Source organism: Schistocerca nitens, chromosome 8 (assembly GCF_023898315.1).
Source record: "Schistocerca nitens isolate TAMUIC-IGC-003100 chromosome 8, iqSchNite1.1, whole genome shotgun sequence".
Lineage (NCBI taxonomy): Eukaryota > Metazoa > Arthropoda > Insecta > Orthoptera > Acrididae > Schistocerca > Schistocerca nitens.
Window position 1 is genome coordinate 592,623,931 of NC_064621.1, and position 72,089 is coordinate 592,696,019.

Here is a 72,089-nt window from a genome sequence, read left to right on the forward strand (position 1 = left end):
GTCTCCATTCGTCCCTCCATTCACGCCTATCGCGACACCACTGGAGGCGGGCTGCACGATGTTGGGGCGTGAGCGGAAGACGGCCTAACGGTGTGCGGGACCGTAGCCCAGCTTCATGGAGACGGTTGCGAATGGTCCTCGCCGATACCCCAGGAGCAACAGTGTCCCTAATTTGCTGGGAAGTGGCGGTGCGGTCCCCTACGGCACTGCGTAGGATCCTACGGTCTTGGCGTGCATCCGTGCGTCGCTGCGGTCCGGTCCCAGGTCGACGGGCACGTGCACCTTCCGCCGACCACTGGCGACAACATCGATGTACTGTGGAGACCTCACGCCCCACGTGTTGAGCAATTCGGCGGTACGTCCACCCGGCCTCCCGCATGCCCACTATACGCCCTCGCTCAAAGTCCGTCAACTGCACATACGGTTCACGTCCACGCTGTCGCGGCATGCTACCAGTGTTAAAGACTGCGATGGAGCTCCGTATGCCAAGGCAAACTGGCTGACACTGACGGCGGCGGTGCACAAATGCTGCGCAGCTAGCGCCATTCGACGGCCAACACCGCGGTTCCTGGTGTGTCCGCTGTGCCGTGCGTGTGATCATTGCTTGTACAGCCCTCTCGCAGTATCCGGAGCAAGTATGGTGGGTCTGACACACCGGTGTCAATGTGTTCTTTTTTCCATTTCCAGGAGTGTATTATGTAATTAATAAACATAATCAAAAATAATTAGTTTGATTATGTGAGGCCTTAACAGAATCGGTATTCTGACTACCTTTGCAAATTCTGTTTTCAGTGTATACGAGTAGTGGCTAAAATGTCAGATATAAGCTATAGACAGTGTGGCCAGAAACAATCTGAAAAGCTTGAAAGGATATTCAAATGGCTCTGAGCACTATGCGACTTAACTTCGGAGGTCATCAGTCGCCTATAACTTAGAACTAATTAAACCCAACTAACCTAAGGACATCACACACATCCATGCTCGAGGCAGGATTCGAACCTGCGACCGTAGCGGTCACGCGTTTCCAGACTGAAGCGCCTAGAACCGCTCGGCCACACCGACCGGCTCGGATTAAAAGTTACACCGGCCGGCTTGAAAGGATGTTGCAGGGTAGGTTGAGCTCAGAAATAATTCTTAAGAAAAAAACGAGATACAATGAGCCGTTTCCGATTTAGTTAGCATTGAAGTTGGGCACTTAGATCTCTGTGTGCGAAAATTCAAGCAGCCTACCAGAGAGAGTGTCGCCAAACGTGTCCTTCGTTTGGTTTCTTCGCTATCACTTCCGAGAAAGGTACATTTTAACTGATAATGAGCATTTGAACAAGTGGTAGCTCAAAGACCCACAGATGTCTGTGGATCACCACATTTTAGGGCGTGGAAGTGTTTGGTTAAAGCGCGCGGCGACCTGATTGGCTAACTTCAAAGCTAAATAACATAAAAACGGCGCAACTTAATTTTTCTTAATAATTATATTTCAGTATATCCTCCCCTGCAACAACCTTTTAAGCTTTACAGTCTGTTTCTGACAGTCCTGTATAATTGTGTGCGGCTTGGTGCACGGCCCACAGGTAAATCTGAAAGGCACAGGTAGTATTAAGACGTTGAAGAACTATCTTTCTTTGATCCTTCCAAATTAAACCGGATTAGTTAGCGCAGTTTTCAACAATTTTAATGGGTTTGAATCGTTTTAGATGAAAGTCAGAAAGGTTTCTACTGTAACTGACTAAGATGACCAAACCCAAAACCTTTCTGGCTATAACGCACCAATCGTAAGAGCTCTGTTCAAATGGTTCAAATGGCTCTAAGCACTATGGGACTTACATCTGAGGTCATCAGCCCCCTAGACTTAGAACTACTTAAACCTAATTAACCTAAGGACATCACATACATCCATGCCTGAGGCAGGATTCGAACCTGCGACCGTAGCAGCAGCGCGGTTCCGAACTGAAGCGCCTAGAAACGCTCGGCTAGGCCGGCAAGAGCTCTGTGTACCTCCTATATATTTAGTACATCAATGCTCAATGATGCTCTAATACAATGATTCCCAAGCTTTCTGAGACCATTACCGCTGAGTGGAATCATTTATTACGTAGTCACCCTCCCCCCCCCCTAACCCACACACACGCACACACACACACACACACACACACACACACACACACACACACCACCACCACCACCACCACCACCAACACCATCACCATTAGCACTCAACTAAACTTCCCTTGAACACTAATTTTTAAAATGGCGGAAGATAAATGGTACAGTGTTTATTTTTTTGCAGTCGGTGACATAGATAGTTCTCCGTATCTCTAAAAATGATGAAGCAATATTCAGTGCATTTCGAGTGATACCAGTAACTCTTCCTCAGAAAAAAAGCTAACATTCCTTAGTGAGGGTAGGCGGTTGCTACAAAATATGATTCCTATGCACCACTCCTATCTGTACTATCACTTACATTGCCCGCACCACAAATCAAACTAAATGTGTGCTCTGGTTAAGCCTAGTGTCTGTAAAACACTTGATTGCTGGACTCCTTACTTCTGAACAGGTAGAAATTCGAAGATTTCAAGAAGCGAATAGTTTGTGCCTGACTTCTGCCACTAATAAAATTTATGATAATAATATTAATACTAATACTGTTAATAATAGTAATAATAAAATAATAACAATAATAGTACAGTGTAGGACCTAAGTCTGTGTTGTAGCTATAGTGAGGCAATTTCTGGTTGGTTGCGGCAACTAACTACAGCTCTGAAAAGAGGCATTTTCATTACCTATTCAAGCATATGTGATGTACATGTCACAATGTTACTGTCACAGCACAAAGGATGGGTGCATTCAAAGGACAGTGTGAGGAAGATGTTGTTCATTCATTCGTTTCATAAGCTGTAACCTCTATAACACTGTGTGACGTACTAATGCTAGAATATGAAAAAATGTAATTGTTGGAAACTTATGTAAACAGTATCACAGTCTCACAAAATAACATGTAGTAATTATGCCTTAAACAGAAACACAGCTTAACCCCTTTATTTTTACCCCTCAGAAAATTACATTTTACCACGGAAGGGGTAGTTACCCCCAGGTTGGGAATCACTGCTCTAATCGAACGGTCCTAACTAAAATTATCTTAAACTGCCATTACATCTAGTGAGATTCTGCTTAACACAGGATATTTCATTACTAAGTGAATATACCTACGTGTGACGAATGTTTTTGCAAGTCTGCCCACACCATTTTTTGCACCGTGTATTGAGACAACACGTATTAGAGGAAAACACACACAGAGAGATAAGAACATCACACCTCTGCCCACGCCAACAGCCCCACTCTGGTGATTCCATCTGCCACTGTAACCTCCCACGATGCTACAGTCAACCTGGCAGCAAGCCCAAATGCGTGCAGCGCCTTGTGAAAAGTTAGTAAATCCTTGCAGGTCTGTCTTCATAACTGCCCAACCGCTGTGTGAACCTCTGCCAGTGGCGTCATTTCGATGCGGAATGCAGGAAGCGCACACTCTCAGCACACATCACATGGCTTTCGCGACCGGTGTCTGCTTTGCAGAGTTGGGAGCCGCTACTTCACATTCCAGCAGCTCCTCAGTTGGCATCGCGAGGTTGAGCGCAACCCGTTCCAGTCCTCCAATCAAGGAAAAATTCCTGGCAACACTGGGAATTCAACCATAGTTCCAAGTTGCAGACATCTACAGCAGTGCACTGTAGTTCTTTGAAAACTTCTATGCAAGTAACTTGAAGGGTCAATAGAATAGTCAATGGACATGCATAGAAGATAGGAAATATGAAAGTAAGCATTCGGCCTAAAAAAATTACCCATTACTAGTTACACTAAAATTTATGCCATGGAACAGTACGATGCTAACTCAAACAATTCAAATTTTCCATTGATAGTAAAATGAATAATCTTTACAGCCGTTCTGGCCATCTAGATACCACGTGACAATCTGAGTTGCGTCTCATTCGACCTAGTCGTTTCCTCCAAAATTCTTCCATCTTGGTTATCACTGTTAGCATTCAACCGCGATTCTTATACACATATTTTAACAACGCGTTTCAAGAGACAATGCTCTCATCACCAGGTTGTAAAGTCTATGTCATGAAATTAAACGGACTAAAAAGACAAAATAGCATCACAAACCGTTGGGAAGTCCATATAGTAAAACAGAATTAATAGTATATTGGACTATGGGTCCTCGTCTTACATTGAAGTTGTTGACACAAGTCGATGGCCGTCCCATAGCTACGGCACAATAACGACGCACATAACAAAATAGAATTTACCGTGGAGTATGAAACTGACAATTGTTTACAGTTCCTGGACCTGAATATAAAAAAGCAGGGCAACAAACATGCGTTCTCCGTTTATAGAAAACAAACTACGACTGATGCCGTGATCCCGAATGATTCATGCCATCCGCAGGCTTATAAAGAAGCTGCTTTCCGTAGTCTCGTGCATAGGGCAGTCAATATACCTATGGGCGAAAAAGATAGGGAGACTGAAATTAATACCGTTAAGAGAATAGCGATGAATAACGGTTACAGAATAGATATGATTAAAAAACTGTTACGGAAAAGTAATAAGCGCAAAAAGAAAAAACCTGATGGAGAGAAAGAGAAAATTATCAGGATGCCATACTACGGAACAGTCTCACGAAATATAGCAAATATTTTGAAGCCATACGATGTTAAAATAGCTTTTCAGACTAATAACCTAGTGAGGTATAGCCTTAAGCACGATATTGGCGAGAAGAGAAATAAGTTTGAAAGATCGGGAGTTTACAAGATTCAGTGCAGAACTTGTGATGCAAAATATACAGGGCAGACAGGAGGATCATTCGCGATCCGGTATAAAGAACATAAAAATGCGTTCAGGTTAGGAAATTATGACAAATCAGCTGTTGCGAACCATATATGTGAAACAGACCATCCCCTCAATAGCATAGAAGATAACGTGGAAATATTGCATGTAGAAAAGAAAGGGAGGAAACTTGATTTACTAGAGGAATTCCAGATAGCTATCCATGAAAAGAAACAAAGCAATATTCTAAATGCACAAGATAATATTAAAGAAATGAGATTTTTTAGCGGGTTTTTAGAATTATTTTAGGGTAGGTATGCCACTTTAAACTGGTAGCATGTCACTGACGGAGTTGCTAGAGGCTAACGATGGCAGACCAATGCAATAAGGAAATAAGGCGCCCAATAGCATAGCGTTACTGTCAAGCACACGGCTGTAACCACGCCACAACACCTAGGCACGTCAGTCCACAACAGCTCCCGAGCCGGCACAGTGCGACAGCATACTTGGTGGCTATGGGACGGCCATCGACTTGTGTCAACAACTTCAATGTAAGACGAGGACCCTTAGTCCAATATACTTTTCATTCTGTTTTACTATATGGACTTCCCAACTGTTTGTGATGGTATTTTGTCTTTTTAGTCCGTTTAATTTCATGACATAGGCTTTACAACCTGATGATGAGAGCATTGTCTCTTGAAACGCATTGTTAAAATATATGTATAAGAATCGCGGTTGAATGCTAACAGTGATAACCAGTATAACGACAACTGTTACCTCGACTCCATAATGGATTATATTAAATTCTTCCACCTTTTCGCCACGCCTCCCATTTCTTCCTTCTGTCCACTTGACAGCTGCTTTCAGACTGCGTCCCCGTGGAATCTTTCCAAATTATCGCTTTTCATCTGAAAATATCTCCTTTGTCTGCTTCCTCTATGTTGTGTACTTCTAAATATCTTTAACTTTCCTGATCCAGCTGCTCTTTAATTTCTTTTCCCTAGAGATGAAGACCTGTGTTATCCACCAATCGTCTTACATCACGTATATATACCCAAAGAGCATTCTTATTTTACTTATTTTTTCTCATACATGTAAACTTTTTTTCCTTTGTGTAAAAACTCTTCTCGTCTGAGAAGTCATGATTGATGCCTAATACTATTCACATACATTACTGGCCATTAAAATAGCTACACAACGAAGATGACGTGCTACAGACGCGAAATTTAACCGACAGGAAGAAGATGGTGTGATACGCAAATGATTAGCTTTTCAGAGTATTCACACAAGGTTGGCGCCGTTGGCGACACCTACAACTTGCTGACATGAGGAAAGTTTCCAACCGATTTCTCAAACACAAACAGCAGTTGACCGGCATTGTCTGATGAAACGTTGTTGTGATGGCTCGTGTAAAGAGGAGAAATGCGTACTATCACGTTTCCGACTTACAAGGGGAGGCCGCCAATTGTGAAATTCAGATTCGATACATACTGCGCATAATTAAAGCTCATGGCCAGAGTTGTAATGTGGCAAAGCACCAAGATGCACTTCTCAGCCGTTGTCGAGAAAATCGACAGTTAAAATAAACGGTTGCGGTGAAATACTCTCTACGATTAATAATTTTCTACAGCGTCGTGGCGCAGCGGTAAGCGCTCGGGTTCGTAATCCGAAGGTCGCCGGATCGAATCTCGCGCCATGCAATATTATTTTTAATTATTAGTTTTTTGTATTTCATATATACGAGGGCGGTTCAGAAAGTAACCTCCGATTGGTCACAGTGCGGGTTGTGGGGGAAGTAGGGACGCCATCTGTGCGTTCACGCACTCAACAGGTCAGTCGGCATCAAGCCGTGGTCGAGTGAACGTCGTACCTGCGCTAGTTTAGTTTTTGTGGCAGTTTGAAATGTGTGCTGCAATAGAAAACCCCGCCAAATATGAAGTGCGTGCTGTCATAAGGTTTTTTACAGCCAAAGGATATTCTGCAGCAGCTATTCATCGTGAGCTTTGTGCCGTGTACGGACCAAGAGTTATGAGTGAAGGAGTTGTCCGTGAATGGGTACGTTTATTTAAAAGTGGACGAGAAAACGTTCATGATGAAGAGAGGAGTGGTAGACCATCATTGGTGACTGACGAACTCGTTCAGACAGTTGATGCAAAAGTTCGTGAAAATCGACGTTTCTCAATGTCGGAGTTGTCTACTGGTTTTCCACAGATTTCTAAGACTCTCTTGTACGAGATAGTGACAGCAAGATTGGGTTACCGTAAGTTCTGTGCACGATGGGTGCCCAAAATTCTTACCGACCACCACAAAACTCAAAGAATGACCTCTGCATTAGACTTTGTGTCACGTTATGAGGACGAAGGAGAACCATTGTTAAACAGAATCGTGACCGGTGACGAAACCTGGATTAAGTACGTGAACCCTGAGACAAAAGAACAATCAAAGATGTGGGCACATTCAAATTCGCCTACCAAACCAAGAAAAGCCTCGCAAGATTTTTCTGCCAGAAAACTGTTGGCAACGGTGTTTTGGGATGCCAAAGGGGTGTTGTTGGTTGAATTCATGGAACGTGGTACGACCATTAATCAAGACGTGTACTGTGAAACAATAAAAAAGTTACGACGGGCTATACAGAACAAACGCCGTGGTATGCTGACTTCCGGTATCGTTTTTTTGCACGATAACGCCCGTCCTCACTCTGCTCGCAGAACAACGGCCCTCCTTGAGTCCTTCAAGTGGGACGTTATCAACCATCCACCTTACAGCCCAGACCTGGCGCCAAGTGATTATCACCTCTTCATGCATTTGAAGAAATGGCTCGGGTCACAGCGGTTTGATGACGACGAAGAGCGCAAAGATGCGGTCACAGGCTGGCTCCAGGCACAAGCGGGTGATTTTTATGCAGAAGGAATTTCAAAGCTTGTGAAGAGATACGATAAGTGCCTCAATCGCTATGGAGACTATGTAGAAAAATAGTGCAAAGATGTAGTTGTAAGATGTATATATTAAAATATTTTTATTTAACTTGGTGTATTTTTTTAAATCAACCGGAGGTTACTTTCTGAACGGCCCTCGTATATATATTAATTATTGCTTATGCATGTTGGTGAAGGCGGATCGCTCTCCAATTGTACCGCCTCCATTTTTCCGTTTGTTTAACAGGGTGTACCAAAGCTCTCACGTCCGCATTGATTTTCGACGATGTTATAACTTGCGCTAAGGACCGCATCTACCTTCTTTCGAAGTTAGCGGGCAACTTGGCTGTTATGCGGCGGCTCGTTTCGGTCCATTCAACATCTGTCCTTCAAGTGTAACGAGCGAGTAACGGAGTTTATATTTCATACCTGCCACAGCAAATTTATGTTCGTGGGGTTTCTATTCTAATTCGAACGTTTGGCTTACGCTATACGTATTCGTTTCGGAATATCGTTTCTACGTCTTCCGTTAACTATACGTGGTTAACATTATGAAGACAATTAATAACATTTGTGAAATACAACTTTGTTTGCGGACAACATAATGATGTTCGAAGTCGCCAGTTTTTCCACGACAAACGACTTTCAACAACTTATTATATGAATAATTGTTGCAACTGATTGCCGGGAATTGTGTGTGTGTGTGTGTGTGTGTGTGTGTGTGTATATGTATACACACATTTGAATTACAAAAAACAAATACCAGAAAAAAAAGGTTGCATGGCGGGAGATTCGATCCGGTGACCTTCGGATTACGAACCCGAGCGCTTACCGCTGCGCCACGACGCTGTAGAGAACTATCAATCGAAGAGAGTATTTCAGCGTAATGGTTTATTTTAACTGTCGATTTTCTCGACAACGGCTGAGAAGTGCATCTTGGTGCTTTGCCACATTACACTTCTGGCCATGAGCATTTATTATGCGCAGTATGAATCGAATCTGAATTTCACAATTGGTGACCTCCCCTTGTTAGATAAAGGTCGGATTGTAGCCTATCGCGATTGCGGTTTATCGTATCGCGGTATTGCTGCTCGCTATGGTCGAGATTCAATGACTGTTAGCAGAACATGGAATCAGTGGATTCAGGGGGGTAATACGGAACGCCGAGCTGGATCCCAACAGCCTCGTATCACTAGCAGTCAAGATTACAGGCATCTTATCTGCATGGCTGTGACGGATCGTGCAGCCACGTCTCGATCCCTGAGTCAACAGATGCGGACGTTTGCAAGACAACAACCATGTGCACGAACAGTTCGACGACGTTTGCATCAGCATGGACTATCAGCTCGGAGCCCATGGCTGCGGTTACCCTTGACGCTGCGTCACAGACAGGAGCGCCAGCGATGGTGTACTCAACGACGAACCTGGGTGCACGAATGGCGAAACGTCATTTTTTCGGATCAGTGCAGGTTCTGTTTACAGCATCATGATGGTCGCATCCGTGTTTGGCGACATCGTGGTGAATCCACATTGGAAGCGTGTATTCGTCATCGCCATACTGGCGTATCACCCGTGGTGATGGTATGGGTGCCATTGGTTATACGTTTCGGTCACCTCTTGTTCGCATTGACGGCACTTTGAAAAGTGGACGTTAGATTTCAGATGTGTTACGACCCGTGGCTCTACCCTTCATTCGATCCCTGCGAAACTCTACATTTCAGCACTATAATGCACGACCGCATGTTGCAGGTTTTTTATGGACCTTTCTGGATACAGAAAATGTTCGACTGCTGCCCTGGCCAGCACATTCTCCAGATGTCTCACCAATTGAAACCGTCTTGTCATGGTGGCCGAGCAACTGGCTCGTCACAATACGCCAGTCACCACTCTTGATGAACTGTGGTATCGTGTTGAAGCTACATGGGCAGCTGTACCTGTACGCGCCCTCCAAGCTCTGTTTGACTCAATGCCCAGGCGTATCAAGGCCGTTATTACTGCCACAGGTGGTTGTTCTGGGTAATGATTTCTCAGGATCTATGCACCCAAACTTCGTGAAAATGTAATCACATGTCGGTTTTAGTATAATATATTAGTCCAATGAATACCTGTTTATCATCTGCATTTCTTCTTGGTGTAACAATTTTAATGGCCAGTAGTGTATGTTTCCTTCTTATCTCCACGTCCTCAGGGAAAAAACACAGGAAACCACGTAGAAAGATCAAAGCGCTTTTCTTTTCAGATCGCTGATGTAACCTAAAATAATAAGATGACACGGTTTTTAGCGCATTTCATGGAGTTTGACAGTTTATCATTTTCGGCTCTTGCATGTTGCCATGAAATGAAAGATTTTAGAATAAAAGTAACGCGCTAAATAGTCATCACGTGCCCATCTTTTGGAATCAACTGAAGCTGGGCGATAGACGACTACTCGTCGTGTTTCTTTCGTAACAGGAAGGTATTTCTGATGATAACTATGAGGAGTGGAAACCGGCGAAAGCAAATGGTATCGAGACAGATATGAATAAATCAAAGTTTTCGTCGAAACCGATTGCTTGCTCCCATCTGAGAAAGTCACATTTGAGTAACAAAATCAAATTACTCTGCAGAAACGAGTTCTTGTTCTACTCAAGATGACGAGCATTAACTTTTTGGTCACAGCCGCAGCGCGCTGCAGTGCTGCGGGGCTAGCTACCTGCCAGGCGCCACACTGTATCAGTGTTTGTGCGGCGGCGCTGGAAACTGTTAGCGCGCCGCGGGGCGAGACCTGCTGGCGTATTCAGGGCGAGTCGCCGCTCCGAGGAAGCCCGGACACTGCGAGGAAAGGATAAAGAGTGCAAAAAGAGGGCGGGAGGGCGGGCGAAAAAAGCAGGGAGTCGGCGCGCCCGAGTTGGCTCTGACGGAGGAGCCAAACAAGTCCGCGCGAGCGCAAGAAAAATACCGCGTAGCCACGGCGTGCTGTCTCCCTGGGAGCGGAGGAAAGGGGAGGAAAGGGGCTTTATCTGGTCGGCTCCGGCCAGTTAGAGGACGTGTTGGAAATGTCCATTAGCTGCTTATCTATTATTAACGGCACCACCTTTGTCTTTCCCGCTGTTTCAGCTCCCGTCGCTCACGTCGTACACCAGCTGTGTGAGTTGCGAAGCGAAACGATTGCCTTCGGTTGGGACTTAACGCTGCTCTTCGAGTCTACACTCTGCTGTCACCGCTCTGAACGCACAGCTAACTGTAACTTAAGCACACACACGGAAAATACTCACTGTTCCGCAAGTGGCTACTGTGTAAATTTTAGTTCCCCAAACTAATACTGCCTCATCTCACAGATAAGCATCAAACAAGATGGTCGTATTGCGGTGAGATTCATCTTAATGGATGGAAATTTACGGACATTTAGCTTTCATTCACCCGCGTTGTGACCGGTATTTCATTCACATGATCATTTTCGAAATTATTCTGTTGCATCTTCTGACTGCCATATGCACGTCTGAAGATTTAATTTAGGATTTTGGTAAGAGCACATGAATTAAATACCATCAACGGAACAGCTGAATGTATTGTTTCATAATAATATATTAACAGGAGGGTATTATACCGACATATTCCCAGCCCCTTCTTTGTTCGCATAACAGACTCTCGCCAGTCTAATTTTTATCAGAACTCTACAGTAAATTTGTATTTAGCCAATAATTCTAATTTCTTTTATCTCTTTCATGTCTTAGTGTATGTGAAAACGCCAGGAAAAATGTTGTATGAAATTTTGATATTATTCCAGCAATGCAATCATATGCAACTTCCGTGTATTCTAAAGCCCTACAGTGGCAGGGAACGCTTAATTTAAAAGAAATTTAAGTGTGGAAGTGACAAGTAAAATAGTCAGTGTTTGTCGGAAATTTGAAACACGTGGGCGGATAGGCGTAAGCGTGGGATAATTAGTGAAAAATTAATTACTTTTTTAGAAGCAGAGCAGTTTTCATGCTGGTTAAAATGAAGTAGTTTAAGTGGATTAGACACTGTACGGAGACGGAGAATGCTAACCGAAACCTGTAGTCTAAGGACCAATGTTTTGTGATCATTGACGGGAATAAAAGGATTTTATTCTACACTTCCTGGATCACTGCTTTAGTCTGCGACCATGTTGCAGCTTGTGAACAGAGTAGTGACCTGAGGAGGCGGGAAGAACGCAGAAAATTCCAGAAAACGATTGCTTCGTTATTGTTGCAAATTATTACTGGAACTTCGAGACGAGGAGTAATTCTGAATTCGACACAGAAAAGGCTATAGCAACTGGTGAGGACTTCGAAGAAAATAAGAAAAACAAAAACAAATAATTGCAGGAGAGGAGTAGTTTCAAGATACAATACAGAAGAAATCGAGATGCAGAGTAGAAGAGTACATCAAGCTGCATAAAACCAGAAGCAATCTCACCAAGAGATCGCGATTTCTCTTAGCAGTGTACCGAGTTGTTCCTCGTATTGTTTAGAGCAGTTGTCTGGAATCTGTTACCAGTGGAGGATGGTAACTATCGTTTGTGTATTAAACTACGAGTGTATAACATTTCGAAAGTTAGTTTAACCAGTGTAAGAATCAAAGCTTGAAATAATTAAAGACTGAATACCAATAAAAGAGATGGCACTTTAAAACATATAGTTACGTCGTCGTCCATTCTTAAATTATAAAATTGTGTCTATACACAACATCATGGCATAATCCAGTCCTGTATCCTATTCGGAAATAGCTCGAAAAGTTTACAGTGTGCATTCAACCATGAGAGAATGCGTTAGAGAAGCAGCTGTAATTTTGTTTTTCTATTAATTAAGTTTCCTTTTGTCAAGATAGCGACTGCCATCTTCCCATAGTCCAGCGATCGTCAAGAACAGAACCATGGTACCGACGTCAAAAAGCATCCAGTTGATGAGTACGATGCCACATGAGACAGTTTAATATTCCAGCAATTTCTACACCGTCACCATCTTCGTTTTGCAACCTGTGGAAACAGTTCTTTAACTAACTATTACTTAGACTTTGATAACGACGTAAGAACTGAATTTTACATTCCTTAAGGAGAGAAATAAACAGTATTTCATCGCATATCGTTTCAAAATCAGTCAAAAAATCTTCCATACCACATAACAGGAGTCGTGTTAGTATTAGAGATTGTGTATAAGAACAGAATGTTACCTATCCAGAAAAATACTAAAGGTAAAACATCACGTGATTTATATTACGAAAATATCCGAGTATAATATTCACTTTATGGGTACCTTGAGTCTCAGATTTTATCCAGAAGTCCTTTTACCAATCATAGCTAGAGGTTTCCTCTTGATACTATGATAACTCAATTTATGTTAAAGTTTATGTTATCTTACACAAACGATATTTCAACAGTCAGTGTTTATTACATACTTCAGGTAGGATATCTTATGATGTACCGGTCGACCATTGTACATTGATGGAGCCTGATAATTTCCTCGCTCTTAATTCAAAACATGTGCGTCGTAGCCATTGTTTTTATACTCACAGAAGTCTTGTATAGTAAGCAATTGACCTTTTAAGTAGCTATACTTACTCCAGACATTCAGATATACATATGTTTCCATATATTTGCATCTGTTACTTTCTAAGATTGTGTGAGAGTGTGTTACTTTGTCCAACACAAACTGAAGTGGGATAAAAACCTGCCACAAGCTGGTTCTACAGGTATTTTCAGTCAACATTTAAATATCTTACATTAAGTAGAATTTGACTAAGGAGCTAGTGGTGCTTTGAGATAATTTTGGGTAGGACAGTTCAAAAATGGAGGGTTCCAATCTTAAAATACAAAGTTGACCTCGCCTATGCGGGAGGGATGGTTAACTGATGGCCAGTTGTAGAACCGACGGAACTAATATCAACTTTTCACCTAGAACATTTTTTTCCCTGCTATGCGTCGTTTTCGAGGTATTTAGTTGTCTCCGGTTAAACAAAACACTCTGCATGGATATGGGTCCGAGAACACTTTATTTCCATGTTAGAGCTCATTTTCTGCTTCTCACAGAAGGCTTGTGTAGTAAACAGTTGACATTTTAAGTAGCTATACTTACTCCAGACAATAATCATGTTCTCGGATAATCATGTTCTGTGATCACACAGAAACGGAACGTACCAGAATAACATTAAACATTTTCTTCCATGGAATGTTCAAAACACCCTCTTGGTTACCTTTGGTTTGTACAGTAATCTGTAATTATTAGGTTCACCATCAGTGTTTTTTGTTCCAATAGAACGAAGGTACTGTTGACACATGGTTCACTTCATTACTTCACATTCAGTTAACTTCATTCCTCTGGTAGTATCAAGAGCGTAGTATAAGTTGTTTAATGTTCTCGACTGGCTTCGTTTCCATTGCAGTGCAATGGAAGTGCACTCAAACTTAGAGTTGGCAAATGCTCATTTGATTTATTGATGAGCAGATGGTAATGGCCGCGACGTTCAACGTTTGTATCGGAAGAGATACCCAGAACGATGGTGCCCTAGCAGGAGGATGTCTGAAGCAATCGTTCGTCACATTAGGGAGCCGGAGGTGAACCAGTTTTTCGGCCTCCATCCTCTCTGGATGCACGCTGTCCGGACCCGCTGCCATTTATTTTTTTGGGCCGGTAAAAGATGTGTGCGGTATCCCAGTAGAAGACGTGCATAGTGTTCTTGCCTGTAACATGGAAGGCTGTGAGGTAATACACAGTTCTCCAGGGTTAAGACATCTCATCAGTGATTCAATGCGACAGCATGAATGTATTCTTGCTAACAGAGAGCATTCGAACATTTCATTAAAGAAAGTGTTTGATACGGTGTTGAGACGTGGGTCCCATGATTAAAGTGTTGCAGAGAAATAGAAACTAAGCTCTAGCATGGAGCTAAAGCGTTTTGAAAGTTAACGCTGTGGGGACTATATAAAATGATTGAGGATGTATGTGTATGCTAAATTTAGTTTACTAACAACATTTATTTTCCCAAAACAAAGACAGACATAAATTATGCTAATAAAGTTACTGATTGAATACCATAAACAACTAACAGTTGGTTTAAGAATGCAATGGACAAGGATCCTGGGTGGCCGGCCGGAGTGGCCGCGCGCTTCTAGACACTACAGCCTGGAACCGCGTGACCGCTACAGTCACAGGTTCGAATCCTGCCTCGGGCATGGATGTGTGTGATGTCCTTAGGTTAGTTAGGTTTAAGTAGTTCTAAACTCTAGGGGACTGATGACCACAGCAGTTAAGTCCCGTAGTGCTCAGAGCCATTTGAGCCCTTTTTTGATCCTGCGTGGCAGAAGTGAGTCAAGTACTCTGGCCCTAAATTTTGGATAACGAAATCTGAATTGATCTGGCGCTGAGCAGACTTTGATAGATTAAATCTACTGTGGTTTCACTACATAGGTGCAGCTAAGAGCAAGTGGCGATTGAGATCTGTACGCCCTGACAATGCCGGAACAGCAGTATGTTACCCTCTTTGCTTCGTGTGGCGATGTAACTTCCAGTTGGCGCGATAGGTGCGGCGGAGTTGAGACGTGAGGTGGCACCTGTGAATCGACTGGGACCATGAAAGAAATGCCAAAATCTCACGGTCTAGTGATCAGCCAGACGGATCGCAAATTACTCTCTACCAGAGCCCTGAAATCATGGTAGATTTCAGTGTGTGACACATCCATTCACTGGTCGTGCCAAGAACCAATTTGGCTCACTTATACGACAGAGCGCACAGTGATACCAAATGTCAAGACTGGTAAACCAAAAACGAATAAGTATGCCCTCGGCAAAGTCACACTGTCGGTAAGTAAGAACTTCACCACAGGCTTCCCATTGTAAACTACTCGCAAGCGAAGTCTGCCTCAGGACAGGTTCCAAGCACCAATCACTCGTACCAGAGCATCGAGCAGAAGTCATCTACCAGACCAAAGTCTAGCACCCAAGTGCTTCGCACCTCCCAAAAAAAAAAAAAAAAAAAAAAAAAAAAAAAAAAAAAAAAAAAAAAAAAAAAAAAAAATATTCCCACAAAGTTCATTAACGGAACAGCCTCTACACCATCACCATCTTGAGCCAATCACAGAACTCCAGAGGCGCTAAATCTCCTCTCCCACATGATAGCACAAACTCCTGTTGAACCAGGGCAAGGGTTAAGTAAACAGCGCCATTGGAAAAAAAACTCCAACTACTGGGTTTTTAAGCTTTCTGTAGGGGGAAGATGCTTTTCTCCAAAGTCGCATTGCTTACCTCAGCAACAAGCAATCAATCTTAAAAATCTTTATCTAAATCGCCTGTGCTTTGGAGCATCTTAGTCCTAGCTATGAGGTATAATAAAGATTCTATCTCTAAACGTTTCTCAGATGCTGGAATTTCTTATGCAACCGTGGTGGCTGATGGAAGTGGTTCACAGGCCTATTTGCAGTATTGCTAAACACAAAAAATTGAGAATTTTTTATTACATGTGGCTCTGCACAAAATGCCCAACTTCTGTGTGTAGATGCATCCCCTCAGTATGTTACCCCCAGCCCAGCCTCTGACTGGCGCCAATGCAGGTATCGCTGCATTGTTCTGCTGGAGACCTGTCTCGACAAGGGGCTGCTCTGTCTGCCCTATGTGGCTGTGGGCCTCTCTGGCAAAATGAAATGAGGGATGGGTTCACCACCAATTGCTCTCAACTCCAAACATGCTGTTTCTATGACCTAAGAACTATAAAAATACCTATGCTTTTAGCGCACTACCAGGCTACATCAATGTCTGTTCAGGCCACAAACTTTCTAGAGTCTCGATCAAGGTGCGTCAGGTCGTAATAAAATCTTTAATAACTTTCCCATATACGAAAAATAGGTGAGAGAGTAACTTGTCCTCTCTCTGTTTCTGCATACACACACACTATATATATATATATATATATATATATATATATATATATATATATATATATATATATACTTCCAAGTATGAAGAATGTTTCCTAGACTTTTAGCCATATCTTTTTTTAAACCCTGTATAGAAACGTAATTCCTCTTCAAGGCTCTTTTATTCCCTTTGCACCTGTTATTAAAATTTGTGGTTGCCAGTCTGATATACAGTTGCAGAAGAAAAATTAGTACACCTGGAAATATGACGTCGATTTTGATTCAATGATGGCATATGCCACCTTCGTCGTAGTACATGTACCGACAATAGTTTCAACGTCGTTCACCAAAAGATACCATAGTGGAATAGCTAGCAGAGCACCATCTCTGCATACCCTTTAATAGGGATTACCTACACCAGGAGGCTCTGTGTAGTACAAACGTGTGATGGAAGCAGGAAACACTCATGCTTCCTACAGCCAACTGAACGAGTTTGAAAGGGGTCAAATTGTGGTCTTCCAAATTGTGGGATGGTTCTTTTGGAGAATTGTCACACAAGATGGACTTGCTGCGTCAGTTGAGCAACGATGCTTGTATCAGTGGTCACTGAACCTGCTCAGACCCATACACGAGGGTATGTATGGACGTCCAAGCAGCACAGATTGTAAGGCCAGGAGTTGCAGATCGTACAGTACCACAGGACAGATAACAGGGCTTTTGAGCCCAGACGTGTCATCAGGAACTGTTGTGAACCAGTTATTAGCAATGGGACTACGAGCACGCACATCTCTAGCCCAACCTGCACTCACTTGACAGCGTCGCCGTGCAACGGCTTGACTGGTGCCGTCGGAGGATCACTTGGAATGGCACGCCGTGGTCTTCAGTGATTCTCCCTGCAGCCAAGTGATTGTGGTGGACCTAGTGGGCGCTGCATATTGTGGAACCATGAAAACTTGTGTGAATTGGAAACCTCTAAAAGAGTGCACTAATCTGTTTTGCTTTAATGTACTATAGTTGTAGCTGTAACATTTTCAACCATACATTCCTTAACAATTGTATTCGTAATTAACTTTTTCTTATGTTATTGCTTCTAGTTTTTTTCTAATTGTGTTATTTCAGTCCTTTGATACAGAACGATACTTTGTGCGTGCAGTGGTGGTTGTGTTTTATGATGTGTTACGTCGTAAGTATGTTGAGAGATGCGTTTTTTGATGTGATGGTGCGTTCTGTGTACGTATAGCTGTATACGCGTATCTGTACAGGCTTTATTTTTACTGTAGGCTGAACTTTTTCACCCATTGTCAAAACTGTCAATAGCTCGAAGAGGAGAGCAATATGAAGCTATAAAAGTTTTTTTTTTTTTTTTTTTTTTTTTGCCGGCCGCGGTGGTCTAGCGGTTCTGGCGCTGCAGTCCGGAACCGCGGGACTGCTACGGTCGCGGGTTCGAATCCTGCCTTGGGCATGGGTGTGTGTGATGTCCTTAGGTTAATTAGGTTTAAGTAGTTCTAAGTTCTAGGGGACTTATGACCTAAGATGTTGAGTCCCATAGTGCTCAGAGCCATTCTTTTATAAAAGTTTTTGATATTTGCCCAATAACATAACATATCTGACAGGTATCGAAGTAACCCTTCAATTTATTTCAAAATCATTTCGCCTGGGCAACTCCCTCTATACCATTGACGTAACTCTACTTAAAAATCTGGTTACAGAAAAACAAGTAGGTGTGGTTGTATGAGTAGGACTATAAATAATTTGTGAACAATAACGATGCATTCATATCCTTTAAATTGAATCATATCACATCCTTTCGATAAAAGATGAAATCAATGATTGATGGAAAATGTAACTAACAAGGACATACCGTATATCACGTGTCCAAATCTGCAAGTAGACGCCAAATTATATACAAGAAGCTAACTCTCGTGATTGCGACATACCACAGAAACTGAATCGTATGGTATGTTCACATGGAAACAGCAACTTGCAGAGTGATGGAGCAACAATACACTACTGGCCATTAACATTGCTACACCAAGAAGAAATGTAGATGATAAACGTGTATTCATTGGACAAATATATTATAGTAGAACTGAAATGTGATTACATTTTCGCGCAATTTGGGTGCATAGATACTGAGAGATCAGTACCCAGAACAACCACCTCTGGCCGTAATAAGGGCATTTATACGCCTGGGCATTGAGTCGAACAGAGCTTGGATGGTGTGTACAGATACAGCTGCCCATGCAGCTTCAACACGATACCACAGTTCATCAGCAGTATTGACTGGCGTATTGTGACGAGCCAGTTGCTCGGCCACCATTGACCAGACGTTTTCAATTGGTGAGAGATCTGGAGAATGTGCTGGTAAGGGCAGCAGTCGAACATTTTCCGTATCCAGAAAGGCCCCTACAGGACCTGCAATATGCGGTCGTGCATTATCCTGCTGAAATGTAGGGTTTCGCAGGGATCGAATGAAGGGTAGAGCCACGGGTCGTAACACATCTGAAATATAACGTCCACTGTTCAAAGTGCCGTCAATGCGAACAAGAGGTGACCGAGACGTGTAACCAATGGTACCCCATACCATCACACCGGGTGATACGCCAGTATCGCGATGACGAATACACGTTCCAATGTGCGTTCACCGCGATGTCACCAAACAAGGATACGACCATCATGATGCTGTAAACAAAACCTGGATTCCTCCGAAAAAATGACTTTTGCCATTCGTGCGCAAAGGCTCGTCGTTGAGTACACCATCGCAGGCGATCCTGTCTGTGGTGCAGCGTCAAGGGAAACCGCAGCCATGGTTTCTGAGCTGATACTCCATGCTGATGCAAACGTCTTCGAACTGTTCGTGCAGATGGTTGTTGTCTTGCAAACGTCCCTATCTGTTGACTCGTGGATCGAGACGTGTCTGCACGATCCGTTACAGCCATGCGGATAAGATGCCTGTCATCTCGACTGCTAGTGATACGAGGCCGTTGGGACCCAGTACGGCGTTCCGTATTACCCTCCTGATCCTATCGATTCCATATTCTGCTAACAATCATTGGATCTCGACCAACACGAGAATCAATGTCGCGATACGATAGACCGCAATCGTAATAGGCTATAAGCCGACCTTTATCAAAGTCGGAAACGTGATGGTATGCTTTTCTCCTCCTTACACGAGGCATCACAACAAAATTTCACCAGGCAACGTCGGTCAACTGTCGTTTGTGTATGAGAAATCGGTCGTAAGCTTTTCTCATGTCAGCACGTTGTAGGTGTCGCCACCGGCGCCAACCTTGTCTGAATGCTCTGAAAAGCTAATGATTTGCATATCACAGCATTTTCTTCCTGTCGGTTAAATTTCGCGTTTGTAGCACGTCATCTTCGTGGTGTAGCGATTTTAATGGACAATAGTGTAGGTAAATCAGGAGAGATTTCCGAAAGGCAGATCTGGTCAGATGGAAGGCAGCAGCGAGAGTACGTTCCCTCGCTCAGTTGCAAAAGCCAACAATTTCCCCCCCCCCCCCCCCGCCAATCTTCAAAACAGTACCACCAACTGACTGCGAGAGCCCAATACGAACCAGTGAAAATTTCGACTCGAATGCTAGCTTGCAGAGGCTGGCCTCGCCTCATCAGAGTTAGGACGACTGATTATGTCACTCACCGCATCTAAAAAGCGACAACTTGTCGAAATATCGCTGTCTGGCATAAGTAAGCACAATGCTGAATTAAAAAGGCAAATAAATCTCAATCAGTCTCAGTAAAACTTTATGGGAGGTTCCCTATGGACACTTCTTTCTATTTGAGAAACCAAACTGCGAAAATTACGGAATGCTCCGGTTTTCCTCGTCATATATTTAGTAGAAAACAAGCTAAAAATTTATAAATAATTAGTTTCTTACATGTGTGACAGCAATCGTTCCGAGAACCTAATAGCAGGTACAATGGTGGACATACCCTTTTGTTGCGAAAGGTGGGGACACCTAATGCAGCCTGGAACGTTGTCGGCCTGGTCGTCCAGGTGTTACGGTGTGGGGACGTATCACGTTGAGTGGGCCAACTAATCTTTTGATATTTGAAAAACGGTACGCTCACAGGTTAACGTTACTGTGACACTGCGTCCTCACCATGTTCGTGTTTTCGTTTCTATGGTTAACAATGAGCGACCATATCTAACAGGCGGAGGACCTCTTGGATGGAGATGATACTTGACCAATAGAGTGGCTTTCTCATTCATCTGACTGAACTCCGTTGGAGGACATGTGAGACGCGTTGGACTGACTTCTTGGCGTCTTGCAGTGCGTCCAGATGCACCAACGAGCATCCAGCAATATTGGCAACTGCGCCACTGGAGGAATGGAACGCCCCCCACTCAAGTAGTTCTTACCAACCTTGTGGACAGCACTTTGGAAAGCACGCACTGCCGTTCATGATTACCACACACCCTATTACCAACAATATCCGTTTTTAATATCAAGGTGATCTCTACGTGGGCATGACATCAGTGTAATTATTTTCTTTTATAAAAGTGTCATTTCTGTTCGTATAATTGGGTGTTTATTTCAGTTAATTTCCGTATTATGCTGCAGCAGTTCTTTCGATGTGTGGACCAAGCTTCATGTAGCTATGTTACACTACTGGCTATTAAAATTGCTACACCATGAAGATGACATGCTACAGATGGGAAATTTAACCGACATGAAGAACATGTTGTGATATGCAAATGATTAGTTTTTCGGAGCATTCTCACAAGGCTGGCGCCCGTGGCGACACCTACAACGTGCCGACATGAGGAAAGTTTCCAACCGATTTCTCATACACAAACAGCAGTTGACCGGTTTTGCCTGCTGAACCGTTGCTGTGATGCCTCGTGCAAGGAGGAGAAATGGGTGACATCACGTTTCCGACTTCGATAAAGGTCGAATTGTAGCCTATCTCGATTACGGTTCATCGTATCGCGACATTGCTGCTCGCAGTGGTCGAGATCCAATGACTGTTAGCAGAATATAGAATCGGTGGGTTCAGGAGGATAATACGGAACGCCATGCTGGATCCCAACGGCCTCGTATCACTAGCAGTCGAGATGGCCGTAACGGATCCCGCAGCCACGTCTCGATCCCTGAGTCAGCAGATGGGGACGTTTGCAAGACAACAACCGTCTGCAGGAACAGTTCGACGACGTTTGCAGCAGTATGGACGATCAAGTCGCAGACCATGGCTGAGGTTACCCTCGACACGCCTGCTATGGCGTACTCAACGACGAACCTGGGTGCACGAATGGCAAAACGTTATTTTCTCGGATGAATTCGGGTTCTGTTTACAGCATCATGATGGTCCCATCAATGTTTGGCGACATGGCGGTGAACGCATATTGGAAGCGTGTATTCATCATCGCCATACTAGCGTATCACCCGGCGTAATGGTATGGGGTGCCATTGGTTATAGGTCTCGGTACCTCTTGTTCGCATTGACATCACTTTGAACAGTGGACGTTACATTTCAGATGTGTTACGACCCGTGGCTCTACCCTTCATTCGACGCCTGCGAATCCCTGCATTTCAGCAGGATACAGCACGACCACATCTTGCAGGTACTGTACGGGCCATCCTGCATACAGAAAATGTTCGACTACTGCCCTGGCCAGCACATTCTCCAGATCTCTCACCAGTTGAAAACGTCTGGTCAATGGTGGCCGAGCAACTGGCTCGTCACAATACGCCAGTCACTACTCCTGATGAACTGTGGTATCGTGTTGAAGCTGCATGGGCAGCTGTACCTATACACGCCATCCAAGCTCTGTTTGACTCAATGCCCAGGCGTATCAAGGCCGTTATTACGGCCAGAGGTGGTTGTTCTGGGTACTGATTTCTCAGGATCTATGCACCGAAACTTCGTGAAAATGTAATCACATGTCGGTTTTAGTATAATAATTTGTCCAATCAATACCTGTTTATCATCTGCATTTCTTCTTGGTGTAGCAGTTTTAATGGCCAGTGTTGTACTTGTTCTTATCTTTGGACACCAGTGTACAATTAACTCCTGCGAGCTGGAATGTCTTTTGATCGTAACCTAAAATTACGTAACGTGTCGTCTAAATTTTGATTCTACACAATGTACATAACGCTCAAATTTAAATTTGTTTTTGATGTTATGACTAAATACATTCATACGTGTGAGTGATGCCCATATGTAGATCCAGTTTTGTGAACACCTTAGTTTATACAAAAAATTTTTGGAGGCACGAAGATACAAGTATTGCAATAGTACGCCATGTGTAAGACTGACTCGTAAAACATCCATCATATCTGATAGGTAGTGGTTTAAATAGGACATATACCATCGTTTTGATTACGTGACTTGTCAGAGTAGGTGTGATTTTGTAGACGATTCTGGGTGCTAAAAGTCGACAGAACGTATGTGAAGGGTTATAATTTTAATACTGATTTAATATAGTTACACTAGAAGATTAATTACTGTAAGAGCATTCATTTCGGGAAGATTTTAATGTCAAAAACACCTTGAAAATAAAAAATTCAAATGATTCCCACATCCAAAATTTATTTTGTCAATATTGAATTTTGTATCATTTTTCTTTTGAAATGTCAATCATGTTGCCTTGTTGCAAATACAGTTCAATAAAATAATTACAAAAATTGATTACATAATAAAATTATTGGCGTTTTCCGAGTTACAACGCTTAAAATTGTCGACTGTTTATTTATGTTTGCAACTGTTCTTCGATCAACTACAATGTTAGTTCAAAATGTATTGCGCTTGACGTCGGGGAACTGTAGTGGACAGTTTCGAGAAGTAAAGAAAGAAGCCACTGTACGGAATCTCGCTTTCCACGCACTTTGCAACGCCTCGTCACGAGACAATACGAGAAGTTGCTTAATCGACGACAGATGAGCCTGTATTCCGGATTTTCTGCGCAACGTCAACCCCGTCCCTTGACAGAAATTGCAAAGAGCGAGTCGTAAAAGGTAGAAAGAGACGGTAGTAATGGAGGAGGAGGAGGGCAAGGGGGAGGCAAGGTGCGCTCCGCAGTCGGGACCTGCACAGCCGCGGGCGACGTAATTTCGCCGGTAATGCCGCGCGATTGGCCGGCCGTCCCTGCCACGCTCTCAGCTTCAAAGCCCGTCGGACTGTCTCGCTCGCAGCAGTCATTCCATTTCTTTCGCCGCTCGGCGCCGCGCCGTGCTTTGTTCGCTCTGGCGCTCCTCGCTACGCAACACGCCCCCCCCCCCCCCCATCCGCTGCTACCCCGCGGCGGTTCTTGGCTCGTCCCGGCTCCTCCGTGGCGCCCTCAGAACTAACCTCACCCTCACCGGATTACTTTCCGCGCGGGACCGACTCCCTCCGGCGCGCACTTCGAGCGACCCGTAATTAAAAGCCACGCGCACGGGGTGCAAAAAAGCCAACTCCGTCCAGGTCGCCGGAAACTCCGTAACAGAAACATTCTCGGCATGTTCGGTGCCGGGAGCTCGTCGCGCGAAGCGTTAATCTCGTCTTCTAATCTCTTTTTATCTCCAGAGTCCTTTGTCAGCTTCTGATTGCTGTATTCCTTTTTCTTTTTAATCTCTAAAAGAATTATTCTGTCAAGTGAACAAATCTGTCTCTCATTTTAATAACCTGTTAAATTATGTCACTCGATGTAAATTATTAACTTTTCTGCACAAATTACGATAACAGATGTACATGTGACTTATAAACTATATCTCTTTTTAGTAGTACTTTGAAAAGGTTATAAATACAAGCAGCAAGAAGGGTCGGGAGCGCAGTCGGAATGTCACTTTGTTTGTGTGTTATTGTACGAGGTAGATAAACAATGCAAAGAACATGTAAAAGAAGTACTACTTTGTGTTGTGTCATTGTCTTTGGTGGACAGTGGAATTAAGATGGCCACCAGAGTAATATATATTTGAAGTTTAAATATTTGTTGGTTTCGCTCGTTATTTATCATCAAAAGCACATCAAAAACACGGGACCTCATCATTTTACCCCTAGACAACCAGATTTAGAGCCAGCATCAGCATCGAGACACAGCAGCGATCCAGCAAGCAGCAGCGATTACCACAATGCATTTTAATGGCGCCAACCTAACATCAATTGCTAACAAGCTCCGTAAATGGGAGTGAAATAGTGCGATTATAGCAATATCTACGAAAAGGCGACCATTACAGCAGGCAAATGAAAACAATTCAGTTAGTCAAAAGACTCATGTGACGCATCCTAAAATATTGCACAAATATACCATTTGATAAAAAATATCCGGACAGCCCTATGTAATGCGGAAATGACAACTTGATGGCGCGGGAAGCGGAGCCACAAACATACACTGCTGCAAAAACAAATTGTACACCTGGGATTTTGATCTGATGGCATATGCCAGGATAGTGGACGTACTAATAATGGTTTCAACGTCGGCTGCCTACAGATAAGTTTGAGGAACACACTACTGGCCATTAAAATTGCTACACCAAGAAGAAATGCAGTTGATAAACGGGTATTCATTGGATAAATATGTCATACTAGAACTGACATGTGATTACTTTTTTCACAAAATTTGGGTGCATAGATTCTGAGAAATCAGTACCCAGAACAACCACCTGTGGCCGTAATAACGGACTTGATACGCCTGGGCATTGAGTCAAACAGATCTTGGATGGCGTGTACAGGTACAGCTGCCCATGCAGCTTCAACACGATACCACAGTTCATCAAGAGTAGTGACTGGCGTATTGTGACGAGCCAGTTCCTCGGCCACCTTTGACCACACGTTTTCTATTGGTGAGAGATCTGGAGACTGTGCTGGCCAGGGCAGCAGTCGAACGTTTTCTGTATCCAGAAAGGCCCGTACAGGAGCTTAAACACGCGGTCATGCATTATCCTACTGAAATGTAGGGTTCCGCAGGGATCGAATGAAGGGTAGAGCCACACATCTCAAATGTAACGTCCGCTGTTCATAGTGCCGTCAATGTGAACAAGAGGTGACCGAGACGTGTAACCAATGGCACCCCATAACCATCACTCCAGGTGATACGCCAGTATGGCGATGACGAATACACGCTTCCAATGTGCGTTCACCGAGATGTCGCAAAACACGGATGCGACCATCATGATGCTGTAAACAGAACCTGGATTCATCAGAAAAAATGACGTTTTGCCATTCGTGCACCCAGATTCGTCGTTGAGTACACCATCCCAGGCGCTCCTGTCTGTGATGCAGCGTCAAGGGTAATCGCAGCCATGGTCTCCGAGCCGATAGTCCATGCTGCTGCGGACGCCGTCGAACTGTTCGTGCAGATAGTTGTTGTCTTGCAAACGTCCCCATGTGTTGACTCAGGGATCGAGACGTGGCTGCACGATCCGTTACAGCCATGCGGATAAGATGCCTGTCATCTCGACTGCTAGTGATACGAAGCTGTTGGGATCCAGCACGGCGTTCCGTATTACCCTCCTGAACCCACCGATTCCATATTCTGTTAACAGTCAATAGATATCGACCGACGCGAGCAGCAATGTCGCAATACGATAAACCGCAATCGCGATAGGCTACAATCCGACCTTTATCGAAGTCGGAAACGTGATGTCACCCATTTCTCCTCCTTACACGAGGCATCACAACAACGTTTCACCAGGCAACGCCGATCAACTGCTGTTTGTGTATGAGAAATCGATTGGAAACTTTCCTCGTGTCAGCAAGTTGTAGGTGTCGCCATCTGCGCTATCCTTGTGTGAATGCTCTGAAAAGCTAATCTTTCGCATATCACAGCATCTTCTTCCTGTCGGTTATATTTCGCGTCTGTAGCACGTCATCTCCGTGGTGTAGCAATTTTCATGGCCAGTAGTGTAGTTACCGAAGCCTCATCCGTGTCCACCATTTAATAGGGGATGCTCATAGCCAGAAGGCTTAGTGTGCTGCAAACACCCGATGAAAGCAGGCGACCATGCCATGCAGACGCACTCATGCTTCCTACAACCAGCTGACCTCGCTTAAACGGGCCTTCCGAATGGCGGAATTGTCCTTTCGAAAAATTGCCACACGTGTTGGTCGTGCTACGTCAGTTGTGCAACGTTGTTTGTAACAGTGGTGAAGTGAATCTTCTCACAAACTTAGACGAATTTCTCGACGTCCACCCCGCACAGAGGCTCGCCGGGATGGTCATACTGCATGAGCAGCAGTGGCAGGTAGTACAGCTACCACAGCGTGTGAGCTCATATATGTCAACAAGATCTGTTTCTGACCAGTTATTAGTAGCGCGAGTGCGGGCACGTCACGTACACCTCTAGCCTATCTTCCAATCACACTGTGTCAACAGGAAATGTTGTGAACGCTGTATTAGCAATGGGACTACTGGCACGCACAGCTGTAGCCCATCATTCACTCACTGACCAGTGTCGACGCGCAACGGCTCGACTGGTGGCGTCAGAGGTTAGCTTGCGAGATGGAATGGCATGCCTTGGTCTTCAATCATGAAAGCGGATTCTGCCAGCACGCAAGAACTGGTAAGCACTGTCTCGCATAGCGTATTCATCCTAAGGCACAGAGGCCCCATTCCAGGCCTTATGGTCTTGGGTGCGATGAGCTGCAACTCTCGTGCAGTTTTGGTGTTTCTGCACGGGACGTTAACCAGCCTCGGCAGATGTAGAATGTTGTTAGACCAGTTCTTTTGCCTTTCCTGGAACAGGACGGTGATGGTTTGCTTCAACAGCATAATGATGGCCCACACACTGTGCGTGAAACTCAACGTGCCTTGCAAGACGTGCAGCAACTTGCCTGGCCAGCACGACCTCCAGACTTTTCTCGAATCGAGCACATTAGGATATGACGGGACGATAAGTGACTCATGTTAATCGTCAATCAATAATTCTTGCTGAACTACGTGAACAGGTCCAGCAGGTGTGGCATAACATATCCCAGGACAGCATTCGCCATCTGTATGATCAAGTGGATGCGAGAATCAACAATCCCATTTTTGCCTGTGGAGGTTACACCAAACACTAATATGGGTGTTGCAGTATGGTACCTCAGAACCAGTTGTTCCATTGATCTGTAAATGTAATAATTTAATATACTCCATATGCGGGCTACGGCCTTGCCGCAGTGGTTACACCGGTTCCCGTGAGATCACCGAAGTTAAGCGCTGTTGGGATTGTCGGCACTTGGATGGGTGACCATCCGGGCCGCCATGCGCTGTTGCCAATTTTCGGGGTGCACTCAGCCTCTTGATGCCAATTCAGGAGCTACTCGACCGAATAGTAGCGGGTTTCAGTCAAGAAAACCATCATAACGACCAGGAGAGCGGTGTGCAGACCCCACGCCCTTCCTATCCGCATCCTCCCCTGAGGGTGAACCGCGCGACCGCTACGGTCGCAGGTTCGAATCCTGCCTCGGGCATGGCTGTGTGTGATGTCCTTAGGTTAGTTAGGTTTAAGTAGTTCTAAGTTCTAGGGGACTGATGACCTTCGAAGATAAGTCCCATAGTGCTCAGAGCCATTTGAACCATTTTGAACCTGAGGGTGACACGGTGGTTGGATGGTCCCCGTAGGCCACTCGTGGCCTGAAGACGGAGAACTCCATATGCACTTTTACAACAATAAACTCTGAGTGGATTGAGAATCTCTAAAAGGGTGTACTAATTGCATTTCCGGCAGTGTAAAAGCTTTATAGATATGGATGGTGTCTGTTCTTTTGGACATGGACGCAACAGCTGTTTGATGAAAAAGTTCCAGTGTAGATGAACAGCCAGCGTTCGGACTTCTACGGAAGTCAGAAATCTGCGAGTAAGTGGTTAATAAGCGGGGATTTTTGTTGTCCGGCGGGCGGCATGTTGCGAATTTGCGCCTGACGAGATGCCTGTCGAGATGACCGAGAGGGGTAAGACAACCGATCTAGAAAGGCGGAGCATTAGATTTCGAATCCCGGTCCGGTACAAATTTTCTACTCTCGCCATCGCATTGCCACAGTGCCCTGTGCGGATGAATGTCATTATTTTCTTCCTAGTTCTTTCCCAGGCCGTTTCCTTTCTATTCCTTTCACACCAAATAACTGCAGTTTGTATGAAAATGTTATGAGGCGAAGCGGCCGTTTGGATGCACTTTAATAACTTTTTTGATGTTTCGCCCACTTTTTTTATTTGCAAAAATTGTTTTATTATTTTGGAAATAACAAATAGCGCGGTCAAGACTACAGAAAAGTTATTAAAGTTCACCGTAATAATTCAAGTATAAAAGGAGGCAGAGATTACTGTGTTGTCACTAGACCAGCAATAACAGCAGGCCTGGTCGCTCACGGCAACGGCCTTGCCGCAGTGGTTACACCGGTTCCCGTGAGATCACCGAAGTTAAGCGCTGTCGGGCGTGGTCGGCAATTGGGTGGGTGACCATCCAGGACGCCATGCGCTGTTTTCATTTTTCTGGGTGCACTCAGCCTCTTGACGCCAATTGAGGAGCTACTCGACCGAATAGTAGCGGCTTCGGTCAAGAATACCATCATAACGACCGGGAGGGTGGTGTGCTGATCACACACCCCTCCTATCCGCATCCTCCACTGAGGATGACACGGCGGTCGAATAGTCCCGGTAGGCCACCTGTGGCCTGAAGTCTAAGTGCTGGTCGCTCACAAGAGTTCAGTGAACTTTGAAGTGGGCGAGTCATCGGATGTCATTTGAGCAACAAACATTTGAGGGACATTGCAGTGCTTCTAAACCTTCCCGAAGTCGACAGATGATAACATCATTCTGTCGTGAAAAGGTGAAGCAACAAACACAGCCAAACCAACACCAGGCGTACCTCACATACTGATGGACAGGGACCGACGAGTTTTGGGGAGGGTAGATGTAAGCAGTAGCTTGGAAACAGCGGAAGGAATCATTCGTGACTCACAAAGCGCTGCCAGCAGTCCATCTAGCACAGCGTGCGCAGGGCACAGAGGTGAATCAGCTCTTCGTGTGCCGCACATTTCTGTGGCCAGTGTTGAGCGACTTTTGAGGTGGTGTAAAGGCCGACACCACGGGCCAGTGCACGAGGAGTGATTTGCAGTGATGAATCACGCTGTACCCAGTTAACAATCAGATGGAGCCCTTGTGTGTGGACTGCCACTGTAGCCGAGCGGTTCTGGGCGCTTCAGTCCGGAACCGCACTGCTGCTACGGTAGCAGGTTCGAATCCTGCCTCGGGCATGGATGTGTGTGATGTCCTTCGGTTAGTTTCTTTTAAGTAGTTCTAAGTCTAGGGGACTGATGACCTCAGATGTTTAGTCCCGTAGTGCTTAGAGCCATTTGAACCATTTTTGAACCTTGTGTATGGCCAATTCTTATAGAACTGTGATGCAGATTGTTGACACTGTGACATGGTTTCCTCTCACAACTCTGGATGAGCAGTTTTCACACTGACATTTGTTTGGAATGGCATATCTTTATGGAGCACAGTATTGTTTAAGTGAGTATTTTGTGAAATATGTCAAGTCGTTATTCAACTGGTGAATTAGTGTATGCCTACAATTAAAGGAAAATGGCATCAGTCAATCTCCAGCGACTCATAGTCTTTCAGGAAGAGGCTAGAAAGAGAGAGAAGGAAGCTGCTATAACGAGGGATGAAAAACTGTTACAACACTTCCAAAGAATCATAGAAATGAAAAGAAGTAACAGAAGATTGTGTATGGCAAATTCTTATGGAACATAACCTGGCCTCTCATTTAGTACTAACAACGAAGTACAGAGGAGGTGGTGTTATGGTATCAGGGAGTTTTTCGTAGTTACAGTGTGTACCGCCTATTACGCTTAGCAAAATGCTAGATGTGGACAGACATGAACAAATTTTATAGCATTGCGTACTTCGTTTACTGGAGGAATAGTTCGGAAACGATGATTCTTTAACAGCATGGCAAAGCAGTTGTCTTAAAGCAGCATCTGTGAAGCAATGCTTTGTGAAAAACAACACTTCTGAAATGGACTGGCGTGCCCAGGGCCCGACATGAACTCATCTGAACGCCTCTGGATTGAGTCAGAACGTCAACACACCTCCAGCTCCCAGCATCCAACGTCGCTACCTGATCTGGTTTCGATCCTTGAGAAAGAATGGGCTGCTATTCCTCGAAGGACATTTAGGCACCTCAAATGAAAATCTCCCCAGAGGAGTTAAGGTCGCCACAAAGGTAAAGGAAGGACACGCCCTATATTGATGCCCACTAGCAGGCTTTCCCACACTTTTAATCAGATAGTGTATGCCGGACTCACACCAAATACCGACACATTCATCTTCGGATAGACCGTGGAACGGCAACAGCCATTGTACTTTATGTAGTACTGATGTCGCATTTAGCTGTATTTATCGGCCTTATTTTACCTGCAGTCGCATTCAGTGTTACATTATGCAACGTTCAAGCCCTTCTATTATATCAGGTGAACACGTGGACTCCGGTAGTCGCCATTATACGTCCCATAGAGTCTGGAAGATGGTGGTGGTGGTGGTGGTGGTGGTGGTTAGTGTTTAACGTCCCGTCGACAACGAGGTCATTAGAGACGGAGCGCAAGCTCGGGTTAGGGAAGGATTGGGAAGGAAACCGGCCGTGCCCTTTCAAAGGAACCATCCCGGCATTTGCCTGAAACGATTTAGGGAAATCACGGAAAACCTAAATCAGGATGGCCGGAGACGGGATTGAACCGTCGTCCTCCCGAATGCGAGTCCAGTGTGCTAACCACAGCGCCACCTCGCTCGGTAGTCTGGAAGAAATCGATATCCTGTACACTAAATTTTCTTTCCTGGCTTTATTATGACTGGCGGTAGGGTACGATCAAGTTAGTTTTCTTTACTGGTAGCCAGTTACGTGCAAAAATACTCCCAATTGGTTTTAATTCAAGTACGTTATGTTCGAACTATTAGTTCATTAGATCAGCTTTCATCTAGGCGCCCCGTAGCATGCATTCCACAGCCCGAAATCACAGCCTTTTGCAACTTCAGTGGTGTCAAACCAATGTTCATTGGAGGGTAGGTTGAAGTCTCTTGTGCTTTCTGATGAGAACTGATTCTGAATCGGTGCCAGTGATGGTCGGGTGTTGGGCTAGGGAAGGCCACTTCAGGGCCACCAACCAACCTTTCTATGTTCTAAGCACACTGGACCTGCACCTGGAGTTATCATCCGGGGTGCGATTTTGTATGACAGCAGGAGCACTCTTGTCGTTATCCCGAGTACGCTGACATCAAATTTATGGTGATTTGATCTGTTGTGGTGCCATTCGTGAAAAACATTCAAGGAAGTGTTTTACAACAGAATAACACAGGCCCATATACCGCTGTTGTAAACCAACAAACTCCACAGAGTGCCGATATGTTGCCTTGGACTGCTCGAGCAACAGATTTGTCTCCAACCGAGCATATATGAACATCATCAGATGACCGCTCCATCGTCACCAACAATCTGTCTTGTCCGACCACCTGTACAACACAATGGATGCAAGTTGGCATGCTTGCAGTCAACATTCTGACAGATACACCGGTTACTAACCTGTGAACATTTCACATTTGCAGTGGCTTAGCTCGCGCTTATATTAACTTGTGATCTTCCAACGTTAATGATTCACACATTTAACGTAGACAAAAGTATTCCCGAAATTTCAGTACTTAACGTTAACAATTTTTTACTGTTAATATTTTTTTCGTTAGCGCATTATGAATTACATGTACAAAATTGCTTTTAAAATATAGACCATATTTGTAAAGAAACAATAAATAAATGAAATGTACCATATGTTGTGGCGGACGAAAATGCATTCGCTGTTACAACGCCAAGTTCCTTGTTTTTTTCCAGGAAGAGGTACGTGGAACTATACAGCATAAAATATAAGTGCATTTTATTAAAATATACAGTGTGGTCCATTGATCGTGACCGGGCCAAATATCTCACGAAAGAAGCCTCAAACTAAAAAACCACAAAGAACGAAAGTCGTCTAGCTTGAAGGGGGAAACCAGATCGCGCTATCGTTGGCCCGCTAGATGGCGCTGCCATAGGTCAAACGGACACCAACTGCGTTTTTTTTAAATAGGAACTCCCATGTTTTATTACATATTCGTGTAGTACGCAAAGAAATATGAATGTTTTAGTTGTACCACTTTTTTCGCTTTTTAATAGATAGCGCTGTAATAGTCACAAACATATCACTCACAATTTTAGACGAACAGTTGGTAACAGGTAGGTTTTTTAAATTAAAATACAGAACGTATGTACGTTTGAACATTTTATTCAGGTTGTTCAAATGTGATACATGTACCTTTGTGAACTTATCATTTCTGAGAACGCATGCTGTTAGAGCATGGTTACATGTAAATACCACATTAATGCAATAAATGCTCAAAATGATGTCCGCCAACATCAATGCATTTGGCAATACGTGTAACGACATTCCTTCCGTAATGTTCGCACATGCATTGACAATGCACTGACTCATGTTGCCAGCTGTTGTCGGTTGATCACGATAGCAAACATCCTTCAACTTTCCCCACAGAAAGAAATCCGGGGACGTCATATCCGGTGAACGTGGGGACCATGGTATGGTGCTTCGACGACCAATCAACCTGTCATGAAATATGCTATTCAATACCGCTTCAACCGCACGCCAGCTATGTGCCGGACATCCATCGTGTTGGAAGTACATCGCCATTCTGTGATGCAGTGAAACATCTTGTAGTAACATCGGTAGAACATTACGTAAGATATCAGCATACATTGCATCACTTAGATTGCCATCGATAAAATGGGGGCCAATTCTCCTTCCTCCCATAATGCCGCACCATACATTAACCCGCCAAGGTCGCTGATGTTCCACTTGTTGCAGCCTTCGTGGATGTTCCGTTGCCCAATAGTGCATATTATGCCGGTTTGCGTTACCACTGTTGGTGAATGACGCTTCGTCGCTAAATAGAACGCGTGCAAAAAATCTGTCATTGTCCCGTAATTTCTCTTGTGCCCAGAAGTGTACACGACGTTCAAAGTCGTCGCCATGCAATTCCTGGTGCATAGAAATATGGTACGGGTGCAATCGATGTCGGCGTAGCATTCTCAAAACCGACGTTTTTAGATTCCAGATTCTCGCGCAATTTCTCTGCTACTGATGTGCGGATTAGCCGCGACAGCAGCTAAAACACCTACTTGGGCATCATTATTTGTGGCAGGTCGTGACTGAAGTTTCGCATGAGGCTGAACACTTCCTGTCTCCTTAAATAACATAACTATTCGGCGAACGGTCCGGACATTTGGATGATGTCATCCAGGATACCGAGCAGCTTACATAGCACACGCCCGTGGGGCATTTTGATCACAATAGCCATACATCAACACGATATCGACCTTTTGCGCAATTGGTAAACGGTCCATTTTAACACGGGTAATGTATCACGAAACTAATACCGTCCGCACTGGCGGAATGTTACGTGATACCACGTACTTATACCTTTGTGACTTTTACAGCGCCATCTATCACAAAGCGAAAAAAGTGGTCCAGCTAAAACATTCATATTTCTTAACGTACTACACGTATATGTAATTAAGAATGGGAGTTCGTATTTAAAAAAAACTGAGTTGATATCCGTTTGACCTATGGCAGCGGCATCTACCGGCCCAACCATAGCGCCATCTGGTTTTCCCCTTTAAGCTAGACAAGTTTTGTTCTTTGTAGTTTTTTGGTTTGACGCTTATTTCGTGAGATATTTGGCCCAGTCACTATCAGTGGACCACCCTGTAGACATAATGATTTTTCTTAACTTCGTACAATCCATTTCCATAGGCGTGGTCTGAGTATTTACAACTAGCTCTTAATATTAAAGTATGGCTTGACACAGACAAATTTACAAGTCTCTTCACCTGAAGTGTAATTGACATAATATTCTGCCTAAGACGTTCAGTACACTGGTGGCGTATCTTGGACGATGCTGTCGTCTTGACCAGTGACTGCATTCCTACGCTCAGCCGTAAATGGACCACCGATTGCGGTTGCGTAGCGCAGCTCCAGGAGGCGCGGCTACGGCGTTTCTCGTTCATCGGTGTCTTCTACAGTCGTTTTCTGTGGTTTAATGGCTTTGGCATACATTACAAATGGTGTGCCATGTTCAGGGTCTGTTAATTGTTAGCACTGAGTGGCAGGATTAGTTGTAACGCCTGTGGCTCTTTGTCATAGTGAACTATGACTTGTTACACATTACGAGGTTTCTACTGAAAATGTGAATGAACGACCTTGAAAGACGACATTTACGAAGCGGCAGTTAGGTGTATTTACCGTCAGAAAATTATGTCAGTTGTTGAAAACATGTAGCACAACATTCTGCGGTATTTCGTGTGAGCCATAAATAATATTCGTAGTCTAGATTCTTGCAATCGTGGCAGAAAACGATCTTAATTGATGTTGTACATGCATGCCACTGTTTAATAAGCAAGCATATTCCACCCTCATGTCGTAGTACCGTGACATAAATATCTCTAACCTACTCGCCCGAACACCTATTGATCGATACCAGCCAACACATCGTTTGCTTTTGATTAAAAGGAAGTCTATGATTCCTTGGGCTATATTCACTCACGCGAAAGGCCTCTGTACTTGGACAGAAAATAACCTTTCGACTAAAATATAAGAATGTCTAAAACTTGCTGTCTCTCTTCACAAAAATCATTTCACAGCACTTTTATGTCCTCGAAGTTTTCTTTTGGGAAAGTTCACGTGCTCACAACTGTGTGAATTCCTCCATATAATAAATTTCCCCTCGACTTTTGGCTTTTGTCAAAACAAAAGGCAGTCAACGAGAAACCGCGATGTTTTCTCTCAGTCAAATTGTGTCATAAATTTCTTTTTCACAAACTCGATTCCATACATCCACATTATTTATCTGACAATCCTACATAATCTTCAACATTTCTCTGTAGCACCACACTGCAATAGTTTCTATTCCATTTTTGTCGTAACTGTTTATTGCCCACGTTTTGTTCCCATACAAGGCTACACTCCACTAAAAATTTCTCTTGTAATGGAAGCGCTTTTCTTGCTGTTGACAGTCTACACTTTATGTCCTTCCTGCCTCGACCATCGGTACTTATTTTGCGTTCTCAGCAACAATATTCATCCATTAATTTTACTGTCTCATTTCCGCTTCTAGTTGTCTCAGAATCGCCTGATTTAATTCGACCACATTCCATTACCTTTGTTTTATTTTTGTTGATATTCCTTTATAACCTCTCGAATAATAACCGCTGCACTTGTAAATAACTAGTTCGACTGGTTTCGTAGCCGAGAAAGCACGTCATCAGGTTAAATATAGTGAATCACGACATTAAATAGACAAGGGATGTTCGATCCCATACACGTTGCGAATTTCATGTTGTGATTCACCATATTTAACCTGATGATGGGGCATCCAGGGTACGAAATCGACCAATAAATAAATTATTAAAAAAGCAGCCAAGCCATTGTTATTCAAAATGTGTACTTGTGACTTCGGCTGCCCTTCGTACAAGATAATGTATAACTTTACAACATATTTCAATACACCATCTATTCCGTCCAGCTACTCTATGAAGTACTTTGCCGTGTCTGACATTGCAACATTTCAACCTTAATGTTTCATTTCTTTTGCCTGGAGATTAATTCCTTTCCCATATAGCTCCTTGATTTCCTTTACAACGTGCTCACTGTACACACAGAGTAACATTGTGAATAGATAGAAGTCGTGCCTACTCCTTTCTAAACTTTTACTGCCCTTTCACATCCTTCGACTCCTATGATTGGAGTCTGATTTCTGAATACGTTGTAGGCAACCTGTGGTTCCTGGTATTATGTAGTTACTACCATCACAATTCCAAATATTGCATTCCTATCAACTCTGGCAAACGCTTTCCCCATCTTGAGTATCTTCTAAGACAATACTCAACCAAAATACTCAAGTGAATGCGAGCCAGTACATACTGTCATTGTATTGAAGACTAAGGACTGTTAATTACACTCCAAGACAAGGAAATCCACACACCACGAAGGAATCAGCCGAATGGGCCGAAAATTGGTTGGTGTGATGTACGTGTACAGACAAACAAATGATTATAATTTCACAAAAAAATTGGATGATTTATTCAAGGGAAGGAGCTTCACAAACTGAGCAAGACAATAACGCGTTGGTCCAACCCTTGGCCATCATTAGGCAGTTATTCAGATTTACATTGACTGATAGAGTAGTTGGATGTCTTCCAGAAGAAATTTGGTCCCAAATTCTATCCAACTGGCTCGTTATATCGTCAGTATCCCGAGCTGTTTGTAGGGCCTGCCCACAATGATCCAAACTCTCTCAATTGGAGAGAGATCTGGTGACCTCGCTGGCCAAGGCATGGATTGTCAAGCACGAAGTCAAGATGAAGAAACTCTCGCCGTGTACGGGAAGGCATTATCTTGCTGAAATGTAAGTCGAGGATGGCTTGCCATGAATTACAACCAAACGGGGAGTAGAATGTCGTCGACGTACCGCTGTGGTGCAAATGCCGTGTTGTGGTGCGTCGTCTGTCTTTTTTTTTCTTGGAGTGTTTTCATCTGTCTTTGCGCTATGTTTGACATCGTTTTTCAAGACAAGTGTCATAGATCATTGCCCGTATACTTCCCAACAATATGCCCTGAGCATCAGTTTCCACCTTTCATGTTATTGCGATTGGTTGAAATTTATATTATTTATAAATATGTTATTATTACGTATTGCTAAACGCAGTGTAATCTTTTTGGTACATACGATAAATATTCATACAATACAATTTCCATAAACTCTATTATTTCCCCTGTTCAGAGTTACCACTACGCCAGTCCTCTTTATCTTCTGCAACGAGGCCCTGACTCATCAGCGAGTGGAACATTGAGAGAATTTTAGAAGCCGTAAGGAGGACGGGTGGAGAATACTCAGGAGAACGTCGTTATCAGGAGAAACAAAACTGGTGTTCTACGGATAGGAGCGTGGAATGTCAGATCCCTTAATCGGGCAGGTAGGTTAGAAAATTTAAAAAGGGGAATGGATAGGTTAAAGTTAAATATAGTGGGAATTAGTGAATTTCGGTGGCAGGAGAAACAAGACTTCTGGTCAGGAGAATACAGGCTTATAAATACAAAATCAAATAGGAGTAATTCAGGAGTAGTTTCAATAATGAATAAAACAATACGAATTTGGGTAAGCTACTATCAACAGTATAGTGACCGCATTATTGTTGCCAAGATAGACACGAAGCCCACGCCTACCACAGAAGTAAGCTTATATGCCTACTAACTCCGCAGATGACGAAGAGATTGAAGAGATGTATGACGACATAAAAGAAACTATTCAGATAGTGAAGGGACACGAAAATTTAATGCTCATGGGTGACCGGAATTCGATACTAGGAAAAGGAAGAGAAGGAAAAGTAGTAGATGAATATGGAATGGGGGTAAGGAATGAAAGAGGAAGCCGCCTTGTAGAATTTTGCACAGAGCATAACTCGATCATATCTAACACTTTGTTCAAGAATCATGAAAGAAGGTTGTATACGTGGAAGAGGCCTGGAGACACTGGAAAGTTTCAGATAGATTATATAACGGTAAGACAGAGGTTTAGGAACAAGGTTTTAAATTGTAAGACATTTCCAGAGGCAGATGGGGACTCTGACCACAATCTATTGGTTATGAACTGTAAATTAAAACTAAAGAAACTGCAAAAAGTTGGGAATTTAAGGAGATGGGACCTGGATAAACCGAAATAACCAGAGGTTGTAGTGAGTTTCAGAGAGAGCATTAGGGAACGAATGACAAGAATGGGGGAAAGAAATACAGTACATGAAGAATGGGTAGCTTTGAGGGGTGAAATAGCGAAGGCAGCAGAGGATCAAACAGATAAAAATAAGAGGGCTAGTAGAAATCCTTGGGTAACAGAAGAGATAACGAATTTAATTGATGAAAGGAGAAAACGTAAAAATGCGGTAAAGATTTATGAGACAGGCGTTATATCCTCAGACTTCACAAGAATCCCAAAGATAACAGGTGTTGACAGGTGTGAAAATCACCGAACTATCAGTTTAATAAGTCACTGCTGCAAAATACTAACACGAATTCTTTACACACGAATGGATACACCGGTAGAAGCCGACCTTGGGAAAGATTAGTAGAAATGTTGAAACATGTGAGGCAATGCTGACCTTACGGTTTATCTTAGAAGACAGATTAAGGAAAGGCAAACCTACGTTCCTAGTATTTGTAGACTTAGAGAAAGCTTTTGACAATGTTGACTAGAATACTCTCTTTCAAATTCTGAAGGTTGTAGAGGTAAAATACAGGGAGCGAAAGGCTATTTAATATTTGTACAGAAACCAGATGATAGTTACAAGAGTCGAGGGTCATCAAAGGGAAGCAGTGGTTGGGAAGGGAGTGAGACAGGGTTGTAGCCTATTCACGATGTTATTCAATTTGTATATTGAGCACGCAGGAAAGGAAATAACAGAAAAATTCGGAGTAGGAATTAAAATCAGTGGAGAAGAAATAAAAACTTCGAAGTTTGACGATGACGTAATTCTGTTAGAGACAGCAAAGGACCTGGAAGAGCAGTTGAACGGAATGGACAATGTCTTGAAAGAAGGATAGAAGATGAACATCAACAAAAGCAAAACGAGGATAATCGAATGTAGTCAAATTAAGTTAAGTGATGCTGAGGGAATTAGATTAGGAAATGAGACACTTAAAGTAGTAGATGAGCTTTTTCTATTTGGGGAGCAAAATAACTGATGATGGTCGAAGTAGAGAAGATATAAAATGTGGACTGGCAATGGCAAGGAAAGTGTTTCTGATGAAGAGAAATTTGACATACTGCCTATTGGCTTCTGTCTCGGGTTCTTCGGCCGACGTTCATCTAATGATTTTCCTGACGTTTCGCCAGCACGAGTGGCTGGCATTGTCAAAGCTTCACCCTCCATTGCCGGTGGTGAACTGGAGCCGAGCTCGCGGGCGCAGGCTATATGTATCTGGCGCGCCAACGTCCGAGGGCTTCTCCGCGGTCATTTCCGGTGCGGTTCTCCTCTTGCTACCTGCGACGGTCGTTCGCTGCAGTACGGGAAGCCAGGATCCGTTGACCTTAAGGCTTTCCTCTTTCTTGTTCAAACTGTTCGCGTGTTTTTGTATTTCTACAGCTTCTCTGAACAAGCGCGTGTGATAGTGCTTCTCTACAGCCAGAACTTCCGTGTCGGCGAATTTTATTACATGGTCGGTCTCATTCAGTGCGTGCGCTGCCACGGCCGATTTCTCCACCTGCCCCAACCTGCAATGTCGCTTATGCTCTTTGATCCTGGTGCTAATGGATCGTCCAGTCATTCCGACATAAACTTTTCCGCATGTGCATGGTATGCGGTATATTCCCGACATTGCAAGTGGGTCTCTTTTCTCCTTCGCCGATCTAAGACACTCTTTGATGTTCCTTGTCGGTTTGAAAATCGTCTTTACGCCATGTTTGCGCAATATACGGCCGATTCTGTCCGTCACTCTGGGACTGTATGGCAGAAAGGCCGTACCCGACAATTCTTTTTCCGGTTCCTTACTTCGCCGAGGTTTGGGCTCTGTTACACTTCTAATATAATTTGTGGAGTAACCATTGCTCCTCAGGACAGTTTCCAGGTGTTGCATTTCTCGTTTGAGGTGTTGCGGCTCACATATTCGTCCTGCTCTCGTTACGAGCGTACTAATCATGCCTCTTTTCTGGCTCGGGTGGTGGTTTGACAGTTTGTGCAGGTATCGGTCCGTGTGAGTCGGTTTTCGATACACGCTGTGTCCCAGATCTTCGCCGTCCCTTGTGACCAGAACATCTAGAAATGGCAGTTTCTTGTCCTTTTCTACTTCCATGGTAAATGTTATGTTGGCATGGAGGCTGTTCAAGTGTCTTAGGAAGTCACTGAGCTGTTCTTCACCATGGCTCCACACCACGAAAGTATCATCGACGTACCTGTACCACACCTTAGGTTTGCAAGTCGCCGAGTCCAGTGCCTGTGCTTCGAATTGTTCCATGAAGAAGTTGGCCACCACTGGACTGAGAGGACTACCCATGGCGACGCCTTCCAGCTGTTCGTAGAAATCGCCATTCCACGTGAAATAGCTCGTGGTGAGACATGCATGGAAGAGCTTTCTGATGTCTAGCGGAAAAATGGAACCGATGTGCTCCAGAGCGTCACTGAGTGGCACTTTCGTAAATAACGAAACAACATCAAAGCTGACCAGGATGTCGTTTGGTGCAAGTTTCAGGTTCTTCAGCTTCTCAATGAAATGTCCTGAGTCCTTAATGTATGTGTCGGTCTTCCCCACGTGTGGCTGGAGCATCGAGGCCAAGTGTTTTGCCAGTTTATATGTCGGTGATCCAGGAGCGCTAACGATCGGTCTCAGTGGAACGTTGTTCTTATGGATCTTGGGTAATCCATACAGCCGAGGTGGTAGGGCTTCTGTGTTGCGCAGGTTTCTCTGTATGTCCGCCGGCAGAGAAGACGCCTTGCTTAATCGATTCGTATTCCGTGTGATACGTTGCGTCGGATCTGCGCTTAGTTTTCGGTACGTCGTCGGATCTAATAGGTCTCGGTGGCCACGAAAGCCTCAACAATTTTGTATTACGCCTCTACGGGGAGGAGATTTGCAGATTGTACCGACGCCTTGACCAACGACGGAAGAAGAAAGCGCGACTGATGTCCTCTCTCGCCTTTCTGTCACGTTGCCGAGATGAACGTGCTACACCGAAGTTCTTGAGACGTAAGCGCCTATTCACCACCGCCCAAGCACATCGTATCTACGACAGAATGGAACGAGCTTTTCTTCGTGAGCGAATACATACAACACGGAGAGACTTGGCAAGAACGGATCAGGAACTTCTGGACCTTTTCTATCAACTAAGTAGCAGAATGCATCGAGACCACTGGGACAAGATTGACAGCATCACTCACAGGAGCATGCAGAACGAACTCGAGCGCTGCACCGATCGACAGAAGAAAAAGTTTGAAAGATGCCGGAAGCACACCGACAAGGCGACTCCCGACATGTCACACACAGTGGTCAACCTCACTGAACGACAATTGACCGAAGAGGAAGTGTCTGTTCTTCAAAAAGGAGGGAATTTCGCTATCATCCCGAGAACTATACCTATGGAAGACATCATTGCCAACACCGAAGCAGCCATTCGTACCCTTCCTTGTGAAAGGGCAGAGGAAATACGCACGGAAACAGCCAGGATACTGCGCCGAGCAAAACCACCAGCTTGCAACCTGAAGAAAGAAGAGGTACAAGCCATTAAGAATCTCAACGCCGACAAGAGTATATTGGTACTGCCTGCCGATAAGGGGAATGCGACCGTCGTAATGAAGACCGAAGATTATGAGCAAAAGATCCGAGACCTATTAGATCCGACGACGTACCGAAAACTAAGCGCAGATCCGACGCAACGTATCACACGGAATACGAATCGATTAATCAAGGCGTCTTCTCTGCCGACGGACATACAGAGAAACCTGCGCAACACAGAAGCCCTACCACCTCGGCTGTATGGATTACCCAAGATCCATAAGAACAACGTTCCACTGAGACCGATCGTTAGCGCTCCTGGATCACCGACATATAAACTGGCAAAACACTTGGCCTCGATGCTCCAGCCACACGTGGGGAAGACCGACACATACATTAAGGACTCAGGACATTTCATTGAGAAGCTGAAGAAACTGAAACTTGCACCAAACGACATCCTGGTCAGCTTTGATGTTGTTTCGTTATTTACGAAAGTGCCACTCAGTGACGCTCTGGAGCACATCGGTTCCATTTTTCCGCTAGACATCAGAAAGCTCTTCCATGCATGTCTCACCACGAGCTATTTCACGTGGAATGGCGATTTCTACGAACAGCTGGAAGGCGTCGCCATGGGTAGTCCTCTCAGTCCAGTGGTGGCCAACTTCTTCATGGAACAATTCGAAGCACAGGCACTGGACTCGGCGACTTGCAAACCTAAGGTGTGGTACAGGTACGTCGATGATACTTTCGTGGTGTGGAGCCATGGTGAAGAACAGCTCAGTGACTTCCTAAGACACTTGAACAGCCTCCATGCCAACACAACATTTACCATGGAAGTAGAAAAGGACAAGAAACTGCCATTTCTAGATGTTCTGGTCACAAGGGACGGCGAAGATCTGGGACACAGCGTGTATCGAAAACCGACTCACACGGACCGATACCTGCACAAACTGTCAAACCACCACCCGAGCCAGAAAAGAGGCATGATTAGTACGCTCGTAACGAGAGCAGGACGAATATGTGAGCCGCAACACCTCAAACGAGAAATGCAACACCTGGAAACTGTCCTGAGGAGCAATGGTTACTCCACAAATTATATTAGAAGTGTAACAGAGCCCAAACCTCGGCGAAGTAAGGAACCGGAAAAAGAATTTCGGGTACGGCCTTTCTGCCATACATTCCCAGAGTGACGGACAGAATCGGCCGTATATTGCGCAAACATGGCGTAGAGACGATTTTCAAACCGACAAGGAAGATCAAAGAGTGTCTTAGATCGGCGAAGGAGAAAAGAGACCCACTTGCAATGTCGGGAATATACCGCATACCATGCACATGCGGAAAAGTTTATGTCGGAATGACTGGACGATCCATTAACACCAGGATCAAAGAGCATAAGCGACATTGCAGGTTGGGGCAGGTGGAGAAATCGGCCGTGGCAGAGCACACACTGAATGAGACCGACCATGTAATAAAATTCGCCGACACGGAAGTTCTGGCTGTAGAGAAGCACTATCACACGCGCTTGTTCAGAGAAGCTGTAGAAATATAAAAACACGCGAACAGTTTGAACAAGAAAGAGGAAAGCCTTAAGGTCAACGGATCCTGGCTTCCCGTACTGCAGCGAACGACCGTCGCAGGTAGCAAGAGGAGAACCGCACCGGAAATGACCGCGGAGAAGCCCTCGGACGTTGGCGCGCCAGGTACATATAGCCTGCGCCCGCGAGCTCGGCTCCAGTTCACCACCGGCAATGGAGGGTGAAGCTTTGACAATGCCAGCCACTCGTGCTGGCGAAACGTCAGGAAAATCATTAGATGAACGTCGGCCGAAGAACCCGAGACAGAAGCCAATAGGCAGTTTGTCAACAAGTGGCCACGAAAGCCTCAACAATTTTGTATTACGCCTCTACGGGGAGGAGATTTGCAGATTGTACCGACGCCTTGACCAACGACGGAAGAAGAAAGCGCGACTGATGTCCTCTCTCGCCTTTCTGTCACGTTGCCGAGATGAACGTGCTACACCCAAGTTCTTGAGATGTAAGCGCCTATTCACCACCGCCCAAGCACATCGTATCTACGACAGAATGGAACGAGCTTTTCTTCGTGAGCGAATACATACAACACGGAGAGACTTGGCAAGAACGGATCAGGAACTTCTGGACCTTTTCTATCAACTAAGTAGCAGAATGCATCGAGACGACTGGGACAAGATTGACAGCATCACTCACAGGAGCATGCAGAACGAACTCGAGCGCTGCACCGATCGACAGAAGAAAAAGTTTGAAAGATGCCGAAAGCACACCGACAAGGCGACTCCCGACATGTCACACACAGTGGTCAACCTCACTGAACGACAATTGACCGAAGAGGAAGTGTCTGTTCTTCAAAAAGGAGGGAATTTCGCTATCATCCCGAGAACTATACCTATGGAAGACTTCATTGCCAACACCGAAGCAGCCATTCGTACCCTTCCTTGTGAAAGGGCAGAGGAAATACGCACGGAAACAGCCAGGATACTGCGCCGAGCAAAACCACCAGCTTGCAACCTGAAGAAAGAAGAGGTACAAGCCATTAAGAATCTCAACGCCGACAAGAGTATATTGGTACTGCCTGCCGATAAGGGGAATGCGACCGTCGTAATGAAGACCGAAGATTATGAGCAAAAGATCCGAGACCTATTAGATCCGACGACGTACCGAAAACTAAGCGCAGATCCGACGCATGGTATCACACGGAATACGAATCGATTAAGCAAGGCGTCTTCTCTGCCGGCGGACATACAGAGAAACCTGCGCAACACAGAAGCCCTACCACCTCGGCTGTATGGATTACCCAAGATCCATAAGAACAACGTTCCACTGAGACCGATCGTTAGCGCTCCTGGATCACCGACATATAAACTGGCAAAACACTTGGCCTCGATGCTCCAGCCACACGTGGGGAAGACCGACACATACATTAAGGACTCAGGACATTTCATTGAGAAGCTGAAGAAACTGAAACTTGCACCAAACGACATCCTGGTCAGCTTTGACGTTGTTTCGTTATTTACGAAAGTGCCACTCAGTGACGCTCTGGAGCACATCGGTTCCATTTTTCCGCTAGACATCAGAAAGCTCTTCCATGCATGTCTCACCACGAGCTATTTCACGTGGAATGGCGATTTCTACGAACAGCTGGAAGGCGTCGCCATGGGTAGTCCTCTCAGTCCAGTGGTGGCCAACTTCTTCATGGAACAATTCGAAGCACAGGCACTGGACTCGGCGACTTGCAAACCTAAGGTGTGGTACAGGTACGTCGATGATACTTTCGTGGTGTGGAGCCATGGTGAAGAACAGCTCAGTGACTTCCTAAGACACTTGAACAGCCTCCATGCCAACATAACATTTACCATGGAAGTAGAAAAGGACAAGAAACTGCCATTTCTAGATGTTCTGGTCACAAGGGACGGCGAAGATCTGGGACACAGCGTGTATCGAAAACCGACTCACACGGACCGATACCTGCACAAACTGTCAAACCACCACCCGAGCCAGAAAAGAGGCATGATTAGTACGCTCGTAACGAGAGCAGGACGAATATGTGAGCCGCAACACCTCAAACGAGAAATGCAACACCTGGAAACTGTCCTGAGGAGCAATGGTTACTCCACAAATTATATTAGAAGTGTAACAGAGCCCAAACCTCGGCGAAGTAAGGAACCGGAAAAAGAATTGTCGGGTACGGCCTTTCTGCCATACATTCCCAGAGTGACGGACAGAATCGGCCGTATATTGCGCAAACATGGCGTAAAGACGATTTTCAAACCGACAAGGAAGATCAAAGAGTGTCTTAGATCGGCGAAGGTGAAAAGAGACCCACTTGCAATGTCGGGAATATACCGCATACCATGCACATGCGGAAAAGTTTATGTCGGAATGACTGGACGATCCATTAACACCAGGATCAAAGAGCATAAGCGACATTGCAGGTTGGGGCAGGTGGAGAAATCGGCCGTGGCAGAGCACGCACTGAATGAGACCGACCATGTAATAAAATTCGCCGACACGGAAGTTCTGGCTGTAGAGAAGCACTATCACACGCGCTTGTTCAGAGAAGCTGTAGAAATACAAAAACACGCGAACAGTTTGAACAAGAAAGAGGAAAGCCTTAAGGTCAACGGATCCTGGCTTCCCGTACTGCAGCGAACGACCGTCGCAGGTAGCAAGAGGAGAACCGCACCGGAAATGACCGCGGAGAAGCCCTCGGACGTTGGCGCGCCAGGTACATATAGCCTGCGCCCGCGAGCTCGGCTCCAGTTCACCACCGGCAATGGAGGGTGAAGCTTTGACAATGCCAGCCACTCGTGCTGGCGAAACGTCAGGAAAATCATTAGATGAACGTCGGCCGAAGAACCCGAGACAGAAGCCAATAGGCAGTTTGTCAACAAGTGGCCACGAAAGCCTCAACAATTTTGTATTACGCCTCTACGGGGAGGAGATTTGCAGATTGTACCGACGCCTTGACCAACGACGGAAGAAGAAAGCGCGACTGATGTCCTCTCTCGCCTTTCCGTCACGTTGCCGAGATGAACGTGCTACACCGAAGTTCTTGAGATGTAAGCGCCTATTCACCACCACCCAAGCACATCGTATCTACGACAGAATGGAACGAGCTTTTCTTCGTGAGCGAATACATACAACACGGAGAGACTTGGCAAGAACGGATCAGGAACTTCTGGACCTTTTCTATCAACTAAGTAGCAGAATGCATCGAGACCACTGGGACAAGATTGACAGCATCACTCACAGGAGCATGCAGAACGAACTCGAGCGCTGCACCGATCGACAGAAGAAAAAGTTTGAAAGATGCCGGAAGCACACCGACAAGGCGACTCCCGACATGTCACACACAGTGGTCAACCTCACTGAACGACAATTGACCGAAGAGGAAGTGTCTGTTCTTCAAAAAGGAGGGAATTTCGCTATCATCCCGAGAACTATACCTATGGAAGACATCATTGCCAACACCGAAGCAGCCATTCGTACCCTTCCTTGTGAAAGGGCAGAGGAAATACGCACGGAAACAGCCAGGATACTGCGCCGAGCAAAACCACCAGCTTGCAACCTGAAGAAAGAAGAGGTACAAGCCATTAAGAATCTCAACGCCGACAAGAGTATATTGGTACTGCCTGCCGATAAGGGGAATGCGACCGTCGTAATGAAGACCGAAGATTATGAGCAAAAGATCCGAGACCTATTAGATCCGACGACGTACCGAAAACTAAGCGCAGATCCGACGCAACGTATCACACGGAATACGAATCGATTAATCAAGGCGTCTTCTCTGCCGACGGACATACAGAGAAACCTGCGCAACACAGAAGCCCTACCACCTCGGCTGTATGGATTACCCAAGATCCATAAGAACAACGTTCCACTGAGACCGATCGTTAGCGCTCCTGGATCACCGACATATAAACTGGCAAAACACTTGGCCTCGATGCTCCAGCCACACGTGGGGAAGACCGACACATACATTAAGGACTCAGGACATTTCATTGAGAAGCTGAAGAAACTGAAACTTGCACCAAACGACATCCTGGTCAGCTTTGATGTTGTTTCGTTATTTACGAAAGTGCCACTCAGTGACGCTCTGGAGCACATCGGTTCCATTTTTCCGCTAGACATCAGAAAGCTCTTCCATGCATGTCTCACCACGAGCTATTTCACGTGGAATGGCGATTTCTACGAACAGCTGGAAGGCGTCGCCATGGGTAGTCCTCTCAGTCCAGTGGTGGCCAACTTCTTCATGGAACAATTCGAAGCACAGGCACTGGACTCGGCGACTTGCAAACCTAAGGTGTGGTACAGGTACGTCGATGATACTTTCGTGGTGTGGAGCCATGGTGAAGAACAGCTCAGTGACTTCCTAAGACACTTGAACAGCCTCCATGCCAACATAACATTTACCATGGAAGTAGAAAAGGACAAGCAACTGCCATTTCTAGATGTTCTGGTCACAAGGGACGGCGAAGATCTGGGACACAGCGTGTATCGAAAACCGACTCACACGGACCGATACCTGCACAAACTGTCAAACCACCACCCGCGCCAGAAAAGAGGCATGATTAGTACGCTCGTAACGAGAGCAGGACGAATATGTGAGCCGCAACACCTCAAACGAGAAATGCAACACCTGGAAACTGTCCTGAGGAGCAATGGTTACTCCACAAATTATATTAGAAGTGTAACAGAGCCCAAACCTCGGCGAAGTAAGGAACCGGAAAAAGAATTGTCGGGTACGGCCTTTCTGCCAGACATTCCCAGAGTGATGGACAGAATCGGCCGTATATTGCGCAAACATGGCGTAAAGACGATTTTCAAACCGACAAGGAAGATCAAAGAGTGTCTTAGATCGGCGAAGGAGAAAAGAGACCCACTTGCAATGTCGGGAATATACCGCATACCATGCACATGCGGAAAAGTTTATGTCGGAATGACTGGACGATCCATTAACACCAGGATCAAAGAGCATAAGCGACATTGCAGGTTGGGGCAGGTGGAGAAATCGGCCGTGGCAGAGCACGCACTGAATGAGACCGACCATGTAATAAAATTCGCCGACACGGAAGTTCTGGCTGTAGAGAAGCACTATCACACGCGCTTGTTCAGAGAAGCTGTAGAAATACAAAAACACGCGAACAGTTTGAACAAGAAAGAGGAAAGCCTTAAGGTCAACGGATCCTGGCTTCCCGTACTGCAGCGAACGACCGTCGCAGGTAGCAAGAGGAGAACCGCACCGGAAATGACCGCGGAGAAGCCCTCGGACGTTGGCGCGCCAGGTACATATAGCCTGCGCCCGCGAGCTCGGCTCCAGTTCACCACCGGCAATGGAGGGTGAAGCTTTGACAATGCCAGCCACTCGTGCTGGCGAAACGTCAGGAAAATCATTAGATGAACGTCGGCCGAAGAACCCGAGACAGAAGCCAATAGGCAGTTTGTCAACAAGTGGCCACGAAAGCCTCAACAATTTAGGAAGAGAAATTTGTTAACATCTTATACAGATTTAAGTGTGAGGAAGTCTTTCCTGAAAGTATTTGTATCTAGTGTAGCCATGGATGGAAGTGAAAAATACACGATAAATAGTTTAGACAATAAGAGAACAGAAGCTTTCGAAATGTGATGCTACAGAACAATCCTCAAGATCAGATGGGTAGATCACGTAACTAATGAGGAGGTACTCAGTAGAATTATGGTGTTCAATTTGAGACATAACTTGACTAGGAGAAGGGATCGTTTGGTAGGACAGATTCCGGGGCATCAAGGGATCGGCAGTTTTGTATTTGTGGGCGGCGTGGAGGGTAAAAATTGTAAATGAAGACCAAGAGATGAACACACTAAGGAGATTCAGAAGGATGTAGGTTTCAGTAGATACTTGGAGGTGAAGCAGCTTGCACAGGATAGAGAAGCATGGAGAGCTGCATCAAACCAGTCTGTGGACTGAAGACCAAAACAACAACAACAAAGGAGGAAGCAACTGTGCCAGACTCTGGAGGCCTTCTAGATCTGCCGTGCTATTTGGCAACTGCACGGTTTACGGTTCTTTGGTAGATACATAGGTTTAGACAGAAGTAGGTTTACAGTCAGCCGAAATGTGAGCTGGGAAACAGTCGCCACAGGGCGATGTATCATCAACGCAACTGTGCTGGCATGTGAGTAGGTCCCATGCATTCGGAGGCAATGGCTTCCTTATTACAATTATACTAGGAATGGATTATTCTAAGAATGTTAATGGAAGATAAACATAAAATGACATCTACCAACGACTAGCCAGGTAAGCCTTGCCATGAACTCTGAATTTATCAAAGACTACAACAAACTCTTCCAGAGACTTTATTAAAACGTCATAGTCCAACTCTGCCCTACTGGTCGCTCCGTAATATGTGTCGCAGAATATCAGATTCCTCGGCAATGACCTCCACTTCTAACTCCTGCAACACAATTATAATGACTCTAATCACATCTTTTAGTAAATAAAGATTAAATTAGATTACTCGTGTTGTTGTTTTCACAGATGCATTGTAAACAGACCCTAGTGGGTGCAGAACATGATGAAAAAAAGTAATTTAAAGTAGACATTGCGCACAAGAATTAATGTGCCTGGACACAGTATTTTTTGTACTCCAAATTCTTTCTGGAATGGTGATCACGGAAGTGGAATAAGGATTACGTCAGTCTTCATTTTCATTTACAAAGTAATAAAATTTTTGGCACTGACATGTAAATACAAATACTTTAAAATGTATTAAAAAACATGTCAAATTCTATAGTGCCAAGTACTATCCGAAGGACAAAAAATACAGTATTGAGCTTTACGTATCATAATACCACATCTTTTGGGCAGTTGGTGCTCCGCAGCTATGCATAAACCGTCGCGAAGCAACACTAAGGATCGAATATATTCAACGACTAGTTTCCATTATATTATCACGATCTGGTTAACTACTGAATGTTTAATGATTGATTGTTCACCTGCATGACTCATTTATGCTGAGCAGATGATGATGCTGTTAAAATTGATAGTCAAATAAAGCCGTACTGCAGCTTCCCGACAGCTGTTCCTTCCTTTTCATGCATTACTACATTTGAGACGCAGATTATGCAGCACATATTCTGTGTGATGTTACCAGCAATACATATTTGAATTCGTTGTGTCAGGGAATTTTTCGATGGCGTAAGAAGTGTTAGCCACCAATATGTCCTACAGAGTGCTGTGATCTTAAGCTATAACTTGTCAGTGAATTTTTTTGTGGTTTCTAGCATAAAACTGTAAACACTTGTCATGCTATATAATGGATATCCAATAATGCAACACATTTCCTGAAATTATGAAAGCAGCAGGGATACTATACAGGGAGTGAAAGATTATGCACAGTTTGCACAGAAAGCAGGCTGCAGCTACGCAGGACATGAAAGGAAAACACTAGTTCACAAGGGCTCTATTCTAGCTCATGTGTCATTCAAGCCGTACATTGGGAAAACTGTAAAGGAAACCTATGACAAAAATGAAGGGTGATTTAAAGTTCGGGGAGAAGAAATTAGAGGGTTTCCCGATGACAATGTAATTCGTCCATTGACAGCGAAAGAGTTGGAAGAGGAGCTGGTATGATCACTTTTCAATACACTATTCATTCCAGCAGTGTACTGAGAAAAGGGCATATCACATCCAAAACGAAGGTAATAGCATGTATTCGAATTAAAACTTTGCGATGCTAAGCATTTATGAATAAAATTGTTAAAAATATTTCTAGAAACGTGTAATTTGTTAACATTTAATGAAAATTTAAGTTTTAGAACGTTTGGCTTAAGTTATTTGTCTTGTGTGTAGCCCTTTATCGAAGTGAGTGACGGGTGAGAACAGTTAACAATAAGACTGTAGAACTTTCGAAAGGTACTGCTACAGGATGACGTTGATGATTAGATTCATAGATCGGTTAACTAAGAGGAGGTACTAAACCGATACATATGGCACAGCTAGACTAAAATAAGTGATCGACTAATAGCACACACCTTCAGAAGTCAGTTTCTGGCAATTATGTAGAGATAAAGAGGCACACACAGAGTAGATTAACTTGCACAGCTATGTCTCACCAGTCTCCATACTGAAGATTATAACATCTGCAACGACAACAATTAGAGTGCTATCGTAGGGAATTAAAGACTTGAGTGCAAGATATGTATAATAATCAAAAAAAGTTCAGAGAAATGAGAAAAACATTTATCAGTATATTCAACAAACATTTCGTGAATTATATGCATTCATCATGGATGTAACCCTAAATGAGCAACGGTGTGTTTTCTACCCGTTGTCTTGTTCGTAAGGACTATAAAAGAAAGAAATGTGCGGTGGAACTATCTGTTCCTTGCGCTCCTCTTTTTAACGAGTTAAACACAAGATCCCTTGAGCGGAATTTCATGATATATTTTAGTGCAAAATTATCCTAAATGTATTGTATGTAATAACATCCAAAACATCTACACCTAGTAACTGCTGAAACTCCATCCAATGTTTCATCACTGTCGGATCCTACATCACTACCTTTAAATCGGTGGTGTTAGGTATAGGGACGTAAACCCTTTTCTGAAAGTTTAATTAATTTCCATATTGCTTGTTATTGAGAGGCAGAGTAATCATGCAGAGGTTCTTGTAGCAATGGGTCTTGCTTGCTCTTAAAAACCCAAGAACAGTATTCTGAATAGTGGATACGAACACCTTCTTCCTTCCATAGATGAGTCTGAGATATTACTAGTCGTAAATTATTCGTGACATTATTTGTCACCTTATGGAAAATGTCCCAAAATGCGATTTAAAATCGAATATAATGTTCTACTGCACTTTCACTACAGATTATTTACATAATACTGATGACACGATAAAACGCCATTCTTCTGGAGGGGAAACGTATTCTTTCTTCTTTTTTATTTTTTCAATTCGGGCAAAAGTACGATCACATGCCATAAATGATTGTCCCTGCTGAGGACAATGGTGATACATCTTTATAAATGTACCAGGTGATTATAATTAAAGTGCAGCTACTAACAGAGGTCCAGTGTGGGCGGTAATTGTCGTATAACAGTGAAACTTCGTAGATATTCTAAAGCATTAATGCAGAACAGATTTATACCGGAAAAAAATTAGTTCGAAATTTGGCCACCAAGTCCAATCTGGCACTACGATACGAGAAAAACAAAGTTTCTATATGTCATGGATTAGGAACTGGGCGTAGGCAGAAAAGATCAAACAAGTGAGAAAAGCATACTGTCCATTTTATTATTAAGCACCACTTACACAAACCGAAGACGTCGACACATGCTGCAACCGTAAAACCCAAGTGATCCGCAGTTGCTCGCAGCAGTTCCGGTGGAATGTTTGCAACATGTTTCTGTGCACTGGCCTTCAGTAGAGACCGAACGTGTCCCTGGTAAATGCGCTCTTCTAGATATCCCCAGAGCCAAGAGGGACATGGATTCAGATCAGGTGATCTTGCAGGCCATGCATCTGGAAAACTTGAGATAAGACGTCCGTGCGAGGGTGCATTAACCAAATGTTTCACTGGAGCGAGCATCATGAGCTGTTGCCCCATTTTGCATGGTTTCCACACAGCTGCGCTCTTTCAAAGCAGGAATCACACATCTGTACAAGGAGATATCGATAACGTGCAGAGGTCGCGCACCCCTGACAGGCTCCCTGGGTGTTTTCTCTTCGAAGAAGAACGGATCGAGAACAAAGGTGCTTGTGAAACCACACCACACAGCCACATACGGCGAGTGTAATGGCACTTCGTGGGCGACACGTGGTTAAACAGTACCCAAGATTCAGCATTTCTGTATATTCACTGTACCCGGTAGTGTAAAATCTGCCTGTCATCTCATATAACAACGCCAGGCCACACTACATCAATTTCGATAACTGTCAGAAACCGAACAGCAAAGTCGTTGTTGCGGCGCGTGATGTTTCAGTTGCATTCAACCTTCACGAGGACCCATCACACTTGTGGCTTGAAGCCAAAAGTCTAAAATCATTTGTAAGATTCTTGTTCTCAAACACCGGCTGATCAGAACTGCCCATGATCTGCCTGTGCAATAAGATACATCTAAAACTAGTAACCAGGGACAAGCGAGGTATTACTTATTGAGGTCCTGCAGTTGCTTTTGCTACTTGTTACTGTCATGCCCTGTGTCATTCTACACTACTGGCCATTAAAATTGCTACACCAAGAAGAATTCGTTAGACAAATATATTATACTAGAACTGATATGTGTTTACATTTTCACGCAATGTGGGTGCATAGATCTTGAGAAATCAATACCCAGAACAACCACTTCTGGCCGTAATAACGGCCTTGATACGCCTGGGCATTGAGTCAAACAGAGCTTGGATGGCGTGTACAGGTACAGCTGCCCATGGAGCTTCAACACGATACCACAGTTCATCAAGAGTAGTGACTGGCGTATTGTGACGAGTCAGTTGCTCGGCCACCATTGACCAGACGTTTTCAATTAGTGAGAGATCTGGAGAATGTGTTGGCCAGGGCAGCAGTCGAACATTTTCTGTATCCAGAAAGGCCCGCACAGGACCTACAACATGCGGTCGTGCACTATGCTGATGAAATGTAGGGTTTCGCAGGGATTGAATGAAGGGTTGAGCCACGGGTCGTAACACATCTGAAATGTAACGTCCATTGTTCAATGTGCCGTCAATGCGAACAAGAGGTGACCGAGACGTGTAACCAATGGCACCCCATACCATCACGCCGGGTGATACGCCAGTACGGCGATGACAAATACACGCTTCCAATGTGCGTTCACCGCGATGTCGCCAAACACGGATGTGACTATCATGATGCTGTAAACAGAACCTGGATTCATCCGAAATGTGACGTTTTGCCATTCGTGCACCCAGGTTCGTCGCAGAGTACGCCATCGCAGGCGCTCCTGTCTGTGATGCAGCGTCAAGGGTAACCGCAACCATGGTCTTCGAGCTGATAGTCCATGCTGCTGCAAACGTCGTCGAACTGTTAGTGCAGGTGGTTGTTGTCTTGCAAACGTCCCCATGTGTTGACTCAGGGATCGAGACGTGGCTGCACGATCCGTTACAGCCATACGGATAAGATGCCTGTCATCTCGACTGCTAGTGATACGAGGCCGTTGGGATCCAGCACGGCGTTCCGTATTACCCTCCTGAACCCACCGAGTCCATATTCTGTTAACAGTCATTGGATCCCGACCAACGCGAGCAGCAATTTCTCTATACGATAAACCACAATTGCGATAGGCTACAATCCGACCTTTATCAAAATCGGAAACGTGATGGTACACATTTCCGCTCCTTACACGAGGCATCACAACAACGTTTCACCAGCCAACGCTGGTCAACTGCTGTTTGTGTATGAGAAATCGGTTGGAAACTTTCCTCATGTGAGCACGTTGTAGGTGTCGCCACCGGCGGCAACCTTGTGTGAATGCTTTGAAAAGCTAATCTTTTGCATATCACAGCATCTTCTTCCTGTCGGTTAAATTTCGCGTCTGGAGCACGTCACCTTCGTGGTGTAGCAATTTTAATGGCCAGTAGTGTATTAGGAGTTGGGAGGTGGGCAGCAATCAAGTAAGCAGAGATAGACACTGATCCTAAGGAAACTATTGAGGAAGCAGTTGGCAGTGGCCGCTTCAGGCTGTGCGTAAAGGGAGAGACGCCTCAAAAATTTCGCGTCACTGAATGAAGCCGTAGCCATTATTTTGGATTAGGGTACTCGTGTGACGGACGACTTCTGCAGCAGCACGCAGCTGCTCGGCACGCCCGCAGGCCGGCAGAACTTGGGATCAGGTTTGATGTGAGGCTGGGTGAAGGGGGGGCACCTCGGCGCAGACAGGCAGGCCTCGCCGGGAGCTCGCCTCGTTAGGCCGCCCGCTGCTCAGCCGGGTCTGCCGGGCCCCGCCGCTGCTAATGGGCGCCATGTCGCGCCGTGTCGGCCGCCGGCGACGTCTGCCCCGGCAGCCAGGCAGCCCGCCACGCACGGCCGCCTCCCAGCCTCAGCTACTTGATTACGTCGCGACGCCCGCAGGCGTTTCCTGGCGCGGTCGCCCGGCCGGCGCGTCACGCCATAAGAGGCCGACAGCCCTGGCTGTAGCTGCGGATAATGTCTGGTCTTGTTATTTTGTGAGCAAAACCGTCCACTTCGCTTAATACATTTCTACGCTCCTGGAAATGGAAAAAAGAACACATTGACACCGGTGTGTCAGACCCACCATACTTGCTCCGGACACTGCGAGAGGGCTGTACAAGCAATGATCACACGCACGGCACAGCGGACACACCAGGAACCGCGGTGTTGGCCGTCGAATGGCGCTAGCTGCGCAGCATTTGTGCACCGCCGCCGTCAGTGTCAGCCAGTTTGCCGTGGCATACGGAGCTCCATCGCAGTCTTTAACACTGGTAGCATGCCGCGACAGCGTGGACGTGAACCGTATGTGCAGTTGACGGACTTTGAGCGAGGGCGTATAGTGGGCATGCGGGAGGCCGGGTGGACGTACCGCCGAATTGCTCAACACGTGGGGCGTGAGGTCTCCACAGTACATCGATGTTGTCGCCAGTGGTCGGCGGAAGGTGCACGTGCCCGTCGACCTGGGACCGGACCGCAGCGACGCACGGATGCACGCCAAGACCGTAGGATCCTACGCAGTGCCGTAGGGAACCGCACCGCCACTTCCCAGCAAATTAGGGACACTGTTGCTCCTGGGGTATCGGCGAGGACCATTCGCAACTGTCTCCATGAAGCTGGGCTACGGTCCCGCACACCGTTAGGCCGTCTTCCGCTCACGCCCCAACATCGTGCAGCCCGCCTCCAGTGGTGTCGCGACAGGCGTGAATGGAGGGACGAATGGAGACGTGTCGTCTTCAGCGATGAGAGTCGCTTCTGCCTTGGTGACAATGATGGTCGTATGCGTGTTTGGCGCCGTGCAGGTAAGCGCCACAATCAGGACTGCATACGACCGAGGCACACAGGGCCAACACCCGGCATCATGGTGTGGGGAGCGATCTCCTACACTGGCCGTACACCACTGGTGATCGTCGAGGGGACACTGAATAGTGCACGGTACATCCAAACCGTCATCGAACCCATCGTTCTACCATTCCTAGACCGGCAAGGGAACTTACTGTTCCAACAGGACAATGCACGTCCGCATGTATCCCGTGCCACCCAACGTGCTCTAGAAGGTGCAAGTCAACTACCCTGGCCAGCAAGATCTCCGGATCTGTCCCCCATTGAGCATGTTTGGGACTGGATGAAGCGTCGTCTCACGCGGTCTGCACGTCCAGCACGAACGCTGGTCCAACTGAGGCGCCAGGTGGAAATGGCATGGCAAGCCGTTCCACAGGACTACATCCAGCATCTCTACGATCGTCTCCATGGGAGAATAGCAGCCTGCATTGCTGCGAAAGGTGGATATACACTGTACTAGTGCCGACATTGTGCATGCTCTGTTGCCTGTGTCTATGTGCCTGTGGTTCTGTCAGTGTGATCATGTGATGTATCTGACCCCAGGAATGTGTCAATAAAGTTTCCCCTTCCTGGGACAATGAATTCACGGTGTTCTTATTTCAATTTCCAGGAGTGTAGTTTATAACGTCTTTTCTGCTGCTGCCATTGTCATATCACATTCTCCATAGGCGGAAAGCTGTTATCGCCTCAAGAGAAGTGCTGCTAGCTATGACATTACAATATGAATTAAATTTGACTGTAATTTGGTTTGTTGTTAAGGCGTACGAGAGATACCACATAGTCATTAATGATGCCCAGTACGCAAGTATTAAAAAAATGTTAAAATGTGTGTGAAATCTTATGGGACTTAACTGCTAAGATCATCAGTCCCTAAGCTTACACACTACTTAACCTAAATTATCCTAAGGACAAACGCACACACCCATACCCGAGGGAGGACTCGAACCTCCGCCGGGACCAGCCTCACAGTCCATGACTGCAGCGCCCAGACCGCTCGGCTAATCCCGCGCGGCACGCAAGTATTGCCCATAATGTTTGCTGGTCGTAATTGCAATTAATGCAACAGCAAGTAATTTGTGGCAAGATTGCGTTTCTCATTGTAAAGGAGCTCTTTGCGCTAGATTTGAATGGTTCTTCGCACGCCATGTTGATACAGTTTAACCAGTCGACGAAAGATTTCTTGTTACTTGGAGCAACTGTTAACAATATCGTTGCTCCCTAGTTGTTCACGATGACTCCTCCATCCCAACGCTAATGTAATCTACAACTTTCTACTACCACGTCATTCATTAGGCACTATCTCTCTTGCTCGATTTCAATGATTCGTTTCGACGATTAGCGCGTCTCCTCTCATTACTTATGAGTGTCTTTATTAACCGAGTCCTGTCTCTCAATCCACTAAAAACTATCTCGAGTCTAGCCACTTCGCCACCTGTTTCAGTCCTCTTTTTCTTTGTTCATTCGTATAACCTTCGTTATTAACGTATCTTTAGATTTTAATGAAACTATACATATTTAATTGTGCCGGTAATCGACCTTTATATAAGCAAGTTTTGGCTACCCCTTTCGTCCTTAATCTATCATAATGGCTGCCATACACCACTGGGATGTGATGACAGGATCGAGTCACGCCTTTAGTAGGAAGCGAATTCGCTGCTTTCAACACATTCAGGGCAGAGAGCCGGGTAGTGGTACTCGTGTGTCAGCCAAACCGCTGCGGAGGCAGTTTCACATTTTCAAAAATTCATCAGGTCAAAATTTAGAATTTGTAAAACAATGTTCACCATCAGTTACAGTTTTCAAAAAAAAAAAACTTATGCTTAACAGGGTCACAAGTTTTATTGAAACTGGCATTGAACCTCGCTTTAAAAATTCTACATTTTTATTGTGGGATTATAGTAGGTGAAACGATGTTATAAATACAAAAAATACTTTAAACAATACCGACACCTTTACTCAAAAAGTATCCAACAATTGGCAGACTCATTGAAGAAATCAATTCCCTTTATTAATATGTCAAGTGCTGCTCTAAAGACGCAAAATCGCCAGGAGTCTTCTTAGAGAGCGAAATGTGATTTATATCGGTAATCAGACATAAATCATTAATATTTCATAGAAGATTACGTCTCACTAAATAATACATTTCCATCTAGTGAGAATACATTTATCCTTACAGAGATAATACTCGCAAACCTTTATACCTCACGAATACTGAATCATCTACAATACTTCTCGAAATATAAATATGTAACTTTCATTTTTACGTTTGAGAATTCATGGAGAGAACAACATATTGATATGAAACTTAATGCGATTTGTACCGAAACAGAATGACAAAAGAACAGATATATGCTCAACATGAAGTTAAAACTTAAGAAATTACAAGAAGGTATGAAGTTAAGAAGGTGGGAATGGGATAAGTTGGAAGAACCAGAAATTGATGAGAGTTTCAGAGGGACGAAAGACAACGTTTGACTGAAACAGAGGCAGGGAATGCAGTAGACGATGAATGATTAGTTAAAAGTTATAGATTCTTTTAAATAATATTTCATTAGTTAAGATCGCAAAAATTATTTATAATCGTGATAACTAGTTTTGGCTAAAGCAGTTAGCCATCTTCAGATCAAATATGACAAACATTGCTGTTTATAACCACCAGGCAGACAGCAGACACATTTTCATCAATAAACCATATACGTCGACTATGAATACTGTTATGCACAGGTATACAAGTTATTGGTGACAATGTTTCTCCTAAAGGCTTAGTGATTAGAAATTACAATGTTTGCTGTGTTTACTTGAAGATGTCTAGCTGTTTTGGACGAAACTAGTTACCATGTTTATAAATAATTTCTGCAGTCTTGACTAATAAAGAATTATTTATAAGAATTTATCACTTTTCACATTAATAGATCGTTTCTCTCCAACCTGCGTATTTTAGGAAACAACACAGGTGGGTAGCGTTGAGAAATGAGATATAAAAATAAAATAAGTGAAGCAGGCGAAAGGAATACAGATGTCTATACAATGGAATATAAGAAAGTGCAAAATGAGTAGGTAGGAATAGTTACAGCACAAATTCCAGAGTGTAGAAGCAAGCATAACTTCGGGAAAGGTAGACACCGTCTGTAGGGAGATCAAAAAGAGGATAGTGGTGTTCCACCTGGTCTCGAAGATATTTTAGACGAGTGAAATAGCCTCATACTTCAAAAAAAATGCAACAATGATAGTCCTAAGAAAGCACATGCCGACATGTGTGAATATTATCATATCATGTGTTTAATGAGTCATGATTGCAATATGCTGACAAGAATTATTTACAGAAGAATGGAAAAACCAATAGAAGCCGAAACCAGGGAAGATCAGTTTGGGTCAAAACAAATGTACGAACATGCGTGGCAATACAGACCGTACGAATCATCATAGGAGATTGGTTAAAGACAGGAAAACCTACATTTATGGCATTTGTTGACATACAGAATGTTTTTGACAGTCTGAGCAGGTATACAATATTTGAAACTCTGAAGGTAGCAGGGATAAAATACAGGCAACGAAAAGTTACATATAGCTTGCACAGAAACCAGCCTGTAATTATAAACGTCGGAGGACATGGAAGGAAGCAGTGGTTGGGAAGGAAGTGAGACAAGGTTGTAGCCAATACCAGATGTTATTTAATCTGTACATTGAGCAAACAGTAAAGTAAGCAAAAAAAAGTTGGAGCAATAAAAGTTTTAGGAAGAAAAAATACAAACTTTGACATGTTAGGGACAGAAAAGGACTTAAAGAAGTTGAACAGAATTGATAGTGTCTTGAAAAGAGATTAAACGATAAACATCAGCTAAAGTAAAGCAAAGGTAATTGTGTTACACGAATTAAATCAGGCGATGAGGAGCGAATTAGATAAGGAAATGAAACAGTAAATGCAGTAAATGTGTTTTGCTATGTTGGTAACGACACAAGTGATGATGGCCGAAACGAAGAGTATTTCAATGCAAGCAGGATGCATAGCAAGGAGAGCATTTCTGAAAACGAGGAATCTGTTAACATCGAATATAAATTTAGCGGCCATGAAGTCTTTTCTGAAGGTATTTGTCAGGAGCGAAGCCTTTTACAGAAGTGAAATGCAGACGATAAGCTGTTCAGACAAGGCCGGCCGCTGCGGCCGAGCGGTTCTAGGCGCTTCAGTCCGGATCCTCGCTGCTGCTACGGTCGCAGGTTCAAATCCTGCCTCTGGCATGAATGTGTGTGATGTCCTTAGGTTAGTTACATTGAAGTAGTTCTAAGTCTAGGGGACTGGTGACCTCAGATGTTAAGTCCTATAGTGCTTAGAGCCATTTGAACCATTTGTTCTGACAAGAACACAGAAGACAGATAGAAGCTTTTGAAATGTGATGATTCAGAAGAACGCTGAAGATTTGATTGCTGGATCGAGTAATAACAGAACAGGACTGAATCTAATTCAAAGGCAACGAAATTTATGAAAAAACTTTACTAACAGAAGGGATCTGTTGGTAGGATACATTACGAGCCATTCGTCATTTTACTGTGGAGGGAAGTGTGCGATGTAACATTGGCAGAGATACGCCAAGATGCGAATACAGCAGGCAGGTTCATATAGTTTTAGGCTGCAGTAGTTATTGGAAGACCAATAGGCTTGCACAGGGTATAGAAGTGTGGAGATCTGCATAAAACCATGCTTTGGACCGAAGATCAGAACAATAAAGTGAAGAAAACTGCGAGCCTTTCCAATATCTACGAGTAGTACCACGAAAACATCACAAAAATTGGTGAAAATTGCGATATGTTCTCACTCTTGATTGCTATCTTTAAATTTGTTTTCCGTCATTTATTGACTAAACGTTCAATGATTGAAACATAAATGTACTGTTCGAATAAGAAAATCGGTTGTTCCGTTTATGGTATACTCAGTTCATTCAGTGCGTCATTTGTGACGCCCTGTAAAAATGAAACTCAAGATCGCTGTATTATACATGCCACACCATGCTGATCTACACTCCTGGAAATGGAAAAAAGAACACATTGACACCGGTGTGTCAGACCCACCATACTTGCTCCGGACACTGCGAGAGGGCTGTACAAGCAATGATCACACGCACGGCACAGCGGACACACCAGGAACCGCGGTGTTGGCCGTCGAATGGCGCTAGCTGCGCAGCATTTGTGCACCGCCGCCGTCAGTGTCAGCCAGTTTGCCGTGGCATACGGAGCTCCATCGCAGTCTTTAACACTGGTAGCATGCCGCGACAGCGTGGACGTGAACCGTATGTGCAGTTGACGGACTTTGAGCGAGGGCGCATAGTGGGCATGCGGGAGGCCGGGTGGACGTACCGCCGAATTGCTCAACACGTGGGGCGTGAGGTCTCCACAGTACATCGATGTTGTCGCCAGTGGTCGGCGGAAGGTGCACGTGCCCGTCGACCTGGGACCGGACCGCAGCGACGCACGGATGCACGCCAAGACCGTAGGATCCTACGCAGTGCCGTAGGGGACCGCACCGCCACTTCCCAGCAAATTAGGGACACTGTTGCTCCTGGGGTATCGGCGAGGACCATTCGCAACCGTCTCCATGAAGCTGGGCTATGGTCCCGCACACCGTTAGGCCGTCTTCCGCTCACGCCCCAACATCGTGCAGCCCGCCTCCAGTGGTGTCGCGACAGGCGTGAATGGAGGGACGAATGGAGACGTGTCGTCTTCAGCGATGAGAGTCGCTTCTGCCTTGGTGACAATGATGGTCGTATGCGTGTTTGGCGCCGTGCAGGTGAGCGCCACAATCAGGACTGCATACGACCGAGGCACATAGGGCCAACACCCGGCATCATGGTGTGGGGAGCGATCTCCTACACTGGCCGTACACCACTGGTGATCGTCGAGGGGACACTGAATAGTGCACGGTACATCCAAACCGTCATCGAACCCATCGTTCTACCATTCCTAGACCGGCAAGGGAACTTGCTGTTCCAACAGGACAATGCACGTCCGCATGTATCCCGTGCCACCCAACGTGCTCTAGAAGGTGTAAGTCAACTACCCTGGCCAGCAAGATCTCCGGATCTGTCCCCCATTGAGCATGTTTGGGACTGGATGAAGCGTCGTCTCACGCGGTCTGCACGTCCAGCACGAACGCTGGTCCAACTGAGGCGCCAGGTGGAAATGGCATGGCAAGCCGTTCCACAGGACTACATCCAGCATCTCTACGATCGTCTCCATGGGAGAATAGCAGCCTGCATTGCTGCGAAAGGTGGATATACACTGTACTAGTGCCGACATTGTGCATGCTCTGTTGCCTGTGTCTATGTGCCTGTGGTTCTGTCAGTGTGATCATGTGATGTATCTGACCCCAGGAATGTGTCAATAAAGTTTCCCCTTCCTGGGACAATGAATTCACGGTGTTCTTAATTTCCAGGAATGTATTTGTAGGGAGACACCTGTCGGAAATCGGAAATTGTATTACAGTTTCTTTCTCTGTTTACAAGGCAGAAAGAGTTTGGCATGGACTTGTTACCCTCTGTTCGTAAAGTATTTGGCACAAGATAATCTCATTATTGGCTTTACTGACGTAGTTCCTATGTATCATGTCTCACCTTCACTGCTTCTGCCTAGCATCAGTAGATTATGTTGTAATAGACGGCTCTAACTCTACCGCTCGGATATGTTAATGTTACGATAATTCTGAACAAAGGGTCAACAACCCATCTACTTTTTAAATCTGATGTTTCTGGATTCACAAGAAGATGAAGGAAATGAAATGTCAGAAAATTGACTTTTAACTATGACTGAGAAAACAGTTTCGCAATTTGACTTCGCTTTGATTATGGTAGAATGCCAGATTCAGTAACATAAAATAATGCTCATAAGTAGAAATAAGTAGAAAGTGTGGGACGAGAGGGACGCGCATCTCCGTTTGTAATCAGCTGGCACATTTGAGTGCCTGTTAATCTCGTATATACAAAGATGGTGTCCACACAAGCCGTAGCCTTAGACAGGATGCAATCCTCCATACTCTTGCTGTCACTCCCTCACCCTTCTAATCTAGCCGTACCGTATAACACCGACCAATAACAAACTTTTTGTATTCACCCTACTACTCCAGGTTAACTTGAGCTCTGGGAATGACAATTTACACAACAACGATGAAATATGACTCTCCATTTTCCGAATGAAGTTGAGCTCAATTGGTATCAGAAGAAGAGTGAATATTACATACTAAAACTAGTAACTAATATCTGCTTAAAACAGAGATGGAAATGATTACTTATGTACTAGAAATGCCTCAAAGTATTAAAATGACAGTGTTATTTAACCAAAAAACAAAAAATTGACGGGTGCTAGTAAGGATCATGTACAATCTTAATTATGTGTATAGAAAGTTCCTCCATCCCGAAGAAATCCTGACTCGAGGATCTCGACGAGTTTTCTCTGTTATCTACAGTTATGCTGTCAAGATATCGGTCCCAGGGACTGCAAGACTTCCAAGAATGTTTTCTTACAAGTTTAAGGTCGGATAAAAAAAAGAGAATAAAATATTTTTTCGTATTATATAATCAAAAGTTAACGATTAGCTGATTTTTCCAGTATTGTACTGTGAAACATTTCTTCTCGCCAAAATGTAAAGATCCTAGGTCAACGGTAAGTACGCTGTCGGTTTCGATGTCTGAGTTTGCGAGTGTCAAAATATGTGACATAAATGACTGTGTCTTTTGATTGCATTAACTTAAAAGTTTCACTTTTTTCAACAGCAAGGGACCGTACACCTTGGTATGTGATATAAATTTTAACGTGATACAGCTACCCATTCCTGAAAAAGAGTGGTCTTGACAAAAAAGTATTTTTTCGTATTGTATAATTAGAAATTAATAAGTTTCAGATTTTTTTCTGTTATTGTACTTGGAAACTTTTCTTCTCGCCAAAATTTAATGATTCTAGGTCAACGAGAAGTACCCTGTCTGACGGACAGACAGTTCGATAACTATTGACAAAAACTTTTTCGTGTGGTATAATGACAGATTAACAGTTTTCGATTTTTTTCCTTTGGTTTTAATCTCAAACCTGCTTCTTGGTCAATTTCGTGATTTAAAGGGAAGTACGCTTAAGGTTTTGATGACTGACTTTGCGAGTATCAAAACATATGATATAAAAGTTCTTTTTTTATTGCATTGACTTAGAAGCTTCACTTGTTTACATTGTCAAAAGAGACTTTAGATCTCAATATGTCACATAAACTTCAAGCTGATACGTCTACTTGTTCCTGAGAAAAAATATGTTTAACAGTCAGACAGGCAGACATACCGAGAGACGAGCGAGTAAGTGATACCGGCCGGAGTGACCGAGCGGCTCTAGGCGCTACAGTCTGGCACCGCGCGACCGCTACGGCCGCAGGTTCGAATCCTGCCTCGGATATGGATGTGTGTGATGTTCTTAAGTTAGTTCGGTTTAAGTAGTTCTAAGTTCTAGGGGACGGATGACCTAAGAAGTTAAGTCCCATAGTGCTCAGAGCCATTTGAGAAAGTGATCAGGGCTTCAGCAAGTCGACTCCACCTTCCTGCCTACACATTCAGCAATTGTTCCCAATGAAGCTTTCGGGACGAATGTAAATGCTCGAAATTTATAATGATAGCATTTTCGTTTGGGAATATTTTTGTGCTTTGAAGTTCCATTCATCTTGTGAAAAGTTGTGTGTTTTGACCAATCATCACTAAATAATGAAAATGAGCTATCAAGCCTTGTTGAAACGCTACCAGAATTTCAAAAAGTCCTCCCAAAAAATGTTCTGCTTCACTTGGGCAGATTTTCAAGATAGTGGTTGTATACCTTCCCCTACGCAGTGCAGCAAATGGCAGCCATCTTCATGTCAGAGTCTAACACCTAATTGTTATAGCTCCAGGTTTTACAAGATGGAATACCTCACTTTTAGTTGGTATCTCACAGCAGACAACCTGGTGAGTGTGTGTCAGCATGTGCTGCCTTTAGCTATTGCATGTCACGTCCCTGAGATGCTCTGGTGGTGCAGCCGTCCTTATGACTGCTTTTCTTGTTCCACACACCCTTGCGACCTTATCATCCCTTGTCACAACTACGGTTTCTGCAGCGTCAGTTCCATTACTTTCCCCACACTGGGTCATTCTCATAATCCTGTTTCTCATTAATACACAAGGTGATTCAGCTGTGCCGCTACCGCTGGAGTTTATGCAGACCACAATTCCTCCAAATACCACGCACAAGTTTTTAGTATTCTCTCTCTTGCTATGAAGAAACTGTTAGTCCTACAGAAAAATTAACAGGACCATTTTGAAGGAAGTTTAATGTAACTAAATTTTGTTCTGGGATGCGTTTACACTGCAGGCCATTGCTTGCCGGTTATTGAGGACCTGTTTGGATGTCACCTTCGTACGTTTTCTTAAGTAATGCGAAAATTACGGCCTCCAGCGAAAGCGCACCCCAGTACAAAATTTTACTACGTCAGACTTCCTGTATAAAAGATCATATTCATTTTTTCTGTAGGATTAATAGTGAGTGAAGGAATATGAAAATTTTGCGCACTGTCGCATAAAATCTGAAACGTCCCCTTAGAAAAATTAATGAATTATTATGCTAATAAACCCCTTACGTTATTTGATTTTTAAACAGCTGATCAGAACTGAGCGTACTCAGACATTTCGCTCTTTACTTGTTCTCATCAACACTAAACTGACACACAATATTTTTAGCGCAACGCAATCTGACTTTCAATAATCCCTACAAAAAATGTCCCTGACTAACAATAACCTATACCTTTCATGAATCACTTACCTCACAAAAATCTTCGTTACTCGAACTACTGCAAAACAGCGCCAATACTGCCAGTTAAATAGAAGATTCTAACTACTGAAGTCACTAACTACTGATAGGCATGTTAGCAAATGAAAGATTTTCATAGAGAACAAACAATTTATTTACCTTAAGAGTGTTCAAAAGTCATTATATATATATATATATGTTCATGACATCCAGTCTTACAAATATACTCTCTCTTATGGACACACGTCCAGATCATCCGCTCTCAAAACTCCGCCAACTCGCTCCCCACATCCACCACTGCTGGCGCCTCCCATCCAACTGCACAACGTTATGCGCTGTTAACAGCCAACTGCACAACACTACAATAGCAAATTCCAACAATGCAAACCAGCCACAGACTGCACACACCACAGTCAGTGATTTTCATATAGAGCGCTACATGGCGTTGCCAACATAAAAACCGTGCAAACACTGTCCCAACTTCTCACATATTGTGCATATACTATGACCAACAGAAACGTGTGCAGTGAAATGTATGCTTACAAGTTACTTAATTTGATGAACTGGTGTCCATTACAATTTATAACATGAGAATACAATTACAAAGATACAGAAAACATCATTAAAACATAATAATACAGATAACTTTTGTAGTAATACAGGCTTTACAAAAGAATAGAAATATACATATACATCAGTGTTACACGAATTATGACATAAGTAAATATATGAAATAATGAGAATAGTTTTCGAAACATTAATTTCACACATGAGCATTAAAACAAAACAGAATAAATAATGTCTAAACATGTTTACAAAGTAAATAACATAGTATTAGAAAAATTCTGCAACATATCTCTTATCAGGTAAACATATAAAGACAGGAAGAACACAAATACACAAGGGTACACAAACACCTAGCGGAATAACACAAAAGGAAAGGACAGGATTTGTTTTACTGCTGTATTTTGCAAACAAAACTTTCTTTACTTCTTGGAGATTTCCCTTCATTCATCATTATTCCCAAAATGTAATATCTATACCTGTTGTCCCTATACCCTACTGTTTTGTTCATATCCGCTTTCTAAATAATTATTTCTCATTGTACAATACTCATTTTGGCCCAAATCTTTTTCATATAACTTCGCAATGCATTTCTTCCAATTCATCACAACTCATTCTTTATATAGCCTACCCCATCTTAAGCTAACTTAAATCTACTGAGATTAGATGCATAAACTAAGGGAAGAGGAAATGCAGCAGCACAAAACAATTAAAACAAACAGCAATGCCAAAAAATACAAATTGGCAAAGCTAGCAGCAGTAAATCTAAATTAGCAAAGCAAATGCAACATTACAACTAATATGAGCCAATGTGCAGCAACAGGAAAAATAAATCAGTAGTAATACTGGCTCAACAGAGTAATACAAAGTGAAATTCAGTAGCACTATGCCTGGCAAACAGCAGCAGTAAATGCAATAACTTATATCTAAACATGACAATGCTTAAGCAGAAAAAATATTACCTTAAAGACGGCCATGTCTAATACCTAAGTCACATCTTAATACTGGAGTGATGCATCACCTTGACTTACTCTACGAAACAAGTTACCTAGTCATTGACAAAAACTATATATGCAATTCCTGTGAAGGGAAATGTCTTTTTTTTTAAGTAGATCATAAAATCATTCCAATGATGCAGTGCAGCTAGAAACTAGATATTAAACAAAATGAGCAAATATATATATATATATATATATATATATATATATATATGTGTGTGTGTGTGTGTGTGTGTGTGTGTGTGTGTGTGTGAAACGTCATTCACTAGCCATTAGCCATATGGCATTTCATAAGTCAGTAGAGATTCTCTCAACTCTCGTAGAAAGACACTTGCCATAATCAGGTGTGCAGATGTAAGAATATTTCCCATCAATTCATAAGGATTTCAGTAAGTAGCACAAAGTACGTGCTCCAAAGTATAATCATATGTTTCCAAGAAATAAAGTGTCATATTTGCGATGCTTTCTTCAAAGGAATGTCAATAGCGAGGTTAATGGCCTCTTTTTTCTCCACCTAATGGCTTTATCTCCAGGCGGCTGGCGCAGCTCGGCGCCACAACGCATTACATCAATGTCACTTAGCTTTTATACCCAAAAATTTACGACGGCAGTTTGCACTACAGTGACAGTTCATATAAAAAATTTCACAGATCGAAAAATTACAGTAGAAATGCGTAGAAACGAAAACTCATGAATAGCACTGTTGTGATACATTCACGCATGGACACACAACTCATAACTCTTAAAGTACGATTCTTGCTTTCCAACATCCTTTTTCACAAATCAGAGTCACTAAACACTACTCATTATTCCTTACTTTATTACACATATACATATTCGTCGACTCTTCTCCTATATTTAATCATTATAGATATGTAGCATAATCAAATTCCTCATATGTTGTTGTTGTGGTCTTTAGTCCTGAGACTGCTTTGATGCTACTCTATCCTGTGCACGATTCTTCATCTCCCAGTACCTACTGCAACCTACATTCTTCTGAATCTCTTTAGTGTATACATCTCTTGGTCTCCCTCTACGATTTTTACCCTCCACGCTGCCATCCAATACTAAATTGGTGATCCCTTGATGCCTCAGAACATGTCCTACCAACCGATCCCTTCTTCTAGTCAAGTTGTGCCACGAACTTCTCTTTTCTCCTATCCTATTCAATACCTCCTCATTAGTTTATGATCTACCCATCTAATCTTCAGCATTCTTCTGTAGCACCACATTTCGATAGCTTCTATTCTCTTCTTGTCTAAACTATTTATCGTCCATGTTTCACTTCCATACATGGCTACGCACCATACAAATACTTTCAGAAACGACTTCCTGACACTTAAATCTATACTCGATGTTAACAAATTTCTCTTCTTCAGAAACGATTTCCTTGCCATTGCCAGTCTACATTTGATATCCTCTCTACTTCGACCATCATCAGTTATTTTGCTCCCCAAATGGCAAAACTCCTTTACTACTTTAAGTGTCTCATTTCATAATCTAATTCCCTCAGCATCACCCGACTTAATTCGAATACATTCCATTATCCTCGTTTTGCTTTTGTTGATGTTCATCTTATACCCTCCTTTCAAGACACTGTCCATTCCGTTCAACTGCTCTTCCAAATCCTTTGCTGTCTCTGACAGAATTACAATGTCATCGGCGAACCTCAAAGTTTTTATTTCTTCTCCATGGATTTTAATACCTACTCTGAATTTTTCTTTTGTTTCCTTTACTGCTTGCTCATTATACAGATTGAATAACATTGGGGATAGGTTACAACCCTGTGTCACTCCCTTCCCAACCACTGCTTCCCTTTCATGCCCCACGACTCTTATAACTGCCATCTGGTTTCTGTACAAATTGTAAATAGCCTTTCGCTCCCTGTATTTTACCCCTGCCACCTTCAGAATTTGAAAGAGAGTATTCCAGTCAACATTGTCAAAAGCTTTCTCTAAGTCTACAAATGCTGGAAACGTAGGTTTGCCTTTCCTTAATCTAGCTTCTAAGATACGTCGTAGTGTCAGTATTGCCTCACGTGTTCCAATATTTCTACGGAATCCAAACTGATCTTCCCCGAGGTCGGCTTCTACCAGTTTTTCCATTCGTCTTCACGTTAGTATTTTGCATCCGTGACTTATCGAACTTCTAGTTCGGTAATTTTCACATCTGTCAGCAGCTGCTTTCTTTGGGATTGGAATTATTATATTCCTGTTGAAGTCTGAGTGTATTTCGCCTGTCTCATACATCTTGCTCACCAGATGGTAGAGTTTTGTCAGGACTGGCTCTCCCAAGGCCATCAGTAGTTCTAATGGAATGTTGTCTACTCCCGGGGCCTTGTTTCGACTCAGTTCTTTCAGTGCTCTGTCAAGCTCTTCACGCAGTATCATATCTCCCATTTCATCTTCATCTACATCCTCTTCCATTTCCATAATATTGTCCTCAAGTACATTGCCCTTGTATAGATTCTCTATATACTCCTTCCACCTTTCTGCTTTCCCTTCTTTGCTTAGAACTGAGTTTCCATCTGAGCTCATATTGCATCAGCTTATTGATCATAAACATACCTCAACAGCATAATACACATCGCCGTCGTAATAATGACCTTTAACACCTCAGTCAAATCTCAAAAACATCGTAGCTTTCTGCAATAACTTCAAAACCTAAAAAAATTCTCTGCTCATTTCAATAGTGTCATCTACCTCAAACCTACTTTAAAAATTATGATCCCATACCAAATGCATCATGCAAAGCTCTCATAGTATCACAATGGTTCCGAAAAAATATGAACAGTTCACAAAGTACAGACAAAATACAATTTCACAAGTGTGAAGTTATCCAACTATGGAATTGCGTAAACATGTGTCACTGACGTAGTAAAATAAATGTTTGTCTCTCTCAGTTAAATGATCAGATAGCTGTGTAATTATGTGTTAGAGAAATATGGTACCGATGTGTAGAGTTGTATAAGCAAATACCATATTAGCTAGGGCTCCTTGTGCTTGTCAAACACACGGTACACAAAGTAAGCGTGTACCGCCCTGAGGATTAATGTAATTATACCGTCAGGTGTTACAGATTACAGCAATGGAATGAAATGTATCACGGAAAACCTTTGTATCATTGTAATTCAAAAATCTTTAAAATTAAATGTTTTAAGTACAAAATTAATCACTTAAATACGTGTACTGTAGCGCTAAACTGTGCGTCTTGTTGTCATTACTTAAGGATAAAATATGTGCCAAGTGTAGTAATTATCGCCGTCCCTAAGCAAAGTTCTCTAGAAGTCAATGTACTTACCCTGTAATAAACAAAAGTGAAATGCTCTGCGTATAGATATCGTAGTTATTACGTACCTTACTGTGATCAAGAAAGTACTATAATGTAATGTATTGTTGCGCTACAGAAAAGGCTGTTTCATTGTAGCTATACCAAAAAGTTACTACTAAGACATGTTTTACTTTCCAGAAGAATTCAGAAAAACAGTGCACATATAAAACAGATACAGCACAAAAGTAACAATGTATATTTAATTTGTGTCACACATTAGTAGCGTCGTGATATAATCGTGTAGCAGTCAAAGAAACCAAATACTAAGTCATCTTTAATCTCACAGAAAGTACTTCAAATAAAGAACGTCTTTTCAAGTAAACCAAAATGTTGCATTAAAATCTCATTAGCAGTATATGTTCTAAGTATGTAAGCCTTGTACTCGTTACTTAATCGTGCAACTAACAAGCAAGAATTTACACACACAGTAACACTGTGTCCTCTGTTCACTATAACAATGCATTTGTAATTAATTGTCTAAATAAGTTCCCTAGGTTCTTGACTGGATAGTTAACTTTAAAACATAGTTGCATGTTAACAGTTTCTAAGTATGACAAAGAGTACTAGTATCATGAAGTGAAAAATTTTATAGCAAAGTCTAAGTTATAAAACAGATTATCCCTCAATAAACGCTTTTACATATGAAATGTGGTGCAATCCTTTACTCTTCCTAGTATGCAGAGTTTCAACTTCAACGCAATTATCATGTGGTATACGTCGGATTCTGTAAGGTCCATTGTAAATCAGAAAGAATTTGTGACTCAAGTGTTTCTTCTTATGTGACAATGAATGAGCTTTAATGAGAACTTTCTGACCAATATATAATTTCCTTGCATTTGCTTTACCATGTAGTTTTCTCCTTTTGTCTGGTGCAGATTTTATATTTTTTATAGACAAATCAATTATGTCCATGTGTCGAAGTTTACGTGTATTCGGAAAAGGTACAATCTCTCTGATTCTGTTCGGTGGTTCTTCATTCTTCAGTACAAGAATAGGTGGTAAAG

General features: G+C 43.8%; 2 pseudogenes; both read left to right on the forward strand.

Moving 5' to 3' along the window:
• The first annotated feature begins 27,663 nt into the window (after positions 1–27,663).
• LOC126200038 (5S ribosomal RNA) lies at positions 27,664–27,780 on the forward strand (annotated as a pseudogene).
• Positions 27,781–28,870: 1,090 nt separating this feature from the next.
• LOC126200020 (5S ribosomal RNA) lies at positions 28,871–28,988 on the forward strand (annotated as a pseudogene).
• The last annotated feature ends 43,101 nt before the right edge of the window (positions 28,989–72,089 follow it).